A 57,120-nucleotide genomic window follows, 5' to 3' on the forward strand; every position below is an offset into this window, starting at 1 on the left:
TATCCCAAGAAACCAGAGACACCAGTCAGAAAGGATATATGCACCCCTATGTTCATAGCAGCACAATTCACCATAGCTAAGATCTGGAAACAGCCTAAGTGCCCATCAGTAGATGAATGGATTAGAAAACTGTGGTACATCTACACGATGGAATACTATGCTGCTCTAAAAAGAAGGAACTCTTACCATTTGCAACGTCATGGATGGAACTGGAGAGCATTATGCTAAGTGAAATAAGCCAGTCAATGAAGGAAAAATACCACATGATCTCACTCATTCATGGATAATAGAGACCATTATAAACTTTTGAACAATAATAGATACAGAGGCAGAGCTGCCTCAAACAGATTGTCATACTGCAGCGGGAAGGCCGGGAGGGTTTGGGGGCAGGAGGTAGGGGGGTAAGAGATCAACTAAAGGACTTGTATGCATGCATATAAGCATAACCAATAGACATACGACACTGGGGGATAGGGGAGGCTAGGGGACTGTCTAGGGCGGGGGGATAAAATGGACACATATGTAATACCCTTTGTAATACTTTAAGCAATGAATTAAAAAAAAGACAAAAATGGAGAAAACTGGGCAGAATTGTGTTCTCAATTTTTTTTTCCAAAAAAAAAAAATTCAGGAATAGATTATTAGACTGAAACAGAACTTCTTTGTGGTTCCGTGAAACTCCTCAAGTGTTTATTGCCCTCATCTACCAGCATAAACCAAGTTATCAAATTGGATTTGGGGCATAAGGCTGGGATTTAGCAATATTTTGTTGCCAACCCTGAATCTAAATACACTGTGTAGTTGGGAATATTGATGAAGTTTTGCATGAAAAAGGTAAGGAAGTCTATATCTCAAAGGCACAGAGTGATTAATGGACTCCTCCTAGTCTATGTAAGCAATTCTGCTTTATATCTTTATATCTACTCAAAATTTATAACTACTCAATGTCGATCTACTTAAAAAAATGACATAATAGTATGATAGATGCAAATTAAGTTTCAAAATGAAATAGCAAAGAACATATTTAAAAATCTCTTGTGTGAAAATGAGTTTGCTAGTTTCATCTCTTCTATTTTTTTATTTTTTATTTAACACATGACTTTGCTAGATGAATTAGTTTCAACTGAGGTATGTATTTGTTTACTTTGTTTAGCTGAAATCAGTGCTAATAGGCCATATTAGCTATATTTTCTGTCCCAACTGACAAGTTTACAATTTATTATATCTGCCCTTTATTATTCCTTTTCTAAAAATTTATCTGGCATCATCTCAATTAAGGGGGAAGAAACTTGGAGTGCCAAGTCATGTGCATATTTACCCTAATGAATCCTTTTAGAAAAACCCTTTAGGGACATTTTTCTATTTTTCAAGAGGTTGGTGAATTGTCCAAGATCACATAGCCATTCTGTGTAATAATCTGGATTCTCTCCTGGGTTTAGTGGTCTCTAAAAGCTTGTTCTCTTTCCACTTTCCTCATTTTCCAAACTGTCTTTGCTCCTATCTTATTATTTGAGCTGCCTATTGGCTCACTATGTTCAGCCATGGTTTTCTTCTCAGAAAAGACATACAGAGAGATTTTCAAAAAGGATATCTTCAAACCACATTTCTTTGTTTCCTTTTAAAATTTTAACATTTTAATCCTAAACCTTTCCCACAAATTGTTTTTAAATTTTAAACCTCAATGTCCAAACTGATAAAAATGAAAAAAGATGGTTATTTGATTTTATTCAAATGTTAAAAATTTCTAAATAAATACATTTGCTTTAAATAGTGCACTTTTATTTAATATTAAAATGATACAGCAGTGGTGAAGTTACCCAGCTTGAAGCCAACAATAAAAGAAAAATCAGTGCAATCTTTTCAAGTGCAGCTCTGATCTCCATTAATCAGCCCACATTGCTGTATTCTGCTATCGTCCTTGGAGTGGAGAGAACAGAGATATTCAGGAGAATCAATAGTTGTTACAGTGTGTTCTGCAAAGAAACTTCCACATGCTTCCTCATTTACTGAAGGAAGAAAAATTGACTGCAAGAATAGAGGAGGATTGCAAAATGTGGTTTAAATTAGATCCAAACATATTCTAATACTTCAGAATACTATTAAACTGACAAGTACTGAGTAAATATGTATTGTAAACCAGATGGGGAAGACCCTAGGTGGGTACTGAGTTGACAAGATTAGTCTCTCCCCTTGAAGATCTAATGATTTAGTGGGGAATTAGCCAGGGTAATAAGTATAAATATTTAAGAGTCTTGTGATGAAAGCTTGTTCCTTCATGCCCAGGGCTCACACAGCTGAGCTTTAAAGATGAATCCAGCAGAGAAAGAAAATGGAGCAGCAAAAAGGCAAATCCAAGTTAGAAAAAAAATTCACTAAATTGGGTAAAAATAAACTGACTAATATATCACTCCTGGGTAGTTTTCCCTGAGTGTGGAATCAGTCTGATGTCTCTGATTTGCAATTTTATCCTAAAACTCTGTATTTCCTAAATTGTGCTACTAATCAATACCTGTGATCCCAGCCTAGACCCATTGGATCAGAATCTGTGTGAAATGGACCTAAGAATCTCCAATATTAGCAAATGCTCCTGAGAAATCTTATTGGAAGTTTAGGAAACAGGGCTACAGCTAGTGTCTGAAACTCCACCATTTAAGTTTATCCCTTCGGTTGGGCAGCAGATCTCAAACTTTCTTTTGCACAAAATAACCTGATTCTTCACTATTTGAGCCTAATCCCTTCAGTTTGACAGATCTTCTCAAGGTTGGGAAATATTCATGCTAAGAATGCTAAGGTTCCTGCACCCACCCTCATAGAACTTAATTGAGTAGGCCTTCTCTGGAGCCCATTAGTGTTTGTTTTGATTAGCATGTCAAGGGATTCTGATGAAGGTGATCCTTGGAAGACACTAGGAGAAATACTGGTTCAATTAGAATTTATTCCTCTTGAAAATAAACACATTTCACTCTTATACTTTGGAGTAAAAGAAGGATTTGAAAATTGGGTTTAATTCCAAATTATAATTACACTAGGGGACCAGTGCACAAAATTCATGCATGGGGGGGAGGAAGTCCCCTTAGCCCAATGTGCACCCTCTGTCACATTCCGGGACCCCGGACGCTCCGGGCCTAGGCACGGGCCTACAGGCTCAGAGTGGCCTGGCTCCCGAGGATGCCTGGCCCCATTGCCACAGGGCTTTTGGTGCCAGCACACGTGCAAGCAGCCGTGAGCAAGAACCTCTGCACTCCAGTGGGGCAATGCGGGGGAAGCTCCGGGTCCCGCCCCTGGCTCCCTGGCATCTGCATACGCCTCCCCAACCCTGGCTTTCTGGCGCCTGTGTGCGCACAAGTGGCTGCGGGGCGGGAAGCTCCCGCCCTGACCCCGGCTCCCTGCCATCCGCGTACATCGCCCCGCCCCACCCCTAGCTCCCTGGCACCTGTGCGCATGCAAGTAGCTGCGGGGCCTGAACTTCCCCACTGTCGCCATGGCAATGCGGAGGAAGTACCTGCCCTGCCCCCGGCTGCCCAGTGCCTGTGTATGCAAATTAACCTTCCATATTTGTTGGGTTAATTTGCATACTCACTCCTCATTGGCTGGTGGGTGTGGCTTGTGGGCATCGTGGAAGGACAGTTAATTTGCTTGTTTCTCTTTTATTAGTGTAGATTAGGCTATAAACTCAGAGAAGACAGTTTTTTGTTTGTTTTTGCTGGGAGAGGGGCTGCATTGTGTTTTGTTTTGTTTTTGTCTTTTGTTTAGTGATGCATGCCCAGCACCTAGAAGAGTGGCCTTTACACAGTAGATGCACACAAACTAATAAAAAATAGTAATAACAAGATTTAGGTTGAAATCCTATCTAATAATAGACAAACATGGTAACTAACCATACCTCTGCTATGCTTCCCATTGGCTAATCAGGGTGATATGCAAATTAACTGCCAACCAAGATGGCGGTTGGCAGCCACGCAGCTGAAGTGAACATGAGGCTTGGTTGCCCCGGCAATGGAGGAGGCCAAGGTTCCCTGCCTGCTGTGCCTGGCTCTGAGCCTGAAAGCAACAGCTCCAAAATGCAACTATGTTTCAATTATAGAAGCTAAACAAACCCCAGATACCTGCTTTCAGACAGTCGGCATTGGAGCTGGAGCTGCAACAAAGTTTCAATTACAGAAGGTAAATAAATCCCAGAATTAAAAAAAAAAAGAAAGAAAACAGGGAGAGACTGGGAGCTTCAGTTGCGGGCTTGGCCTGCCTGAAAACAGCCCTCAGCCCCTCATCCAGGCTGGCCAGGCACCCCAGTGGAACCCCCACACTGAAGGGCGTGCAGGCAGTCTGAAAACAGCCCTCAGCCCCTCATCCAGGCTAGCCAGGCACCCAAGTGGGACCCCCCACCCTGATCCGGGACACCATTCAGGGCAAACCAGCTGGCCCCCACCGTGCACAAGGCCTCTATCCTATATAGTAAAAGGGTAATATGCAAACTGACCCTAACAGCAGAAAGACTGGGAATGACTGGTCACTATGACACACACTGACCACCAGGGGGCAGACACTGAATGCAGGAGCTGCCCTCTGGTGGTCAGTGAGCTCCCACATGGAGAACCTCTGCTCAGCCACAAGCCAGGCTGATGGCTGCCTGTACAGTGGTGGTGGTGGGAGCCTCTCCTGCCTTCTCAGCAGCGCTAAGGATGTCCAACTGCAGCTTAGGCCTGCTCCCCACTGGCAAGTGGACATCCCCCGAGGGCTGCCGAACTGCCAGAGGAATGTCTGATTGCCAGCTTAGGCCCAATCCCCTGGGGAGCAGGCCGCAGCCAGCAGATGGTCATCCCCCGAAGGGTCCCAGACTGTGAGAGGGCACAGGCCGGGCTGAGGGACCCCCCCCCCCCCGCCCGCGAGTGCACAAATTTTTGTGCACCAGGCCTCTAGTCTATATATAAGAGGCTAAGTGACCGCCCGTCTGTCTGACCGACTGTCTGACTGACCAGCCAGTTCATACGATACACACTGGCAATTTAAAAATAAACTTTGGTTTGCACATACATGATACATATAAAGCTCTTGCTGGCGCCAATCGCACACGTGTGTTTCAATCTGTCATTGTCGATTGTGAAATTGGTTGACACTTCTATTATAGAGAAAGGGTGAATAGTGATATTAAAGTATTTCTTCTAATTAATTTCCATTCAATGTGCACAAGTCCATGCACCTGGCCACTGGTAAAGAATAAAAAGTTTATTTGAGCAAAGGAGAGATTGCAATCTAGGACACAGATTCAGGTAAACAGGTAAAATGTGCTCCAGAGGGAACAAAGAAAGACAGGGTTTATACAGGCCCAAACCAAAAGGGCTGTTCTCATTTTGGTCCTCCAGGTAAATGAAGGACTTGGGCTCGGTCAGCAGGGATTGGTTAGATCCATCCTGTACATGGAGGATGCTGGTTTTTGAAACTGACTGGGTGAAGACTGCAGATGGTCTGGTCACCATAATGAGGAGGAAGTAAGGCCCATGTATATCCATGTAGCAATCCTTGATCCAGGATGTTTGGTGTTGGCCTTGCACTGACTTTAGGAACAGGTCAGCTTAACACTAATTTAACATTAATTCAAGATCTAAGAGGAAATGTGCATGGGTCTCACTTCCTCAGTGGCCTCCCCACTCTGTTTTAAGTGACCCCCTTAGTGATGCTTATTCCATTTTGTTTTTCTATGATCAACTTAATGCGTGAACTCAAGGTATAACGACCTCAGGTCTCTTACTCTTGGATTCCTCCCACATCTTTTTAATGGCTTGTCATTTCAAATGAATTTGCAACCAGAGAGTGGGGTGGTAGCGACAGGAGTAAAGAAAACTTTAAAATACATGAGAACTTCAGGAGGGAGAAGAAAAAATCAATAAAGAAAAGCCATGGTGCCAGTGGGCAGTCCCCTGTGAAGATATTGGCCTAGGCCAGTGATGGCGAACCTAGGCCTCACACACGCAGAGCAGCAACACGCCTGCACAGGCCTGATGCCCAAGCGGGTAGGCCTCTCTCATTCCATGGCTGGGGATCTGGGCCAGTGAGAAGAGGCCTCCGGATACTGTGCACACGGCCCACACTGTGCACAAGACACTGTGCACCCGGCCCCACACTGTGCACAAGACACTGTGCACCCGGCCCCACACTGTGCACGGGACACTGCACACGGCCCCACACTGTGCACGGGACACTGCACCCGGCCCCACACTGTGCAACGGACACTGCACCTGACCCCAAGCCTTACGTCCCCCCAACGGCTTCACGTTACGTCACCTAAGCCCTAGGGGAGCGTAAGGCTTGCCGGCCTGAGAGCGCCTCTGCTGGGCGGGGCCAGTGCGACCAACGACCAACGACCAACGGCCATGGCATCGGCGCAGCTGCGGGTGGCGGTGGTCTGTTCCAGCAACCAGAACCGCAGCATGGAGGCCCACTACCTCCTCAGCCAAAAGGGGTTCGCGGTCCGGTCCTTCGGAACGGGGTCCCACGTGAAGCTCCCCGGGCCGGCGCCGGACAAGCCCAACGTGTACGATTACAGCACCACCTACGACGCCATGTACTGGGACCTCCGCCGGAAAGACCCGGAGCTGTACGCCCGGAACGGGGTGCTGCGCATGCTGCAGAGGAACAGCGCCATCAAGCCGCGGCCCGAGCACTTCGCCAGCTGCCAGGAGCCCTTCGACCTGATCCTCACCTGCGAGGAGCGGGTGTACGACCAGGTGGTGCTGGAGCTGACCGAGCGGGAGCAGGAGACCCTGCAGCTGGTGCACGTGGTGAACGTGGACATCCAGGACAACTACCGCGAGGCCCACCTGGGCGCCATCCTCCTCTGCGAGCTGTGCCAGTGCGTCAGCCTCCTGGACGACGTGGACAGCGACCTCGCCGAGCTGCTGCTGGAGTTCGAGGAGCACAGCGGCCAGCCCTTCCTGCACACCGTCTGCTTCTACTGACCCGCTCCCAGGCCGCTGCCGCCCGCCCGCCGGGCGCTGCCTGTTCGCGTGTTCCTTCCCGATGCTCGTCTCACTCCCACCGCTGCCCATGGACAGACAGACCCAGCTCTCCTCCCTCGCACAGAAGGTCCTCTCACTCCCAGGGCTGCTGCCCATGGACAGACAGACCCAGCTCTCCTCCCTCGCACAGAAGGTCCTCTCACTCCCAGGGCCGCTGCCCATGGACAGACAGACCCAGCTCTCCTCCCTCGCACAGAAGGTCCTCTCACTCCCAGGGCCGCTGCCCATGGACAGACAGACCCAGCTCTCCTCCCTCGCACAGAAGGTCCTCTCACTCCCAGGGCTGCTGCCCATGGACAGACAGACCCAGCTCTCCTCCCTCGCTCAGGAGGCGAGATGCGCGTCCGAGCAGATGAGCAGCCATCAAAGGTTTTCATCCCACTCACTTCCACCTCGAAGTGGGATCTTGTTTATGAGTTTTTCGTTAACTAATAAATGGTCTATAGTTCATTCCTCCCGGTAGCTCTGTCTCTCATTGTACACTTCTCCCCGCCCCGACCTGGCTGGAGTGTGGGAATACCGAAGGACGCAGCGGGGCTGCACCCATTAGGAGAGGACGTGCAACTGTCCAATAAACAGACGCAGCCGGTTCTTCTAAAAGCCAGACGCCCCTGCAATTCTGCTGGCCCCATGGAGCTGTCTCGGGGGACCGCTGTCTTGGACACCCGCTCTTGGCCCCAGACGCTTTGGGTTGCCCAGCGGATGAGAGATGAGCCTGAGCGAGCTGCCGCGTGGGAACCCAGGGGGCGGGCTGCGGCGCTGTGGGAAGGCACATGCAGTGGCCTGTAGGGACTATACACGCAGCTCTCCCTCCCTTCCTTCCTTCGTTTCCGAGCTTCCCCTATGCAAGCTGAATTGTATAACCTCATTGGTGTCAACAGGAATGTGGTGGGACCATGACATCACCTCCGCTGTTGACGGGCCCCTATGGGATTGCGTCCCTTTACTCAGCGCCTGCTGTTCTGTAGGGAGAGGGAAGCCCTGAGTGTCAGGGACCCAGGAGCTGAGAAAAGGCCAGCCTGTGCTGTGCAGCTCCCGCGCCTTCTGCAAGGGCTGCCGCCAGCAAGGAATGCCTCCAAGGGGTTAGAATGGTCCCCTGCAGAGTCACACCTACAGGATGTGAGAATGTTAGGGGGACACTACACTGGTTCCTCCCAGCTGTTTCTGGATCTGAGGTGCTGTCCTTTGGGAGTGGCACATTCCCTGGAGCTGCAGGTATTGAGGTTTTAACAATGAGATTTGGGTCTAACAAATGGATGCATTGCACTGTGTGTTGTAATCACAGGAGATAGGTTTTTCTCTCATTATGAGCTGTCATGTGAAAGGTGAAGGGTAAACAATGGAATGGGATATAGTCAATGAATCATGCCCATGCGGCTCTATTCTGATGCTTTCTGAACGTATTGGTGCTAAGAAAAACCCCACACGTTGTTATTCTTATGGGTTTTCCACAACAGGGACTAGGATTGCTGTTGGAATATGTAGGATGCCACAGATCTGCACTGTGTGTGGCTCTCCAGGGCATAAAAAAGCTTTATGTCAAACCTTAGTACAGTATTTCTTTTTTTTACCTGTGACAGGAGAGTTTTAGGAAACTAGTTTTGTCAGTGGCCCAGGGAACACAGGTAGCTCAATTTTCTGAAAACAGAATTTGGTCTTCCATAATTTCCTTTTTAATAGCTACCGTGGAGAAACTACTTACTGTAGAACAATTATACCATTTATAGAGCACTTGATTGTTTACCAGGCATCTTCACATGTGATTTCAGCCCCAGCAAGGATTTATTATTCTACTTTTTATAATACAAAAGTGAGGCCCGTAGACTTTAAAGAAATTTCCAGAGAGTGGCAAAACAGAAAACAAATACAAATACAAATCTTCCTCTAAATCATATACTTTTCTCCCAATAGCAGCTTGAGACTCTCACAATGAATGCAGAATACCTCTACCCCAAATTTGGAGCAAGAGGTTTGGGTAGAATGTGCCTGTGTTGCTCACACTGGCATTTGGATGCCAAGACAAACCAGGCAATCACTTTCGTTGTTTGGCTTAAAGTATTGGTTCTCAGGTGTGCGCCCTGGGCCAGCAGCCCCATCAGCATGACCTGGGAGCTTGTAACAAACAGACTCTCAGGCCCCAACTCAGACCTACTGGATCAGCAACTCTGGGGAGGAGCCCAGAAATCTGTGTTGTGAACCAGTCCTTCAGGTGATCCTGATGCCTGCTGCTGTTTGAGAAACACGGATTTAAAGGTACAATCTCACAAATGTCCCCTCCCCTCCCATCCCCTTATCCCACAATCCAGCCTTTAGTTGGAAAGCCTTTTCTGTTGCAAAATAAGCATTTCCTGCATCAGGAATGTTTTCTCTATAACAGTGAGCAAAAAACAGGCACAAATGCTGTGAGAGTTTGGAAGAGAGAGGAGGTGAAGGAAAACGTTGCTAGTTGAGAGCATAGCGTTATGCTGGAAGGCTGTTAGGAGTCTCAGGGCTTGGGACTTCAGAGTTGAGAAGAGAAAACAAGAAAGAAAATGAAGAAAGGGCTGAATTTACACTCTCTAAATGTACACTTTCCAATTATGTGCAAGACTAGTTCTAGCACAATCAGTTACTTTTCCTGAAATGCTATTGTCATTTAAAATTGATAATTGCAGCCCATTGGTTCAACTAATCAATTGATACCATCTACCAAGTTTAAAAATAAAAGCAAACATGGTAACTCTCAGTAGAAATCAAGGAACGGGGCATCCCTTCTTCATGTCTGGAAAGGATCTGGGTAATGCAGACGTAATATGTATTTGTCCGATGGAATGTGCCTGGACAAGCTCCTAAGACACCTAAGACACGTCAAGGGAACTCCATGGGTTTGGAGGAACTAATAACAGAGTACAAAGTAATGGCAAGCGTTTATTCTCCTCACAAAGCCCAACTTAGTTTGTTTCACGAGTCTTTGCTGCACAAGTTAATAGTTACAACCAATAGGTTTACCAGGTAGAAATCACAAGGATGCTTTCTTGTTCATTTAAAAAAGTCAATAGAGAGATGCCGTGCTCTTACATAGTAGTGGAAGTCCCTTTCCTGTTGTTTACTTTTGTCCACATTTGGGCCCAGGTAGGATAGTAACTTCCATGGAACTTGTCATAATGACAGGCAGTAGCCCCATTCTTGAGCGTTAGGAAGAAGCATTGGTGTGTCCCTTGCTGGACCCTTTGACTCTCTAATGCTAAATGGATGCACTTAGAAGAGTACATTTTACCTGATAGTATAGAATGTGAAGGCCTTGCTATAGAAATGTTACTCATTTCTTACAGATACGTGCACAAACATTTGGAGAGTAATTTCCCTCAAGTCAAATGCCCTTAGTTTCAGGAGCAGGCTCCACTCCTCTTTAGAGCAGGAGAGCCTAATTGATGCTATTGTCATTTCCAACTTCCCCCCTTTTAATCTTGGCCACAGGTATGTATTTGTGACCATGCACTTCACAGAAAGCCCTCCAGTGGCCAGCCCATCTTTTCAGATTCATTGTTTGATGTTTCTCTGAAAGTCATTTTCCTATAGGCCAGACTTATTTTTAACAGTTTTATAGAGATATTGTTGACATAAAAATTGTGCATATTTGAAATATAGCCTTGATGTTTTGATATCCATACACATTATGTAATGATCACCGCAATCAAGCTAGTTAACATATCTATTACCTCTACACAGTTGTGATTGTGTGTGTGTGTTAAGAAGATTTAAGGGCTATCGTATCAGCAGATTCCAAGAATACAAAACAGTATTATTAATGGACACCACCATTGCTGTACATTAGATTTCTAGAACAACACAAGTTATCAAACTATTTCTCAATCACATATTTTTAAAATTATTTGGATATAGAATCTTGGAGGAAAAAAATATTAGGTTTAATTGAGCAACAACAATAAAACCTCTGTTCCTTTGAACCTCATACCAGTCATCTATGACATTATCTAGGAATCCCATCATCCACTCTCCTCATCCTGTCCAATCACTGAGACTTTTCCACCTGGATCCTGTTTTCTATCCTAATTTCTCCATCATTCTTGATGATGCAAACATCCTTGTAAGTAATGTCTCCAGTCTCCCTTGCTCCAGCCTCCTATTGCCTTTACAGGGTGGGAAGTCGGTGACTAATATTCATAGGGGTCCCTAGGGACCAAACTCTAGTGTAGAGAAGGAGGGATGCTTATGTAAATGCAGCCTAAAATTACATGAGGTGTTTGCTTATTTGTCTTTATCATCTTGGAGCTGTCATGGCCCCTGATTGATTGATATTGAGGATGTGTTTCCTCAGTCAATGAGATTCTAGAAAATCAGCTGCATGTCAGAAAAACAACCCTGGTACCCACCAGTGGGCTGCCTTGTTCTGTGGTCCTACAACCAGCTGGACTATGCTGTCTCATAGGGCACCGGGTCAGGTTGGTGACATGTGTTCTATCCATGTTTTTTGAATCTGTTCCAGCTCATTGTTTCTGTAGGGAATGCGATTGAGAGTTGTTTACATGGGTTTCGTGACAGAACAGATCCCTGAAAATGATTTAACTCCCTGTAGTTGGTTTTTACAGCCTGTTATTGTGAAGGTTGTCCCCGAAGCCAGCTGCTGGACAGCAATTAGTACAGTACTAGTGAGACAACAGAATGGAGGAGAAAATGAAGGTGGAAGGTTGTGTCCAATCTGGTCCAAGTAACCCGAAGTTTTATGCTAGCTTCTAATTGAACACTTATAAGTGTAGGGCATACTTACATATTTTTTAATTCTGTGTCTACAAGGTACAAGGTCTTGTTTTGTCTTTGTGTCAGTGGTTAAAACTGTACCTGATATGGTGGTCCTGAACCTCCAATGTAGGGATGCTTAAGCCCAAAACCAGCAGTTCTAAACCTGTGAGTGGCACACCCTTTTAAAAGTCGAACGACTCTTTCACAGGGGTCGCCTAAGACCATCCTGCATATCAGATATTTGCATTATGATTCATAACAGCAGCAACATTACAGTTACGAAGTAGCAACGAAAATAATTTTATGGTTGGGTCACAACATGAGGAACTGTACTTAAAAGGCCAGAAGGTTGAGAACCACTGCCCCAAACTGATGGTTTTATTTTTATTTATTTTTTATTGCTTAAAGTATTACAAAGGGTATTACAAATGTGTCTTTTTTTCCCCCCGCCCTTGACTATCCCCTGGCCTCCCCCACCCCCCAGCGTCCCATGTCCATTGGTTATGCATATATGCATGCATACAAGTCCTTCGGTTGATCTCTTATACTCCTCCCTCCTGCCCACCAACTTTCCCCAGCCTTCCCACTGCATTTTGAAAATCTGTTCGAGGCAGCTCTGCCTCTGTATCTATTACTGTTCAAAAGTTTATAATGGTCTCTATTATCCATGAATGAGTGAGATCATGTGGTATTTTTCCTTCATTGACTGGCTTATTTTCACTTAGCATAATGCTCTCCAGTTCCATCCATGCCGTTGCAAATGGTAGGAGTTCCTTCTTTTTTACAGCAGCATAGTATTCCATCGCGTAGATATACCACAGTTTTCTAATCCATTCATCTACTGATGGGCACTTAGGCTGTTTCCAGATCTTAGCTATGGTGAATTGTGCTTCTATGAACATAGGGGTGCATATATCCTTTCTGACTGGTGTTTCTGGTTTCCTGGGATATATTCCTAGAAGTGGGATCACAGGGTCAAATGGGAGTTCCATTTGTAGTTTTTTGAGGAAACTCCGTACTGTCTTCCATAGTGGCTGCACTAGTCTGCATTCCCACCAGCAGTGCACAAGTGTTCCTTTTTCTCCACATCCTCTCCAGCACTTGTCGTTTGTTAATTTGTTGATGATAGCCATTCTGACAGGTGTGAGATGGTACCTCATTGTCATTTTGATTTGCATCTCTCAGATGATTAGTGACTTTGAGCATGTATTCATATGTCTCTTGGCTTTCTGAATGTCCTCTTTTGAAAGGTGTCTATTTAGGTCCTTTGCCCATTTTTTGATTGGATTGTTTATCTTCCTTTTGTTAAGTTGTATGAGTTCCCTATAAATTTTGGAGATTAGGCCCTTATCAGATATGACATTGGCAAATATGTTTTCCCACACAGTGGGTTTTCTCGTTGTTTTGTTGATGGTTTCTTTTGCTGTGCAGAAGCTTTTTATTTTGAAGTAGTCCCATTTGTTCATTTTCTCTTTAGTTTCAAGTGCCCTAGGAGTGTATCAGTGAAGAAATTGCTTCAGCATATGTCTGAGATTTTGTTACCTTTGGATTCTTCTAGAATTTTTATGGTTTCCTGCCGTACATTTAAGTCCTTTATCCATTTTGAGTTTATTTTTGTGTATGGTGTAAGTTGGTGATCTAGTTTCATTTTCTTGCATATATCTGTCCAATTTTCCCAACACCATTTACTGAAGAGACTATCTTGGCTCCATTGTATGTTCTTGCCTCCTTTGTCAAATATTAATTGAGCATATTGGTTCGGGCTGATTTCTGGGCTCTCTATTCTATTCCATTGATCAATATGTCTGTTCTTGTGCCAGTACCAGGCGGTTTTGAGAACAGTGGCTATGTAATACAGCTTGATATCTGGTATTGAGATCCCACCTACTTTGTTCTTTTTCAGGATTGCTGCAGCTATTCGGGGTCTTTTTTTATTCCAGATGAATTTTTGGAGAGTTCGTTCTAGATCTGTGAAGTATGCCCTTGGTGTTTTAATGGGAAGTGCATTGAATTTATAGATTGCTTTGTGTAGTATGGACATTTTAATGATGTTGATCCTACCAATCCATGAACACGGTATGTTCTTCCATCTGTTTATGTCTTCCTCTATCTCTTTTTTCAATGACCTATAGTTTGGTGTATAGAAATGCCTCAGATTTCTTGGGGATAATTTTGTATCCTGCTACATTGCCAAATTCATGTATTAAGTCTAGTAGTTTTTTGATGGAGTCTCTAGGGTTTTCTATGTATAATATCATGTCGTCTGCAAATAAGGACAGTTTTACTTCCTCTTTTCCAATTTGGATGCCTTTTATTTCTTCTTCTTGTCTAATTGCAATGGCTAACACTTCCAGTACTATGTTGAACAGGAGTGGTGAGAGGGGGCATCCCTGTCTTGTTCCTGTTCTTAGGGGAAATGGTGTTAGTTTTTGTCCATTGAGTATGATGTTGGCTGTGGGCCTGTCATATATGGCTTTTATTATGTTGAGGTATGATCCTTCTACCATTTGCAACGTCATGGATGGAACTGGAGAGCATTATGCTAAGTGAAATAAGCCAGTCAATGAAGGAAAAATACCACATGATCACACTCATTAATGGATAATAGAGACCATTATAAACTTTTGAACAATAATAGATACAGAGGCAGAGCTGCCTCAAACAGATTGTCAAACTGCAGCGGGAAGGCCAGGAAGGGTTGGGGGGGGGGGCAGGAGGGAGGGGGCTAAGAGATCAACCTAAGAACTTGTATGCTTGCATATAAGCATAACCAATGGACATAAGACACTGGGGTATAGGGGAGGCTAGGGGACTGTCTAGGGCGGGGGGATAAAATGGACACATATGTAATACCCTTTGTAATACTTTAAGCAATAAAAAAAAAATTAAAAAAATGGAACTACCATTTGACTCAGTGATTCCACTTCTAGGACTATATCCCAAGAAATCAGAAACAGCAATCAGAAAGAATATATGCACCCCTATGTTCATAGCAGCACAATTTACAATAGCTAAGATTTGGAAACAGCCTAAGCGCCCATCAGCAGATGAATGGATTAAAAAACAGTGGTAGAAATATTCAATGGAATACTAGGCAGTTGAAAAAAGAATGAACTCTGACCATTTGCAACAGCATGGATGGACCTAGAGCACAATATGCTAAGTGAAATAAGCCAGTGGGAGATAGATCATTATCACATGATCTCATTCATATGTGAAATATAACTAAGAACATAAAGTGATGAAAAAATAGACATAGAGACATAGAGACATAGATACATGGAACACACTGGCAACCCACAGAGGGAAAGCAGAAGAGGGCGGTGGTGGGAAGAAGTCAACCAATGAACTCATGTGAGTATATGCATAACCCATGGACACAGACAATGGGTTGGTGAAGGTTTTGGGGGTAAGGGACTGGGAGAGGGCTCTAGGGGTAAAAAAAAGAAACATATATAATACTTTCAGCAATAAAAAGAAAAGGAAAAAGCCAGCTCAAACCGGATTGGCTTGGTGGATTGAGCATTGGCCTACAGATTGAAGGGTCCCAAGTTTGATTCTGGTCAAGGGCACATGCCCAGGTTATGGGCTCAATCCCTAGTAGGGGGTGTGCAGGAGGCACATGATCAGTGATTCTCATCATTGATGTTTTTATCTCACTCCATCTCCCTTCTTCTCTGAAATAAATAAATATATATATTTTTTAAAAGTCAAGGCTGTATTTGGAAATTCAGGTCCTGTGATCCAGAACTGAACTTTCACAACATTGCCTTAGTGCACAATAGCTGCAGGGCACTTAGAGATTGTCTTTCCTTCCATCAGGACCACATGTAAACTCAGTTCTCATACTGAGGCTGAAGAAGTGAGATGGGAAGTGAGTGGGGAGGTTAAATGGAGGCCAGCACGCAGTGTGGCACCCCACACTAATGAACAGCTAATGATGCAATGACCAGCTAATAGTTTGGGTTTAAAGTGGGTTTTATTGGTCTCCACAACCACCCTCCCCCAAACACACACACTCACAGCCAACTCCTGATTGGACTGTCTCATGAGGAATTGGTCAAGAGGCTCAAGTGTTTGTGAGAAACTGGTTGATTTCTAAGAAATCCTTACTGCAAATAGCTGCAGGGTGGGGTGAACAGGAAGAAAAGAGAAGAAAGGGTCTTAGAAAAAGGAAACAGTAAGAGGGGGAAGACTATAAAAGAAGAGCCCAACTGCACAGAGATCTCAGCTACTCCACTGGCCACCTCTGCAGTTCCCCCCACAGCCCAGGATGAAATTGATTCTGCAGTGAAGAGGCTGTTACTGCTAAAAATGAGCTACAACCTGGCCACTGCGGAAAACTACAAGGCGGACTGCCTTCCAGAGAACCTTGAACCTGGGTTAGTTGTCCAGGTGCCATGGAAGCTAAAGTGGATTTTGTGGACCCCCGAACTGTACAGACGAACAGTACACAAGGCAGTGACTATGACAAGCTCATTGTTCTGTTTGGAAGCAGTGACATTGACCAAGAGCTGATAAACAGAATAGAGAGAGCCAGAGGCCAGAGACCGCACCGCTTCCTGCACAGATGCACATTCTTCTCACACAGAGACATGAACCAGGTCCTCGATGCCTATGAAAACAAGAAGCTGTTTTGCATGTATATGGGCAGGGGCCCCTCTTCCGAAGCCATGCATGTAGGCCACCACATCCCGTTCATTTTCACAAAGTGGCTGCAGGACATGTTGAATGTGCTCTTGCTCATCCGGATGGCAGATGAGTAGAAGTACCTGTGGAAGTCCTGACCCTGGACCAGGCCTATGGCTACTCCATGGAAAATGCCAAGGACATCATCACCTGTGGCTTTGACATTAAAAAGCCCATCTTCCCTGACCTCGACTATGTGGGGGTGAGCACAGACTTCTACAAGAACACGGCGAATATGAGAAGTACCTGAACTTCAACCAAATGAAAGGCATTTTTGGCTTTGCAGACAGTGACTGCAAGGGGAAGATCAGCTTTCCTGCCATCCAGGCTGCTCTCTCCTTCAGCAACTCATTCCAACAGATCTTTGGGGGCGAGATGGACGTCCAGGACCTCATCCCTTGTGCCTTCAACCAGGATCCTTACTTCAGGATGACAAGAGATGTCACACCCAGGATCTTCTATCCTAAACCACCCTGCTACACTCGGCCTTCTTCCCCACCCTGCAGGGGACTCAGACCCACAGGAATGCCAGAGACCCCAACTCCCCCATCTTCCTCACAGACACAGCCAAGCAGATCAAGACCAAGGTCAACAAGCATGTGTTTTCTTGAGGGATAGACACCATCGAGGAAGCACAACCAGTTTGGGGAAAATGGCCACCTGGACGTGTCCTTCATGTACATGACCTTCTTCCTGAAGGATGAGGACAAGCTGGGACAGATCAGGAAGGATTACAGCAGTGGAGCCATGCTCACCTGGGAGCTCAAGAAGGAGCTCATGCAGGTCTTGCAGCCCCTCCTTGCGAAGCACCAGGCCAGGTGCAAGGAGGCCAGTGAGGAGATATTCAAAGAGTTCTTGACATCCCCCACACACCAGAAGCTGTCCTATGACTTTCAAAAGCACCCATTTTATATCTGCACAGAAAGAACCATAATTTACCCAGAGGCTCTGTCACATGGCTTCCCATTCCTGGTGGCTAACTCTGTGTGTCTGTCAGTACTCTTTCTCCCTGTGTCATGCTTTCCAAAGAAACCGTGTGAGCTGCCTGTTCCGCCCCTAGGAGAACCTCAATTGGAAAACATCCCACTATTCCACATACACCCTTAAAACCTGTTGGTTAGAGAGCCTGTGGTCTAGGTGTTTATTTCAGGAAGTTTAATGGGCACAGGCCTATTTCAGGCCATCCTCCCCTCCCCCCCCCCCCCCCCCCCGAAGAAAAACAAACAGAAATGCTGGATATGCTTTTGACTGAGAGATCTCCCAGCTTGAAAGCTGCTTTTCACACTGAGTATTGGCCCCAGGTGGCCCCTTTTATTAAGTTGAGTCTGTGGGAGAAACCTTCCAGCTCACTTCCTGAAATCCAGACCTCATGTGTACTCCTGGAACCTCTGCCCTTCCCTGAGCCTCCCCATGCTGCTTCCAGGGACTGGCCCTGAGCACAGGCGCTGTGCCCCCACCCTATAGCAGCTGAGGGGAATGGGTGTCCTTTGTAGAAAGCTTTGTCCTGACACTTGATTGGCTCAGAGGCCTGCAAAGAACAGTGCCCTGCTGGTGTCCTGGGCTGTAGAGAGCAAGCAGCAACCCCAGGCACCAAGGGAAACATTCAGTCTTGTGCCCTGTGTAGTCTGGGAAAGCAGAAGAATATCCCAGGAAATCCCTCCATGGAGGTGCAGGGTCCACTCCTGAGCACAATACCCTAAATAAATTTCCTTTGGTCCCACGGGGGGTGGGTGTAGGGGTGGAATATATATATATGACATACAAACCATGTTTCCTGGCCAACGCACTTTTGTGGACATCCCATTGAATTAATTAGCCATTTCATTGGGAAGAAAGTTAGTCTGTCTGTATCATGTTCAGGCTGCCTTACCTCACATTTAACATCCACATAATTGGAATAATGGGAAATCTCTGTATGACAAGTCATCACATGGAAAGACATTACAAGAAACAGGGGCTATAAGATATGATGATATACCTGAGAGATTTTTGACCCTAAGAATATTAAAAATAATAGGCAGATTTGAAAAGTGATCAAAAGGTCTAACTAAATAGTTAATTTTATAAAAATATTTTACTTCATTCTATTCCATAGATGAGTGTGTATCATCTTTCCTTCAGCTAAAGTGTGGCATCATTGATTTAATATATGTATGAATATATTTTTCTTCTAGATCAGAGGGACAGTAAATTTTACTGTAAAAATTCAGATAGGAAATATGTTAGGCTTGCAGGCCATATGATCTCAATGGCAATTCCTAAATTCTCATGCTGTAATGCAAAGGTAGCCATAGATAATTCACAAAAATTACATAGTTACTTTGGCTACGGGTTACAAGTTGTGCTTAACAAAATAATTGTAATAATGCATTATAAATTGAATATTATTGGAGCGATATATTTCTTTCATTCTGCACAATTATTTTGTGATTCATCCCATGCAATAGCTGGCATAATTTTTTAATAAATAAATTTTTACTGATTTTCAGAGAGAGAGTGGAAGAGAGAGAAACATCAATGTTGAGAGAGAATCATTAATCAGCTGTATCCTGCTTGCACCTCTACTGGGATTGAGCCTGCACCCCAGGCATATGCCCTGACCTGCAATCAAACCATGACCTCCTAGTTCATAGGTCGATGCTGAAACACTGATCCCAATCAGCTGGGCAAGAAGATCCTTTTTAAGTAATTCTTTTACTTTTTGTTATTTTTAATGAATAATTGAAATAAAAATATAATACTCCTAATGCAATAAAAACCAAGAGGAGTATATGTAAGTATTGACTTCATAGTTGGTAAAATACATAACACATTGATGAACCCAAGCAGAAGCTCATACAGAAAGTTTTATTAGCAATAGGTGTTAAATTTACAGATATTGTGGAATCAAATTGTCCATACACAGTGAGGCACTCATGGTGAATTCTGACTGGGGTTAAAATGAGAGAGACACACTAGCCAAGTGAGCAGTAAATGTAAAATTGTCTAATCCTCTTTGTCCCCTGAATCCTCCTCTTTGGGTTTGGAGAGGAGTTTCATTACTCGGTGTATAGGAGTCTTCACAGACTCATAGTTCCATCCCTTCCTCATAAACATCTTCTCAATCACACCTGGCATCCTGTAGCCTTTGCTTACAATGAAATCTTTGAAAGCAATTGGTCCATAAAGTTCATCAATAATGTCTGGTTCAAGATGCCTTCCATCGGTCAAATGTTCCTTGCCAGGGACGGCTTTAGGGTCGGGCAAAGGCTGGTCATTGACCAGCTTTTTCCAGGATTTGGGGTCCAGGTACCATGCTCCATACCTTATCTTCTCCCGTTTGGGTTTATAAGGGTCTTGTTGTTTGCGGAGTTTCCTTTCCCAGTTACCTTCCTGCAGGGAGAATTTTCTCTGCTCTATGTCATCTAGCTGCTTGCAGGGTCTTATATTCAAAGGAAGCTGGCTTATTTCTTTTATTTTGACTGTATTATGGGTGAGTGGGACCTCTAACTCAACTTGAAACTGTTTCATGAGGTCCTCTTCATCAATGCCTATGTCTCCAAAATTATCATGGATCCATCTGCAGAATTCACGAATTCTTCTTCTTGATTTTTGGAGCCCAGGATCTTTGGGGATATCCGTTGTGCATGCTGCATTTGTCTCTTCCTCAGGAAACAAACTGAATAAATATGACTGGAGACTCTCCTTGGCCGTTTCCACGTAGGCTTGGTCTTCAGGTTCCAGGTTGTCCTCCTCGGGAGGTTCCAGGTTGAGCTTCCAGGCAGATTTGGGGTGGACTGCCTGGGGAGGCTCCAGGTTCACTGCCTCGGGAGGTTCTAAGTTCACTGCCTGAGGAGGCTCCAGGTTCACTGCCTGGGGAGGCTCCAGGTTGAACTCCTCAGGATGTTCTTCACACACATGTGTGGGGGTCTTTCTTTCCTTGGTGTCCTCACAATACGCCCACGTGTCCTCCAGCTCCCTGTCAGTATCTAGCACTTCCAGGACCTTGAGCAGGAGGTCTGGAGGGAGAGATTCCTCCAGATTCGGGCAGTTCGCCAAGGGATGCTTTCTCAGGCTGGCTTCAATGTTCTCTACAAAGGCCTTCCGTGCTCGCTGGGCTGGCGAGAGCTTGGAACACAGGTCCGCTCCCGTGGGCGGCTGCCTGTGAATCTTTTTGGGCGGAGGGCGGGGAATTCTATGAGCAATCATGGGGAGAAAGCCCTCCCAAGGGCCACGAGTGATCACATCTTCAGCAGATGGACAGCCCGTTCTGAAGTCGTCCAGTCCCTCCTTCACAAATACCCACCGCCGGCTGTCCATGGAGGTGGGGCACTTCCCAAGCTTGTTGTTCTGCCTGGAGAGATAGCGGGAAGGCAACCTGTCCCTGTCCTTGAACCAGGGCTTACATTTCATGCCCAGGGGCAAGGGCTCCAGTGGCCCCGGCCCTAGCAGCCACTTCTTGCTGGGCTCCGACTTCCGGTCCAGCTTCGGCCCTGACTGTCATGGCTTGATCAGCCCCGACTCTATGAGCGCCTTCTTCCTCAGGTCCGACTTTAACAGCCACCCCTTGTGGGGCTCAGGTAAGGGCCACTGCTGGCACGCCATGGCGCCCTTGGACCAGGGCGCCCAGGGGCCTCAGGGGTTTGTTGTCCCAGCGGCCCTGTTGCTAGGAGACCATTTCCAGGAGTGGCTGCATTCTTACTCTTTCCTGAGGTGGGTCAGCATGCGCCCCTGCACAGCCTGCATTGTCCCGCGTTGGCCCGCAAGGTTGCATTCTTGCTTGTGGTAGAGAATTGTCCTCGTGTATGGGCACACCACAGTTGAGCTCCCCATTCATCTTTTCATGGACTTTTGGATTGATTCCAGTTTGAGGCTGTTTGCAAATCAAGGGGCCACGAATATTTCTCATGTTCACACCTTCATACAAGTACTTTCATTTCTCCTGGATAAATTATAAGTAACAATTGATAGGGGGGAGCTTCTGAGAACCATATTTTTTCTATTTACTCACAGCCCTCAGGTTTTGATATTTGCCCAAATATGGGTGAGGTGAGTGAGGTATTGGGTGTACAACAAAAGATGGCACCCAAAATCCCCCTCAGAAATCAAGATCAGTTATCTTTTAAGGTCACATTTCAACATCATCAGAACAACAGTGCCATAGTAAATACTGAGGACCAAGGATAGATCAGTGTTCCTACTACTGATCCTGTCTTTATTTAATACCCATGTGTTGTTCACCATCCATTTTCTTTTTTACAAATAATATTTGCCCTTTTTGGATACTGTTGTGTTTCTGGGAAACAGCTTGATTCTTTGGGGTCCTTTTTAAGATTTGATTTAAATAAACAGAGGAGTTCCCTGTGATAGTCCATGGCTAAATACTGTTAGACCATGTGGTATGGTTAATTAACTGTTCCTCACTACTAAAGGAAGACCCTTCCACGTAAATTATTCAATGCCTGTGCATCTAGAGATCTTCTAGTCTGGCTGACAGTGAAGGTCACTATTGCAGGCCCTGTGTGAGTGTCAGGTATCAAGAATCCTTTCCAGTGGTTTCTTTCCTGGCTTCTAATAATGTATTCACACAAGAGCTGATCAGTAATCCCCTGAATCATTCTTGTGGGGTGCAAGATTCTGGAGTTCCCTCTCTTTCTCTCATTTTGCTCTCTGGTTGTCTGCCTTGAGATCTCTACCCACCTTCTTCTCTATAGTGTCTTAGCTCCATATCCTCTACATAGCGTGACCTCTCTGAGCTGTGGCCTAGAAACGGAAGGAATGTGGAGCCATCATAGGAGTCACCTCCTTTATTTCCTACCTGTGAGGCATCTGTCCCTGCTTCCTGATGTCCAGTGTCTGTCATAATTTTATTTTATTTCATTACTTTTTTCATGTGTTCCAGGGCATATATCTGATCCCTGTTACTCTACTTTGGCAAGAACAGAAAATATAATTTACTTTTTTTTTGTTTTGTCTCCCTCAATTTGTGAGTCTGCCTTTTCAAAGGTCTCCCACGACTTCTGAGCCATCATGGGGAGAAAGCCCGCCCGAGGGCCACGAGTGTTCACATCTTCAGAAGATGAACAGCCCTTTGTGAAGTCGGGCTGTCCATCTCCTGGTACCATAAATTCTTGCTGTTCTCCATGATTAGAAATTGTAGATCACACCGACATTATTGAAACAAATGCCTCTTTTAAAATCCATACCAATCTATTTTTCTTTTTTCCCCTAATACTCAGGATAATCATCTACTTCAAATTCCAATAAATAAATAGTAAACTCCTTAGCATGTAGCATTAGGTGTTTTACAGTTTCAATGCGGCATGGCTTTTTCTTGGTCATAGCCAATAATACACTAATACACAAATTATAGATTAGATGTAATTCTTCAGCCATGGCAGCAACATGAATCTTGTCCTAAAATACATTTTTTATTCATTTACTTATTCAGCATACATTGGTTCAGTTCTCCTTTTGTATGGGGCAGTGTGTCCAATACTCAAACTATTGCAATTAAAGATACAAACACTGTATTTTCCCTATAATAAAATTCCCATCAATTTTTGCCATCTGATTATTTTAAAGATTTTCTTCAGACTTCACCCTTGAAGTACATTCTTTCTAAGTAAGTGTTAAGTGAAGCAGGCTGAGATTGCAAATCAATGAAACAGAATTAAATATATTAATACAGCGAAGATGACTTAAGATGGTTGGTATAAGTTAAAATATGAAGCTAAGGAATAGAAAATCAGTGACCACGATTCAATGGGAACTCAATCTATTCTAGAAATTATTGCTTGTAAATTAGTATTATTATTAATATCATTATTAATATTAATATTATTGTCTCCTGCAGTATGAAGCACAGGGAGAATAACTCCATTTAAGGATAAGAACGAAGTGACATTTTCATTGGAAAAATGACAACTAGCCAAATGTTAATTCCCAGTATATTCAAACGCCTTTAAAAGTTTACTATTGTCCCCATTTGTCATATGAGATATACTTTTTCCAGAGGAAAGATAGATGTGCAACAGAAATTACATGTACCATTATTGAAATTATCAAGTGAATCCTGGCTGTTTTGGATCATTTGATAGCAGTGATGGAGAACCTATGACACGCGTGTCAGAGGTGACACACGAACTCATTTATTTGGCGGATTTTTCTTTGTTAAATGGCATTTAAATATATAAAATAAATACCAAAATATAAATCTTTTTTTTACTGTGTTTGCAACTGTCAAAAAATTTCTATATGTGACACAGCACCCGAGTTAAATAGGTTTTTCAAAATGCTGACACGCCGAGCTCAAAAGTTTCGCCAAGAGCCTCAGCGTGAGGAATGAAGTGTCCCAGGTAACATTTTGGTGAAGGTCACATGCCCAGGTGGTGCGGGCAAGAAGGCTCAATCCCCAGTAGGGGCCTACAAGAGGCAGCTGATCCATGATTCTCTCTCATCACTGATGTTTCTATCCCTCTTTCCCTCTCCCTATCTCTCTAAAATGAATATATATATATATATATATATATATATATATATATATATATATGATTAGCCCATGAAATATAATGAATGAGCATCAGGAGTTCCAAATAATATTTCTAGAGCTCCCTTCACTCTTAAATACAAGAGGTTATATTACTGTATGAACGTCAGCATCTTCCAAGTATTCATCTGACTCTGGCTATGGCAGTTAACATTAGGAAATATGGCTATTGAAAAAGAGCCTGCTGTAGTTGTTTGCCATCTCCCAAAGCAAATATTTCTGAAGAGTGATTACTGTTGTAGAGTACTTATCTTTCTCAATTTTCCCAGTTTTTGCTTCTTAAATAGACAGCATGTGAAGATTGAGTCTCACAGGTAGTTGTTACCATAACTTTTATCACTTATAATAAGCACATTTAAGATAATTCTGATACCTTGTAATGTAGCAACATTTTTCAACATCAGATTATTCCTCTAACTTCACCTTTTAGTTTTCATATTTAAAAAAATCAAAATGACATTGTTTCTGGATCTATTTTGTTTATGGATTTATTTTGTTCATTAGATTCCACATATGAGTGAGATCATGTGATACTTACCTTTCTCTGAATGGCATATTTCATGTAGCATAATACTCTCCAGGTCAATCCATGCTGTTGCAAATATTTATATCTTGCAAGTACTTGATCTGTCCTCAAATTGTTTCCTTCTATAGTAGACATTTTATTTTAATTTTATAAATCTATTTTCTTTCCTTTAAATTCTTAGAACAGGAATTTGAATTTTTGGTAAAATTATCTTTTATTTCAATATTTTATCTGAGTTTTCCCCCACAATGACATAGTTTTGTGTGTTTATTGTGATCTTCTATTTTACCCTCCTCATACATCTGGAAAACCTTTTCCATTTATATTTATGAATAAAGGACTTACTTTATTCACCTCGGTAAGTAGCATGGATCAGATCTAGAATTGTGATGTCCATTTCACTACTAGGGTTTTGCTCAAAATGGGAGAGTGGAGTGTGTCAGTTATTCAGTTTCTTTCTCCTTTGGGGATACATGGCATGGAGCTTACAGGTAGGATAGAAACACTTTCTGATGCCAAAGCAAGCACAATATTTCTCATATTGGAACACCAGTGTTTTTTCCTTCTAGGAAAATGTGTCCTATTGTTTCCCTTCTCTGCAGTTCTGTAATTGTCATAAATTAATTCACTGTCTCTGAGTGTAGTTTGGGGAGTAAAAGACTCAGAATCCAAAGTTCTTTACTGTCCTATGTAAGTAGGGGTGGGGGAGGGTTAGAGCTGAGCAAGTTAAAACAGATCTGCTCTTCACAGAGCAGCTATTTACTCTCACAATTGATCAAGAATCATCTGCAGTGTTGCAATTTCATTTATTCTGTTCTTAGAGTAAGTGGTCTCCATCCTGCTGCCAGATGTTACCAAATATTAATATTTGCATATGTTAGTAAACCAAAAACTGTAGGTTAAATATAAAAATCCTTTCTTTTAATCCCTGCCCAGTACCATTCTATTCACCCTTATTTCAGAGGTAAGCACCCCTGTGATCCTAAGGATATGTTTTATACATTTCGCATGTGCCCTGACCCGCTGGGCATGCAACGTGGGTACTGTGACGATTCCTGTAAGGGAATGAGAGGATAGGAGACGTGAAGAAATGGAGGCAAGACAGGATTCTGATCAAGCCTCAAATTTTATTCTTCCAGGGGCAGAATATATACTGTTTTAGGGACGGGGGGATGGGTGGAGAAGCCTATTAGCTTATCAGCAGGGTTGTAGCAGGCTCCTGTTGTGGCGGTAGTTGCTTCAGGGTATAGGATGGTTATCTTTAGCTGCAGGCCAAATCGCAGGACACAGGTGGTTTCTGGTAACTAGGAGTTTCTACCAGAAACTTATTGTTCTTAAGATGGCTTTGTCTAGGCCAATATCTCTAATGGCTCCCAACATTTCCTCCCTTTTTCTTTATTAAGAGTGGGCTTTAACCGACTGGGGGAGTAGGGACCTGGTTCCTCCCATGGGATTGTGGAATCCCACTACTAATGGCTCTTAGTATCTTTTTGGGGAGGAGAGGCAGAGCCAATAGTTATGTATGGATACCAACCTCTATGCAAACCAGGTGTGCTCACAGGGAAATCCAGAGGCGGTCGAAAATTTTGTGACCGTGCACCCAGGTCGGTGCCCATGCCTTTCTCCTTCTATGGGGAGTAGGCCAGCATCCCTCTGGCGTCATGCTGTCCCCGTAGGGAGGGAGCCCTGGCCGTCATTATAGTCACGTTCACGGTCTATCATGGCTAGATGGTGGTAGTGTACCTGAATGGGTTATGCCAGCATGCTATCAACCTGCTGTTTTACAAAGTCTGTTAATTTTGTAAAGGCCCAGGGGCCGAAAGCTAGGATTAGGAGAAGGCTTATAAGGGGGCTGAGAGCAGGAAGCAGCTAGAGCAGGAGTCCGTTCAGTCCGCTCCAAAGGGGGTTCTCGAATAGTTCCTTTCGCCTTTTCACCACATCTTCTTGTAGTTTCTTTATCTTGTCTCGGACGATCCCAGATTTGTTGGCATAGAAGCAGCAACATTCCTGTAGGGCTAAGCATATTCCTCCCTGTTCTGCTGTGACCAAATCTAACCCTCTTCTATTTTGTAGTACTACTTCACCTAATGAATCTATCTGATCTTGGAGATCGTTGATAGTGCCTGAGAGAGCTTGGACATCATCAATTAGCTGGTTAGATAATTTATTATAGGTATGCAATGCTGTTCCTAAAAAAAGGTCAAGAGAGGTCAATACAGAATGCTTAAGTGCCTTCCCCAGGAGGGAATAAATCCCTTCACATTCTCAAAATATCCAAGGTAAATATTAATTTGTAAGTTTGTTTGGGATAAATGCACAATATACTGTGATAAAGCATCACAAATTATGAATAAAACTTGTAGAATAATACCATGTAAGACTATTCTTTGCTCTAGGTCATGACAATTCAGTTTTAAATTGGCTGTCTCGAGGTTTGGAATGAGGAACCTAGTTTGCAAAAAAATGCAATTTACAGAAACAGAAACAGCATGCCATCCAAACTACCATTTTGGGTAAACACATTATCTAGAGTCCTTGGGTAACTCAGGTTAAACTGAGGCATGTTATTTAAATTACAGTTTTGGGTCTCCAGAACACTGAGTTGACATATTAACTGGAGCCCTCTAACCTTGGGATAGCTGTGCTGTCCTTCCCAGGTAAAGGAAAAATGTGCCTTCTAAGATCAGTATGAAACTATAGTTTTTACCTGAAATGATTGTTACCATACTTCACTTTACCGTGCCCCAGGTGGTCTCTGGGCTGTTCCTTTTATTTGGACACCAATGTAGCTCCACAGGTGTCTTCCATTAGCATCACAAGTGAAAAAATTTAGAGTAATTAACGCTAGGTACAGCCTACCTGTAGGTGATCTCTCCATCATCCCCCTTTTTTGTTTTTCAAGTTGGGATTTTTAAAAGCTGATGAGACACTGAAGCATCTTTTAATAAAGCAACCAATTGATCAGCATGTGCCTTTCCCTTAGTTAATGGGCTAGGTAATATGCTGTGAGCCCTGATGTGGGTGATATAAAAAGGGTATTTTCTCTGCTGCACAATCTGTTGAACTTGCTTAAATAGTAAGAATAAACTTTGGTTGCTAAACCATTTCAACCGGGCAGTTTCAATTCTACTTACTAGGCCCGAAGCCTAAGAGGAATCAGAAATTATGTTAACAGGCTGTTGGAAATATTGCAATGCAGCCTTAATAGCTTCTAATTCAATTCTTTGCACAGAAGTATGACTGGTCAGTATGACTCGGTCAGAATTTATAGTATGATAGGCAGCTTTCCCATTTGATGACCCATCAGTAAAAACAGTTAAAGCTCCAGGAATTGGTTCCTGCCTAGTATTTTTTGGTATAATGATGGAGGTCTTATATAAAAATTGTAGTAGTTTACATTTTAATAGGTGACAGCTAAGTTCCCCTGAATATCCACTTAGCCCAATTTGCCAATTTTAAGTCAGTTTGAAATAACATTTATTCTTTTAACTTTACTTGTCTTAAGTTATGGACAGTAAATGACATTAATTAAATTTCTGGTCTTAGTCTTTAAGTAAATTTACATAAACTTTGTTTAAGGAGGCAAAACACAAATTATTTAATTTAGCTTATGAGGTCCAATATATTGATTTTTAATTTTAGTTAGACATCTGAAGGAAGCCTCTTTTTATTTCCTTCCAGACAGCTTTCTTTCTCACACAAGCAACAAATGTAAGGAACATGGTTGCCTTTTGAGATTTTAACAAATGCTGTTGCAAAGCTATATATTTCAAGTGAGTTTTCATTTATGGTGACTAATTATTGTCAGATTTAGTATTTTAACAACAATCTGTGAATGTTAGCAATTATATTTTTAAAGAATATACCCTTTGGCTTATTTGCATATACAGAGGAATCATGGGAAGCCTTCAGTAACTTTTTTAGAAGAATTTTACTTTACTAGGATTCAATTGCTTACAAGGATAGTAATTTAAGTAAGTATTTTTTTTTTAAAGCAAAGCAAGTAAATTTAGTATTTAGTAAACTTCTGATTCACAAGGGGCAAACGCTGCACCACTTCCAGCCTAATTTAAAATGCAGTAGTGAGGAGCTTTTGTTATTTCAAATTACATCTTAAAATTTCACTGCTGTATTTTAAGAAATATTAAACAAAATAACTTGTTTTGCCCTTTCACAGAGGCAGAAACTTAAAATATATTTATTAATTTTTATTTGATAAAGCTTTCCATGTGATTTCTAGTATAGTTTTGAAATCCAACTTGAAAGACCATTAAATATATATATATATATATATATATATATATATATATATAATTTAAAAATTATATACTTCTTATAATTATTAAGAGATATCAATTAAATTTAAACTGGTTTTAAAATATCAGCTGGGATCACAGAAATTGGATTACTGCTATCAGTCCCTTTTAAATACTTTGACATAAGCTATTTAACTTTTGTTTAGGGAGGGAACATATAACCTTTAATTGTCCTTAGTTTAAGGAAAGCAGGGTTTTCTACATTTAAGAGATTAGAAACACTTTCTGCCCCATCTGCATTTCTGTAGTGAAATTCTGCCTTAAAGCTCCACCCCTGAAATTCCATCCTGCCTCAGTGAGAAGACATTCCCTTTGTGATTGGCTAAGTTAGAGGGCGGGGCCTTTGCTGTTTGAAGATGGCGGCCCCCAGGGGAGCGGCAGGCCATGCGGCCAACATGGCGGCTGCCAAGTCAGGCAGCTCAAAGTGGCGACTGTCTACACTGTTCTTTGATAGAGCAAACCAAAACCCCTAAAAGACAGATGACCAACATTATATTGTAGACAAACAGAAATCTCATTAGCTGTTTATACCCTTTATAATTATCTTAAAGAATAACAATCAAATTTAAACTCAGTTTTGTATTAAAAAATTTTCAGTGGAGATCATAAAATTAATCCTCTTTTTTAAATCAGACCAAGAAGTAACATATTTTGAATTCTAATTATTTAAGGGAAAACACATTTTATTTTTTCAAAAACAAGTTATACATTATTTAATTAATTTCTCCCGATTAAATTTGCACTTTAAACTTACAGAACTTTAAATCTTAGGTAGCAAATTAAATACTCAGCATTCTTCAAATCAATACTTTTACATTTAAGGATACATTTCAAACAAAATATAAGGCATTTTCAATTAATAGATTAACTTCTATCATCTTGACTTTATACTAGGCATACTCAGATCAACATTTCAGTATTATGTCACTTCAAGATACCTAGGTATAAACTCCAAGGTCTTAAATTTCACAGCAGCTTTGGAAAGCCACACTTGAGCCTGGCAAGGCAGGCCTGGCCCAGCCTTTGATTTTAAAAGGACCATAATTTTTTCCTCTGGGGAAGGTCAAGAAACAAGGTTTAGCTACATTGTTTCCTGCCCCTTGCTTGCAGGTGGGAAGTTTCAAAATTGGCCTGGGGGGCGGGGAGGCGGGGGAGGAACTGTTTTCCCTGGAAGAACAGGTTTGGCCTACTCTGGACCAATCAGATGTAAATTGACCCCATTCTTTAAGAATTTGCCACAGGCGGGAAGCAGCCCCTTTCTCCATCAAAAAGGCATGGCTAGCCTTTTTAATTAACAAAGGGCCAGTTTTTTACCTGGCTACTTAGATTTTTATAATTAAGATATTTTTAATAATACTTGGGGTTCGAATCCAATTATTTTAAGGCATTTACTTTAGCAAATTTTTGTAACAGAGACAATTTTACTGATTTTCCTTTTAGAGGTCTTAAAGTTAGCTTTGGAATAGGCTCCATTAACATTATTATGGAAAAATACCAATCTTGTTGCTAGAATTTCTACCCTGGGTCAAATTCGCCATTTTATTTAGGAAATAATCAGTCTTGGGTTTTATTCTGCACATTTGTAAAGAGAGACTCTAGCTCAAAACTCTATCTAAATGTCCAAAATCGGAACTTGCGCTCATCAGTTTCAAGCCAGGTTTTCTCTTTACACATGAACAGGAATCCCAGACGCATTTTAAATTTTTGTAAAACATTTCAATTATGAGAAGGAGACTTTAAATTAGAATACTGGGGAGGGGACGTCCATATTAGATGGCCAAGTGCTCCCTTTTACTTTCCACCACATCCTGCTTTGGGGGGAGTTTCAGCAAATGACTCAGATGGCGTATTTTCCCCAAAGTCATGCTTAATAGAAAAACAGATTTTAAAATGTAATACTACTTCGCTTTCCAAAGTAATAGCTAGCACCCAAGGTGACCTTGGCTAGACTTTGCACTTCCCGACATGTTTTCAGGTAATTCTTAAACAGAACATTAAGTAATCTCATTGCAGGAGAACTTATTGCTCTGCGCTCTCCTGCCACCTTTGAATCTCTCCAAACCAGAGAGAGATTCGGCAGCGGGGTTCCATTTCTTATTACAGATAGATTCCAAATACAAATTAAGATAAGAAAACACATTAAGAAGACCATGGTACTATTTTTTCTTCAGCCTGATCTAAAAGAGTACCTTTTTCAAGAAAAACAAAGGTTATATTCTATAATAACATGGAAAAACTGTAAAAGATTTCCTTCTAAAATTTTAACACTTTAAACTTGCAAATCAAAAGTCTATAATAAACCATGAGCAAAGGTCAGTGATGAAAGTGAAAAAATTCCTTAAATCTTTCTTTTTATCCCGAAATCCTCAAGCCTTAAGGAACTCCCTGAGTCCCCTGAGAAATCCTTAAATCTTTCTTTTTAACCCAAAATCCTCGAGCCTTGAGGAACTCACTGAGTCTCCTGAGAAATCCTTAAATCTTTTTTTAACCTGAAATCCTCCCACCTTGAGGGACTCCCCTGAAAAATAACTCATGAGAGCTCAAAGCCTGACCCATATTTCCGCCTCTTCCACATAAGCCTCCGGGATGTATAAACCCCGTACCAGGTCAGCCCAGGAGTCCACGAGGAGACGAACCACCAAGGAAGATCAACGAACCTCAACCTCAAAAAGAGGCCCCTGTTCACGTATCATAGGTCGGGATGTATAAGCCCCATGCCAGGAGAACGACCACTAAGATGAAGTGAACTCAGGGTTTTCGGATGAAGATCAACCAAGGGGAACGAAACCAGGGAACAAGCCTGAGTGATTCGGAGTTCTCTCAGTCGAACTCGGGTACCCTTCACTCTTCCCCGAGACAACAAGAGAGTGCTCGAAGTGGACTAGAGGCAGGAGAATAAGGGAGGGCAATGATGAAGGATGATGCCTATCAACAATTCCAATGCGTTCACTTACCTTAACACCAGGTCTGACTCGCAGGGTCAAGAGCGGCGATCAAGAAAACAGGCTGACTCACAGGGCGATCCCAGTGGCACCTAAGAAGAGGTCCGGCCGGACACTTGAGTGAACGTTCCCAACAGGAACCGAAGTACAGAGGCCACGTTGGGAGCCAATTATGCCCCAACCCGCGGGGCATGCAATGTGGGTACCGTGATGATTCCTGTAAGGGAATGAGAGGATAGGAGACGCGAAGAAATGGAGGCAAGGCAGGATTCTGATCAAGCCTCAAATTTTATTCTTACAGCGGCAGAATACATACTGTTTTAGGGACAGGGGATGGGTGGAGAAGCCTATTAGCTTATCAGCAGGGTTGTAGCAGGCTCCTGTTGTGGCGGTAGTTGCTTCAGGGTATAGGATGGTTATCTTTAGCTGCTGGCCAAATCGCAGGACACATGTGGTTTCTGGTAACTAGAAGTTTCTACCAGAAACTTATTGTTCTTAAGATGGCTTTGTCTAGGCCAATATCTCTAATGGCTCCCAACAAGCATGAGCATTCATCCACATTCACAGGGCTCAAGACGATCCAAATGACTGCACCCCCACACACATTGTTTATAAGGGGTAGGTTAATTTTGTGTTTTCCCAGGTGCCATGTAATACCTCCTCCTCCATCCAGGGTTCCATGCATACCTCCTCCTCCATCCAGGTTCACATCTAATAACTCCTCCCACCCTCCATCAGGGTCCACTGCAATCTATCCTCTCTCCATCAGGGTCCTATGGAATCACTCCTCGCTCCATCAGGATTCTATGGAATCTCTCTTCCCTCCCTCCATCAAGATCCTATGGAATCCCTCCTCTCTCCTCTATCAGGGTCCAATGGAATGCCTCCTCCCTCCTCCATCAGGATACTATGGAATCCCTCCTACCTCCATCAGGGTCCTATGGAATCCCTCTCTCCTCCCTCCTTCAGGGTCCTGTGGAATCACTCCTCCCTGCATCAGGGTCCTATGGAATTCCTCCTCCCTCTTCCATCACGGTCCTATGGAATCCCTCCTCCCTCCTCCATCAGGGTCCAATGGAATCCCTCCCTCCTCCCTCCATCAGGGTGCTATGGTTCCCTCCTCTCTCCTCCATCAGGGTCCTATGGAATCCCTCCTCCTTTCATCAGGGTCCTATGGTTATCTCCTCCCTCCTCCATCAGGATCCTATGAAATCCCTCCTCCCTCCTCCATCAGGGTCCTATGGAATCCCTCCTCCCTCCTCCATCAGGGTCCTATGGAATCCCTCCTCCCTCCATCAGGATCCGATGGAATCCCTCCTCCCTCCTCCATCAGGGTCCTATGGAATTCCTCCTCCCTCCCTCCATCAGGATCCTATGAAATCCCTCCCTCCTCTCTCCATCTAGGGTACGGAGCTGCACTAATTGAGTCCTTGATGGAGACTCCTGGATACATGTTTTAAAACTGAAATGTGAGGGATTTGCTCAGAGGAATCAGAGAAAGACCTTTATTTATTTAAGAACCAAAGACTTTATTTGAAGAGACAGTGGACCTTGAACATGGAACTGAGGTGCCCGTTTGGCACGGGCAATGTGGCCATGGGCATCCGGGCACGGGGCAGGGAGGCCCCCTCGGCTCTCGGGAAGGCAGTCCCGGTCAGTGCTCCTCTCCGTCGCCCAGGGTGAGCTTGTGGAGCAGGTCCTCCTCCAGGCCGGACTCGGGGGCCTGCATCTGGCGCAGCTGGCTGATGTGGCCGCCCAGCTCCTGGAGGAAGGCCGCCTGTGGGTGCAGGCAGTGGCTCTCCAGGAACTCGCACAGGTGGGCGTCCTCCCGGTGGGTGGCCCGGCGGTGCAGGTGCCGCAGGCCCTGGTCCACTCTCTTCGCCAGGAGCAGGGCCTGCTCCAGGGCCATCAGGCTGCTGTCCCACTGGTGCTGCTGCGGCCGGGGGACGTCCTCCAGCAGGACCCGGCCCCCGCGCTGGCTCTGCAGCCACACCAGCCGGTCCGCCTGCTCCCTCTTCTTGAGGGCCCGCTTCCGGAAGTACTGGGAGCCCTGCTGCCAGGCCCGGTCGGGCCTCTGGAAGTAGCCGGCGATGGAGGTGTACACGGAGGCCGCGTAGAGCTCCAGGCCGATCTGCTGGTTGATGGCGGCCTCGCAGTCTGGATGGTAGCGCTGGCGCTCAGAGGAGGGCGGAGGAGTGGCCATGTCTGCAGGCGCAGGAGCGGTCAGAGGCCCAGGCGGAGTGGATGAGGCCGGCCGGTCACAGGTGCAGGCGGCTGGGGTCTCAGAAGGTCCCGGGTGAGGGCAGGGCACCGGAGACAGGCGGCTGGGGTCTCGGAGGGTCCCGGGTGAGGACAGGGCACCGGAGACAGGCGGCTGGGGTCTCGGAGGGTCCCGGGTGAGGGCAGGGCACCGGAGACAGGCGGCTGGGGTCTCGGAAGGTCCCGGGTGCGGGCAGGGCACCGGAGACAGGCGGCTGGGGTCTCGGAAGGTCCCGGGTGAGGGCAGGGCACCGGAGACAGGCGGCTGGGGTCTCGGAGGGTGCCGGGTGAGGGCAGGGCACCGGAGACAGGCGGCTGGGGTCTCGGAGGGTGCCGGGTGAGGGCAGGGCACCGGAGACAGGCGGCTGGGGTCTCGGAGGGTCCCGGGTGAGGGCAGGGCACCGGAGACAGGCGGCTGGGGTCTCGGAGGGTCCCGGGTGAGGGCAGGGCACCGGAGACAGGCGGCTGGGGTCTCGGAGGGTGCCGGGTGAGGGCAGGGCACCGGAGACAGGCGGCGGAAAGGACAAGACACGCAGGAGGCTGCGGGCCGCTGGCGGTGGCGGTTGGCTCTGCGGGGACCGGAAGCAGTGACCGTTACTCAGGGGCCTGGGGGAGGGGCGGGGGCCTCACAGGGGGGCTGAGGGGGGCCGAGGAGGCGGGCAGCGCCGACCTTCTCCGGATTCCATGCCCGTCTCATGCTGGGCCCTGGCCTTCATGGCGTTTTAAAGTGTGACCCGTGAGGACATGTGCGACCGCTGTCAGGACGTCAACCGCACTTGGTTTCTCGGAGCAGCTTGGGTGAATGTGGTCCCGATGTGGTTGTGTCCTTAACCGCCGCCCAGCCCTTTTGGGGAATCCTTGTTGCCTCAGCATGAATCCCAACGCTTCATCGGAATGACGTCAGCGTCCGCTCCCACAGTTCCCACAGCCTGACCCCGTCCTCGGCCTGGTGACGCCAGCGACCTCCACTTCCTCCTGTTCACCATCAAGGCCCCCCTCTCTGCGGGCAGAGCCCGGCCTCCACAGCCTCACCGACCCTCCGCCTCCCATCTTCCCGCCTGGGAACTGGCCTTCCCGCCCTTTACTCTGTCTCCTCTCCATCTCTCAGCACAGCCCAGACACCCATTCCTCCCGCCCTGTCTGCCCCCAAGGGGGACAGTTCCCATGGTCTCAACGCTGACATCCTAGAGATTCCATCAAAATGCTATTAGAACTGGTAAATGAATTTAGTAAAGTTACAGGATAAAAAATTAGTGTTCAGAAATCCATAGCAATTTTATGTACCAATCATGAAACATCAGAAAAGAAATTTAGAAAACGTCCTATTTACAATTGCATCAAAAATGTCTACCAGTAAATTTAACCAAAGAGGTAAAATATCTGAACTCTGAAAATAATAACACACTGAAGAATGGAATTGAAGAGGAAGCAAATAAATGAAAGCATAAACTGTATCTTATGGATTGCAACAGTTAATGTAAAAAATGCCTATAGTAGCAAAAGGAATATATAGATTCAACACAATCAATATCAAAATACCAATGGCATTTACCATACAATTGGAACAAATTATCCAAAAATTTATATGGAAACACAAAGATCCCATGTAGCCACAGCAATCTTGAGAAAGGAGAACAAATTGGAGGTATCATGCTACCATGGATAAAACTATTCTACAAGCCCACAGTAATCATAACAACATGGTACTAGCATAAGATGTATAGATCAATGGAACAGAATAAACCAGAAACAAGCACACCTATACAGGCAATCTATCTATGGCAAAGGAGGGAAGAACATTCAATGGGATAAGCACAGTCTAGTCAATAAATCATGCTGGGAAAACTGGACAAATGCATGCAAAAAATGGTACTAGACCAGCCGTGGGCAAACTATGGCCCGCGGGCTGGATCCGGTCCTTTGAAATGAATGAAACTAAAAAAAAAAAGACCATACCAATTTATTTAATGATGTTTACTTTGAATTTATATTAGTTCACACAAACACTCCATCCATGCTTTTGTTCTGGCCCTCCGGTCCAGTTTAAGATCCCCATTGCGGCCCTTGAGTCAAAAAGTTTGCCTACCCCTGTACTAGACCATTTTCTTACACTATATATCAGAATAAACTCAAAACTGATTAAAGAGTTAAATATAAGATGCAAAACCATAAAACTCCTAGAAGAAAGATAGGCAGTAAGCTTTTTGTCATTGTTCTTAATGATATATATACTAGAGTCCTGGTGCATGAATTCATGCATGGGTGGGGTCCAGCCAGCCTGCCCCAATCGGCTAATTGGGGCTGGGCCAGCTCAGGGGAGGGAAGGTGAGCGGTTGACTGGTCCGCATCGCCTCTGATCAGGCCAGTTGGCCAGCCACAGTGCATGTAATAGCGACTGGTCGTTTCGGTCACTTGGTTTTTATATCTGTACTAAAAAAAGTGAAACATGCAAATTAGTGTAACTCTGCTATGCGACCAACCAATCAGGATGGGTATGCAAATTAACCCAACAAAGATGGCAGTTAATTTGCATATTCAGGCATGGAGCAACGACTGAAGATGACTGAGGACTAAAGACGACTAGAGACTTAAAGGCTTGGCTTCCGCTCAGCCTCTAGAGAAGCCAAGGTTCACTGCAGCCGGAGTGGAGAAGCCAAGCATCGCTGCTGTGGCCCGAGTGGAAAAACCAAACATTGCTGCTGCGGCCCCAGCAGAGAAGCCTAGCCTGGGTCCCGGGTGCCGGAGGAAAACCGGTGCCGGCAGCCAGGGGAAGGAAGTCCTATTGCATGAATCTTCTATTGCAATGGGCCTCTGGTATATAAATATTTGGATATGAATTCTCAGGTAAGGGGAACAAAAGAAAAAATAAACAAATGGGACTACATCCAACTAAAATCTTTTTTGCACAACAAAGAAAACCAGGAACAAAATGAAAAGACACCTTACTGAATGGAAGAAAATATTTGTCTATGATACATCCCATAATGGGTTAATATCCAAAATACATAAAGAACTCATACAACTTAGCACTAAGAAAACAAATAACCCAATGAAAAATGGGCAGAAGAGGACATGCATATGGTCAATATACATATGATAAGATGTTCAATGTCACTAATCTTCTATAGTAATAAAAGCATTATATGCTAATTAGACCAGACATCCTTCAGGACAACATTCTGGACAAAGCCAGGGCTGTGAGGGAAGCCCAGGTCCCAGGTGCCAGAGGGAAGCTGGTGCCAGAAGCTGGGGGAAGGAAGGCCTACTCTTGCATGAATTTCATGCATTGGGCCTCAAGTTGTTAGAGAAATGCAAATTAAAACCATAATGAGCTAGCACCTCACAGAATGGCTACTAATAAATCAACTAACAGCAAGTGTTGCAGAGGATATGGATAAAATGGAACTCTCATGCATTGTTGATGGGATTGCAAATTGGAGCATGCCATGGAAGACAGTATGGAGGTTTCTCAAAACATTGAAAACTAGAAATTCCATATGACACATCAACCCCACTTCTGGGTATTTACTCAAAAAAATCCAAAACATTAATTCATAAAAACATATGCACCCTTATGTTTATTGCAACATTATTTACAATAGCCAAGATATGGAAGCAACCTGAGTGTCCATCAATATGTGATTGGATGAAGAAGAAGGGGTACATACACATAGGGGAATATTACTTGGCCACAAAAAAGAATGAAATCTCATAAATTGACCAGCATAGACGGACCTAGATGATATTATACTAAGTGAAATCAGATGAAGAAAGACAAATACAAGATGATTTCACTTATATATGGGATCTAAAAAACAAAATAATCAACAACAACAACAACAAAACAAATTCATAGCCGAAACCGGTTTGGCTCAGTGGATAGAGCATCGGCCTGCAGACTGAAGGGTCCCAGGTTCTATTCCGGTCAAGGGCATGTACCTGGGTTGCGGGCACATCCCCAGTAGGAGATGTTCAGGAGGCAGCTGATCGATGTTTCTAACTCTCCATCTCTCTCCCTTTCACTGTGTAAATAATCAATGAAATATATTTTTTAAAAAAAGAAACCAAAAAAAACCAAATTCATGGATATGGAGGACAAACTAATGGTCACCAGATGTGTGGGGTTTTGGGAGGCTGAGTGAAAAAGACGAAGTGATTAAGAAGTATACAAACTGGCAGTTACAAAACAGTGATGGGGATGTAAAGTACAGCATTCAGAAGATAGTCAATGATATTGTAATAATTACATAGGTGTCAGGTGGGTACTAGATTTTGTAATCTACACTAATAAAACAGAAAAATGGTAATTGGCGTATGACGCTACCCTTTTCATTGGCTAATCAGGGCTATATGCAAATTAACTGCCAACTAAGATTGGCAGTTAACTGCCAACTAAGATTGGCAGTTAACTGCCAACAAGATGGCGGTTAATTTGCATATGTAGGCACAATGCAGGGAGGCGAAAGGGAAAGCAGGAAGAAGCCCCCTGCCACTGACAGTAATCGGAAACCCAGGGGGGAGCTAAGAGCTGGGGGGCAGAGCAAAGGCGGTCCTGGGGCTGCCTTTGCCCTGCCACCCAGCCATGATCAGAGAATCAGGCACCTTTGCCGCCCTGGCCAGTGATAACAGGAAGTAGGGGTGGAGCCAGCGATGTGAGCTGGGCACGGTCGAAACTGGCAGTCCAGGGAGCTAGGGGTCCCTTGCCTGGGTCTAAAGCGGAGCCCACGATCGCAGGGCCGCTGTAGCTGCGGGTCCCCGCTGCCAGGGCCGGAGGCCTCAGCCAGAGGCGTCCTGCAGGGGCAGGGGCAGAGCCCGCGCAATCGCGGTGCCCACCGCTGCCACTGCGGGTCCCTGCTGCCCGGGCCGGACGCCTAGGCCAGAGGCGTCAGGCCTGGGCAGGGGTGGAGCCTGCAACCGTGGGGAGCTGGGGGTCCTTTGCCCAGGCCTGACACCTCTGCCGGAGGCCTCAGGCCTGGTCAAGGGGCCGATCCGGTGATTGGTGATCAGAGGCTGATGAGGGTCAACTCCTCTGGCCGAGGCATCAGGCCTGGGTGGGGTTGGAGCCGGGGATTGGGGGGATATGATGGTCCCCTTGCCCAGGCCTGAAGCCTGGGTCAGAGGCGTCTGGCTTGGGCGGGGGGTGGAGCAAGCGATCAGAGGGAGATGGGGGTCCCCTGCCCAGACATGATTCCTGAGCCAGAGGCCTCAGGCCTGGACGGGGGCCAGGGCCAGTGATTGGGGGGAGATGGGGGTCCCCTGTCCAAGCCTGACACCTCTGGCATAGGCCTCAGGCCTGGTCAAGGGGCCGATCAGGCGATCGGAGTGTGATGGGGGTCTACGCCCCTGGCCGAGGCATCAGGCCTGGGCAAGGGGCAGAGCCAGCAATCCGAGGGTTCTGGGGGTCCCCTGCCCAGGCCTGAAGCCTGAGCCAAAGGCATCGGGCCTTGGCTGGGGGCAGAACCAGTGATGGGGGGAAATGAGGGTCCCCTGCCCAGGCCTGACGCCTCTGTCAGAGGCGTCAGGCCTGGGCAAGGGGCCGATCCTGTGATTGGAGGGTGATGGGGGTCAACGCCTGAGGGCTCCCAGTATGTGAGAGGGGGCAGGCTGGGCTGAGGGACACTCCCCCCCACACACACACACCCAGTGCACGAATTTCGTGTACCGGGCCCCTAGTTTATATATAAATGTCAAACTACTATGCTGTACACCTGAGACTAATGTACTATTGAATTTCAAGTGTAATTGAAAAAATTCCATTGTTTAAAACAAAAGAATAAATACTGTTGTATCGAATTAAGCAGTCAGTGAATAGACAAATAAAAGTTGTGGTTAATAAGATGGATTGAACTCAAATACTGTTTTTTTCCAGCATAATATAATAATTTATTAAAATGGTATAATGTTTTCCACAGTGAGAAAATAATAGTTTGTATTATGTTGATATCTGCATGGAAATAAAATAGGCATTTTATCAAATTAATTTGAGGAGTCATGAGAACTGATACCTGAGACTTGTTTGAACACATTTAAATAAAACATCTGTAAGAGTTCATCTTTAGAAATTACCACACATCAACCATTGCTTCAGATCAGTGCAGTTTCAGTTATAGAATTGCACCATGTATTTTAGATCTGGAGAGAAACTTGACAGGTCCTCTATTGAATCCAAAGGGAAATGCATTGCAATTGGATACTCATCCAAAATCCAACAGTTTTGTAGTTTAATGCTCTTGATGATCTCTATTGGAGGGAAAAGATGGCAGTGTAAGATGCTGCACATTAAGCACATTATTCATTATATATATATGTATCTATATCTATATCTATATCTATCTATATATATATATATATATATATATATATATATATATATATCCTATATGATAAAGAGGTAATATGCAAATTAATCCTCACACCCTCACAAGTTGGCTGCCTACTACAAGGCCTGCAGGAGGGTTAGTAAGGGACGACCAAATGACTGAACAAGCAGGTTGCATGGGGCGACCAGGCTGCCAGGGGAGTTAGTGAGGGATGACCAAATGATTGAACAGCAGGCTGTGTGGGGCAACCAGGTCGGCAGGGGGGCCATGAGGAGTGACCAGGCTGAAGGGGCAGTTGTGCACAACCAGGCTGGCACCGGGGACAGTTAGGGGCGACCAGGCTAGCAGGAGCGGGGGTAGTTAGGGGCAATCAGGCCAGCAGGGTGGGGCAGTTAGGTGCGATCAGGCCAGCAAGGGGGGGAAGTTGAGGGTGACCAGCCCCCAATTGTGAGAGGGATGTCCAAGTGCCTGTTTAGGCCCAATCCCGGCAGTCGTACATCCCCCAAGGAGTCCTGGATTGGAGAGGGTGTAGGCTGGGCTGAGGGGAGCCCCTCCCCCCATGCACAAATTTTGTGCACCAGGCCTCTAATGTGTATATATATTTATATATATATATATATATATATATATATATATATATATATATATATATTTGATTCTTTAATTAAAGCACTCATGATTGTATTTTGTGTATTCTTTTTTAAAAATATGTAGTTTACTGATTTCAAAGAAGAAGGGTGAGAGAGATAGAAATATGAATGATGAGCCCTGACTGGTTAGGCTCAGTGGATGGAGCGTCAGCCTGCGGACTCAAGGGTCCCGGGTTCAATTCCAGTCAAAGCCATGTACCTTGGTTGTGGGCACATCCCCAGTATCGGGTGTGCAGGAGGCAGCTGATTGATGTTTCTCTCTCAGCGATGTTTCTAGCTCTCTATCCCTCACCCTTACTCTCGGTAAAAAATCAATAAAAGATATTTTTTTAAAAAACGAAATATGAATGATGAGAGAGAATCATTGATTGGCTGCCCCCAGGATGCCCCTACTGGGGATTGAGCCCACCACCTGGGCATATGCCCTTGACAGGAATCAAACCCAGGACCTTTCAGTCTGCAGGCCAACACTCTATCCACTGAGCCAAACCAGTTAGGGCTGTGTATTCTTCTTATTTTCTTTTTTTTTAGTTTTTAATTACAGTTGACATATAATACATTATATATTCATTTACTAAATACTGTACTTTATCAATAAAATGCCTTATAGCATATATATCTTGTGGGGTTTTTTCCTCATAAATGTCTGAATTTTTAGTAATTTCAGCATTTTATTTCCCAAAATATAGTAATAGACTGCTTTTGACTCAAAGGTGTATTACCAAAATTCAGCAATCTAGTCTGGAAAATGAAAGTGAAGAATTCTGCTGCTGGTGAAAATAATAAATACATAGGTAGAGAGAAAAGTTAAAAATACAAGATATTTAACAGCCTTTCTCTCAACTCTTAAGTACTGAAAAAATATCAATATATCATTGCCAGAACGCCATCCATTTAGTTATGGAAATTAGAGTAGAATGGGAAAATATGTTAGAAGTTATCCACTAGGAAACAAAATGGATAGGTGTTATATCTACCCACTGGCATGGTGAGGGCCCTGCATTACATTTATTGTCCTAAAACTTACTGTGCTGGAATATTCCCAGCAAACATTACAGTTTCTCATAGTGACTTCTTAATGAAAATGATTGACGTTTAGCTACCAGGTATGTGATTTTGGAACAACACATGAGATCATTTAACATTGTTTTCAAAGCTTTTTTTTTTCTCAATACTGTTCTATAAAATTTGGCATAAAAAGATTCCTATGATGAGAATGCTTGGAAATATTGAATATTTTATAAGTTCACGATGTATATATTGTTTATACTAAAGACATAAAATTCTTAGAGTAAAGAAAAACTGAAAAACCAAACCAAAAATCCTGCTAATTATATATATATATATATATATATATATATATATATATATATATATATACCCATTTTTCACTGAACATCTGCTAATATTTTGTGGCACTGGCTGATACTGAACACAGTCGTAAAGTTTGTTATAAGGAATTAAAAACCTGCAAATTAAAGAGAAAAAACTTTCAGGTGAGAAGGGATGCTTGTGGTACCAGCCTTCATTAGTGTGTATTTCTATCCAGGCAATTATATTTATTTTATCCCTTTTACCCTTTCATCTTTTCCTTTTCAGCGGAATCTGTGCTAGGGTGCCGGGAGCTGGTCCATGCTTGCTGTTTCAAGGGACCTGGCATATATGGCATACTGTTCTTAATATGTTTGCTCACCTTCTAGGCACTATGTGTTTTAACCAAGGTCTCTGAGAAAGGTTGTTTCCCCAGGTAGGGATTTTCCCCTGAAGTTAGGGAGGGAATAAAACCTCTTAACTAAGTGCCAGGTGGGTAATTAATCACTTTAACTACGAACAATCATGCTTAAGCTACATAATCTTTACTCCCTGGAATGGAGATAAGAAACGCCCTAACCTTTGAAATAGAGATTGATAGGATTGGAATCAACTGGTATAAATAGAGATGTAACAAGACAGAACCGAGAGAGACAGAACCTAGGCACAGAACCTACACAGAACGTTCTCTAGGGACAGAAGAACTTTGCTGGAGAGAACATAGCAAAAGATCCTGGACAGAAACTGGCCTCAGAACCTAGAGACAGAACCTAGCGAGAGAACATGGCAAAAGATCCTGGACTGAACCTGACTACAGAAATTGGCAAGAGAACCTGACTCGAACCTGGTGACTGAACCTGGCTGGAGAACCTGGCTGGAGAACCTAGCAAGAGAACATGGACAGAGAACCTGACTGGAGATCCTAACCAGAACTTAACTGGAGAACCTGGAGATCCTAAGCAGAACCTCTCTGGAGATCGAGACCAGAACTTGGCTGGAGATCCTGGCTAGGCTGCTGATCAACTGAACACTGTCTCCGTGTCAATCCTTCTTCGCCGACTCCATCCACACCTTTGGGGACCCCTGGACCTGCTGGGGTTGGACCCCGGCACTAGGGATAAAGAGAAAAATGTCATTTACTATCCTAGAAGAAGTTACAGTGGAGCCTGGTAAAGGTGTGATGATAATAAAAAAACATATTTGCTTAGGTTATCTTGGTAACAAATAAAAAATACTAAATCAAAGTTAAATATTTGAAATGCAAGGGCAGAAAAGCTCTAGAAAGCAGCTATATCATGTCCAATAATGCAGTCACTGAAGTGGTTTTCAAGAAAGGGTATCTTCCAGAGCAAACATTCAAAAATCTACTCTGGAGATTGAAAACGAACTCTCCTGCAGAATATCTATACACTTATGATACAAATGAAAGAAAATATACATAAGTAAATGCTTTGTAACTGGAATGTGCATGCCAGTCACTGGTGATTTGGAAGTCACACCCCGCTCTATGGGAAAACCAGTATAAGGCTCATTTCCATATTCACTATTGCCCAGTCCCAAGGAATAACTCCTCCCTTCCTCCAGGGTTCCAAGGAATACCTCCCCCCTCCCTCCATTCAGAGTCCCAAGGAATCCCTCCTCCCACACTACATGCATGTTACCACTGATCATTTTCCCTCCCTCCATCCAGAGTCCTATGAAATAACTCCTGCTTGTACCCAGGGTTCCATGGAATACTTCCTTCCTTTCTCCATCAGGATCCCAAGGATTATCTCCTCCCTCCCTTCACCCAGGGATCTATGGAATATCTCTTCACTCCATTCAGTGTTCCACAAAATACCTCTTGCCCTCTTCCTTTGAGGGATCCATGGAATACCTCCTCTTTCCTTCAATCCAGGGTCCCACGGAGTACCTCTTCCCTCCTTCCATCTAGGGTTCCATGGAATTTCTCCCTTCCAGAATCAGGGTCCAAAGGAATACTTCATATATGCTAAGATCCAGGGTCCCACGGAATACCTCTTCCACTCCTCCATCCAGGGTTGGAAGGAATAACTGTTACCTCCCTCCATCAGGGTCCCACAGTATACCCCTCCCATCCTTCCACCCAGGGTTCCATGAAATACCTCCCTCTCTCCTTTCAGGGTTCCACGGAATACCTCTTTCCTCCATCCATCCAAGGTTCCATGAATACCTTCTCTCCCCATCCTTTCAGGGTCCCACAAAATACCTTCTCCCCATTCAGGGTCCCATGGAATACCACTTCCCTCCCTCCACCCATGGTTCCATGGAATACCTCCTCCCTCCCTCCATTCAGGGTCTCCAGGAATATCTCTTCCTTTCCTAGTAACAGGGTCCCAAGGAATAACTCTTCCCTCTGTCAATCACGGTCCCACAGAATACATACAACTTACATCCAGGGTCCCATGGAAGACCTCCACCCTGCATTCAGGGTTCCATGGAATACCTCTTCCCTCCGTCCATCAAGGGTTCCATAAAAACTCTCTCCATTCTTTCAGGGTATCACAGAATACCTCTTCCCCCATCCAGGGTCCTATGGAATCCCTCTTTCTCCATCCAGGGTCCTATGGAATACCTCCTCCCTCCATCCAGGGTTTTATAGAATCCTTCCTCCCTCCATCCAGGGTCCCACAGAATACCTTCTCCTCCATCAGGGTCCTATGGAACCCCTCCTCTCTCCTTCCATCCAGGGTCCTGTGGAATTCCTCTTCCTCCTTCCAGTGTCCTATGGAATACTTCCCCCCTCTATCCAGGGCTCTGAGGAACACTTCTTCCATCCATCCATCCATCCATCCATCCATCCATCCATCCAGGATCCTATGGATTCCCTTCTCCCTCTTTCCATCCAGGACCCTATAGAATCCATCCTCCCTCCATCAGGGTGGTATGGAATCCATCCTCTCTCCTTCCATCAACGGCCATGAGGAAACTCAAAATGTCCCAAGGACTTAAACATCAGATGGGAAAAGAAAAACATCTTAGAAGAAGCCATAGGCACGTAAATAACAGACTTTTGTTGTAGCAACATCATTACTGACACAACTCCTAGAGCAAGCAGGTTAAGGAGAAAATAAACAAATGAGACTACATCAAAATAAAAAGCTTCTGCACAGCAGGAGGACGGAAGATGGCGGTGGTATAGGCAGATGCGTCCCAGGTCGTGTCCTGGAGCAAATGGAGTGAGCAGCTGAAACTAGTAACATCCACCCCGAATTGGCGAAATTGCTCAGCTGGTGAGACGGTTTGCAGCCGGGAAGAGCAGATCTCCCCTGGAAAGGTAAAAAAAAAAACAGGGATTTGGGCAGGAAAGTTTGCCAGACCTCTGAGCCCAGAGAGTCGGAGGGAGACCACATGGCAGACAGCTGTGTCCCTTGGGACAGTCACAGCCCCTGACAGGGGAAAGGAGAACCTCGGGATTCCTGGAGCCGCCTGGGGAACTGAGAGCTGGGTTCTGTGATCACAGAGGACTGAGCCTAAAGGGGGCAGCCTGAAGAGCTGACCAGACCATGCAGTCCCGGTAAGAGAAGAAGCTTACAGAAACCAAGCCTTTCCCGTTTCCGCAGCCTGCGTTTGTTTGTTTGTTTTTACTGAATCCTGTTCATGGGACATTTCGGATACAGACACTCACCTGGGCTGAAGAGAGGGAGAGTGTGCGGAGGAGTGGAATCTGGGGAGAGACTGAGGATAGAAGGGTGGCCTGGAGAGGTGGCAGCGAATTGAGTGCTGAGACACCCATGAGCCCAGGACTGGGGCAGCCATTCTCTCTGGAGAGTGAGACTCCTCCCACCAGCCCCCAGGCAAAAAGCACAGCCACACCCAGATTCCACCCTGTAGGAGATCAAGGATTAAAATAACCTGATCAGTCCCTGGGAGTTAACAGGGTCAGGCCTATAGAGGGATTTTCAATCCCAGCAACAACACAGCACCAGTAACTAACTATTAAGCAGCCAGCTCTGGGCAGTGAACTTCCACTGGACAGAGAGGCCCTATAGCCTCAGAGGCCAACCCCAGAACACTGCCACCCAGAGGCTGACCCATAAAGTGACTCTTTGCTAAACACAAAATAAGGCAGTCTGGGAAACAAATGCGGCTTGCTTTAAAATAAGGACTGTGGTTTACAACACAGAGGAACAGTGTATCGCAGGGAAACTCAACACTCTCCTGAATACCTGACAGGTCTAAGGCGAGCCACACTGACGAATAGCAGAACCGAAGGACCTTCACTACTGCAATTTTTTTTTTCTTTTTTAACCTTTTAACTAAGAAACCAATTTTTTTTCTTTTTTTTTTCCTTTTCTTCTTTTTTTCTTTTTTTCCTCTTCTTTTTTCCATCACCTGATTTTACCCTTTTAATTACTACCTCCTTATTTTTAACCAGTATTATTACTGCTCCCATTTTACCATTTTTTTAAAGTGCCATTTTATTTTCTCTTTATTTTATTTTGGGATTAGTGTTCTCCATTCTATTTTCATCGTTATATCATTGGTTGTTTCTAGTTTGCATTCATCTCCAGGCAGCTGTTGCTGGAATTTGTTGGGATTAATGGCTGTTCTATAGGAGTATTCTCCTCATATAAAAAAAGTCTCTTCCCCTCTTCCACTTCATTCTCTCTTTTTGCTCTTTTTCTTTTCTTTTCTTTTCCCGCTCTTATTTTCCCCCCTCCTTTTTCCCAATTTCATTTTTGCACTCCTTTTTTTGGTCCCTACTTTTCTTTTCTTTTTTCTCTTTTATGTCTTTCTCTTCCTTCTTCCTTATCCCCTAATTCTCTTAATTCAGGTGGTCACCTTTATTTGGGGTTATTAATATCGTGAATATATTTGTGTATAGTGCCTAGTACGTGGTGCCTTGTTGTGTTGTATTTTGTGCCTTTAAATCAACGCAGCAGATCCAAGCAACAGCAACCTCCTGAGCACCACACCCTCTGCTGAGGAACAGCAGCTGTACGTGAAACCTCGCCCCACCAGCCAGAAGAGCCACCACAGCTGTGAACAGCACCCACCAGAGGAGCTGCTGCCAACTGAAGAGCAGCTGCTACTGCAACCACCCGAAGAGCAACCACAGACCAAGGAGTCACTGCCACCAAGGGAGCAACCACTGAATGACTCAACGTCTAGATATGTCAGTGAGATCAAACATGGGTAGACAAAGAAACCCCCAAAGGAAAGAGAAGGAGGACTCTCCAGAAAAGCAGCTAAGTAATACAGAGGCTTGCAACATGACAGAAAAAGAATTCAGAATAAGGGTCCTAGAGTGCATAAACTGGATGGAGGAAAAAATCGACAACCTCTGCAAGAAGCAAGAAGAAACAGATGAAAAAATCGATAACATATGGAAGAATCTAGAAGAAACAGATGAAAAAATCAACAACTTAAGTAAGACCCAAGAAGAAATGAAGAGTGATATAGCTGCAATGAAAAACTCCATTGAAAGTATCAACAGTAGACTAGGAGAAGCGGAGGACCGAATTAGTGAATTAGAAGACAAGGAAGCAAAACACACCCAAAATGTACTGCAATTGGAGAAAAAAATTAAAAGACAGGAGGAGAGTCTAAGGGAGCTTTGGGACAACATGAAACGAAACAACATACGAATAATAGGGGTACCAGAACAACAGAAGGATGAACAAGGATTAGAAAACCTATTAGAAGAAATAATATCAGAAAACTTCCCTGAGGTGGGGAAGAAAAAAGTCACACAAGCCCAGAGAGTCCCAAACAAGGTGAACCCGAAAAGACCCACACCAAGACACATCATAATTACCATCGCAAATGTTCAGGACAAAGAGAGAATCTTACAGGCTGCACGAGAGAGACGGAAAGTTACATCCAAGGGATCTCCCATTAGATTGTCAAATGATTTCTCAACAGAAACACATCAGGCCAGAAAAGAATGGACAGTAATTTACAAAGTGATGCAAAGCAAAGGACTGAATCCAAGAATACTCTATCCAGCAAGGCTATCATTCAAACTTGAAGGGGAAATAAGAAGCTTCACAGACAAAAAAAGGCTAAGGGAGTTTATCACCACCAAGCCAGCAATGCAAGGAATGCTAAAGGGACTGGTATAAAAATAAGAAATAAAAAGCTCAGAAAGAAAACAGCCACACAAAAACAGAAATGGCTACAAACAAGTACCTTTCAATAATAACTTTAAACGTAAACGGACTAAAAACAAAAGACATCGAGTGGCTGAATGGATAAAAAAACATGACCTATACATCTGCTGTCTACAAGAGACCCACCTCATTAGAAGGGACTCACACAGACTGAAAGTGAAAGGATGGAAAAATATCTTTCAGGCAAATGGAAAGGAAAAAAAAGCCAGGGTAGCAATACTTATATCGGACAAAATAGACCTCAAAGTGAAGGCCATAGCAAGAGATAAGGAAGGCCACTTCATAATACTAAAGGGATCAATACAACAAGAAGATATAACTCTGGTAAACATATATGCACCCAATGCAGGAGCACACAAATTCATAAAAAAACTCCTGGAAGATATCAAAGGAGAGATCGACAACAATACAATCATAGTAGGGGACTTTTTTTTTTATATTTATTTTATATATTTAAATGCCATTTAACAAAGAAAAATCAACCAAAAAAATGAGTTCGCGTGTCACCTCTGACACGCGTGTCATAGGTTCGCCATCACTGCTCTAGGCAATGCTCCAGCTCTGGACAATTTGAGCTGAAAATAACTAAGATTATCCTGGTCTCAGGAACTGGGAGAACAGCTGAGTCTTAAAGAAGCTAAACTGGGAAAGGGCAGAGGTAATGCAGAGGAATCCCACAAGTCTTGACACTGGAGACTGCAATTCTAAGTTTAAAATGGGCAGCCTTCCACCTCAGGGCCACTCCACTGTTGGCTTCTGACAGTACATGCACCAACAGGAAATCACTTTCAGGTTATCTTTCTAGATACAGGTGTTTAAGCTTTTTTGGGGGGGAGGGGCGCGGGTGTTCCAGACTGTTGTGGTTATCACTGTTGTGCCCAGATTTCAAGATTCCCAAGAACCCCCACAGGGAGCCAGCGAGTCCGATGCAAAAGCAAAGAGTCATTCATCTCAAACCTAGGTTTGGCTCCCCTGCCACACTCAGTGATGCAACGGTAAGCTCCAGTGGCCGAGAGAGAGAGGCCTGATGGGACAGGGGGTTTTAAAGGGGGGTGAAGTGAGGGCAGGAGAGGGGACTGTGGGCCCCGCCGATTGGCCAGGCGCGAGTCAGTACAGGATATCCTGGGTATAGCTAGCAGCGGCTTCTTCCGGGAAGAAGCACATGGCACCATCCCAAAATGGAGGACCCAAGGCAAGATGGAGGGCGCAGTCTAAGCCCCCCCCCCCCCAGGGCGAGCTGAGCCCGGGCTCCAGGGGCCAGTAGGGGACTTTAATACACCACTGACAACACTGGATAAGACCTCTAGACAAACAATCAGCAAAGATACAGCAATCCTAAATGACGCACTAGATCAGATGGACTTAATAGATATCTTCAGAACACTTCACCCCAAAGCCAGGGAATATACATTCTACTCAAATGCTCATAAGACATATTCAAAAATAGACCATATATTGGGTCACAAGCAAAGTATCCCCAAATTCAAGAAGATTGAAATCATAAAAAGCGTCTTCGCAGATCACGATGGCATAATATTCGAAATAAACTACAATAAAAACAACCCAAAATACTCAAACACCTGGAAGCTGAATAGCATGCTATTAAATATTGATTGGGTTACCAATGAAATCAAAGAAGAAATTCAAAACATCCTGGAAACTAATGACAATGAAAACACAACAATCCAAAACCTATGGGACACAATGAAAGCAGTCCTGAGAGGGAAGTTTATAGCTCTACAGGCCTATCTCAAAAAAACAAGAAAAAATGGTAGTAAATCATCTAACTCTACAACTCAAAGAATTAGGAAGAGAGCAACAAGAAAATCCCAGAGTGAGCAGAAGGAAGGAGATAATAAAGATTAGAGCAGAAATAAATGACATAGAGAGCAAGAAAACAATACAGAAAATCAATGAAACCAAGAGCTGGTTCTTTGAAAGGATAAACAAGATTGACAAACCTCTAGCCAGACTCACCAAGAAGCAAAGAGAGAGGACCCAAATAAACAAAATCAGAAACGATAGAGGCGAAATAACAACAGACCCCACAGAAATACAAATGATTGCTAAAAAATGCTATGGACAGCTCTACTCCAACAAACTAGACAACCTGGAGGAAATGGACAAATTCCTAGAAAAATACAACATTCCAAAACTCAATCAGGAAGAATCTAAAAATCTCAACAGTCCAATAACTATGGAAGAAATTGAAGCAGTCATCAAAAAGCTTCCAGCAAACAAAAGCCCAGGACCAGACGGCTTCACAGGGGAGTTTTACCAAACATTCAAGGAAGAACTAAAACCTATCCTCCTCAGACTACTACAAAAAATTCAAGAGGAAGGAACACTTCCAAGCTCATTCTATGAAGCCAGCATCACCCTAATACCAAAACCAGGTAAAGACAACACAATGAAAGAGAATTACAGGCCAATATCCCTCATGAACATAGATGCCAAAATCCTCAACAAAATCTTAGCAAATCGGATCCAGCAGTACATCAGAAAGATCATACACCATGACCAAGTAGGATTTATCCCAGGGATGCAAGGATGGTACAATATCCGCAAATCAATAAACGTGATACATCACATAAACAAATTGAAAGAAAAAAACCACATGGTCATATCAATTGATGCAGAAAAAGCATTTGACAAAATTCAACACCCATTTTTGATAAAAGCTCTCAGCAAGGTGGGAGTAGAAGGATCATACCTCAACATAATAAAAGCCATATATGACAGGCCCACAGCCGACATCATACTCAATGGACAAAAACTCACACCATTTCCCCTAAGAACAGGAACAACAAAGGGATGTCCCCTCTCACCATACCTGTTCAACATAGTACTGGAAGTGTTAGCCATTGCAATTCGGCAAGAAGAAGAAATAAAAGGCATTCAAATTCGAAAAGAGGAAGTAAAACTGTCCTTATTTGCAGACGACATGATATTATACATACAAAACCCTAGAGACTCCATCAAAAAGCTACCAGACTAAATACATGAATTTGGCAATGTAGCAGGATACAAAATTAACCCCAAGAAATCTGAGGCATTTCTATACACCAATAGTGAACTTTCAGAAAGAGAGATTATAAAAACAATCCCGTTTACCATCGCACCAAAAAAATTAAGCTACCTAGGAATAAACTTAACTAAAGATGTAAAAGACCTCTACTAAGAAAACTACAGGACGTTGAAAAAAGATATAGAGGAAGACATAAACAGATAGAAGAACATACCGTGTTCATGGATTGGTAGAATCAACATCATTAAAATGTCCATACTACCCAAAGCAATCTATAAATTCAACGCACTTCCCATTAAAATACCAACGGCATACTTCAGAGATCTAGAACGAACTCTCCAAAAATTCATCTGGAATAAAAAAAGACCCCTAATAGCTGTAGCAATCCTAAAAAACGCCAAAGTAGGTGGGATCTCAATACCAGATATCAAGTTGTATTACAAAGCCACTGTTCTCAAAACTGCCTGGTACTGGCACAAGAATAGGCATATAGATCAAAGGAATAGAATAGAGAGCCCAGAAATCAACCCGAACCAATATGCTCAATTAATATTTGACAAAGGAGGCAAGAACATACAATGGAGCCAAGATAGTCTCTTCAATAAATGGTGTTGGGAAAATTGGACAGATATATGCAAGAAAATGAAACTAGACCACCAACTTACACCATACACAAAAATAAACTCAAAATGGATAAAGGACTTAAATGTACGACAGGAAACCATAAAAATTCTAGAAGAATCCAAAGGTAACAAAATCTCAGACATATGCCGAAGCAATTTCTTCACTGATACAGCTCCTAGGGCACTTGAAACTAAAGAGAAAATGAACAAATGGGACTACATCAAAATAAAAAGCTTCTGCACAGCAAAAGAAACCATCAACAAAACAACGAGAAAACCCACTGTGTGGGAAAACATATTTGCCAATGTCATATCTGATAAGGGCCTAATATCCAAAATCTATAGGGAACTCATACAACTTAACAAAAGGAAGATAAACAATCCAATCAAAAAATGGGCAAAGGACCTAAATAGACACCTTTCAAAAGAGGACATTCAGAAAGCCAAGAGACATATGAAAACATGCTCAAAGTCACTAATGATCTGAGAGATGCAAATCAAAACAACAATGAGGTACCATCTCACACCTGTCAGACTGGCTATCATCAACAAATCAACAAACGACAAGTGCTGGAAAGGATGTGGAGAAAAAGGAACACTTGTGCACTGCTGGTGGGAATGCAGACTGGTGCAGCCACTATGGAAGACAGTATGGAGTTTCCTTAAAAAACTGAAAATGGAACTCCCATTTGACCCTGTGATCCCACTTCTAGGAATATATCCCAAGAAACCAGAAACACCAATCAGAAAGGATATATGCACCCCTATGTTCATAGAAGCACAATTCACCATAGCTAAGATCTGGAAACAGCCTAAGTGCCCATCAGTAGATGAATGGATTAGAAAACTGTGGTACATCTACACGATGGAATAGTATGCTGCTGTAAAAAGGAAGGAACTCTTACAATTTGCAACGTCATGGATGGAACTGGAGAGCATTATGTTAAGTGAAATAAGCCAGTCAATGAAGGAAAAATACCACATGATCTCACTCATTCATGGATAATAGAGACCATTATAAACTTTTGAACAATAATAGATACAGAGGCAGAGCTGCCTCAAACAGTTTGTCAAACTGCAGTGGGATGGCTGGGGAGGGTTGGGGGGCAGGAGGTAGGGGGGTAAGAGATCAACTAAAGGACTTGTATGCATGCATATAAGCATAACCAGGGACATCAGACATTGGGGAATAGGGGAGGCTAGGGGACTGTCTAGGGCGGGGGGATAAAATGGACACATATGTAATACCCTTTGTAATACTTTAAGCGATAAATTAAAAAAATAAAATAAATAAAAGAATGAAAAGAAAAAAAATAAAAAAATAAAAATAAATAAAGTAAATAAAAAAAAAGCTTCTGCACAGCAAAAGAAACCATAAAAAACAACAACAAGAAAGCCCATTGCATGAGAGAGCATATTTGCCAATGTTATCACCAGTAGGGGTTTAATCTCCAATATTTATAAGTAACTCCTGCAACTTAACAAAAGGAAGTTAAACAATCCAATCAAAAAATTGGAAAATGATCTAAATAGACAATTTTCAAAGTCAGACATACAGAAGACCAGGAGACATATGAACACATGCTCAAAATCACTAATCATCTGAGAGATGAAAATCAAAACAACAATGAGGTACCACCTCACACCTGTCAGACTGGCTATCATCAACAAACAAGTGCTGGAGAGGATGCAGAGATAAAGGAAACCTCTTTCACTCCTGGTGAGAATGCAGATTGGTGCAGCCACTGTGGAAGACAGTATAGCGTTTCCTCAAAACATTAAAAATGAAACTCCCAATTGATCCAGTAATCCCACTTCTAGGACTATATTCCAAGAAACCAGAAACACCAATCAGAAAGGATATATATATATACCCCTATGTCCATAGCAGCACAATTTACAATAGCTAAGGTTTGGAAACAGCCTAAGTGCCCATCAGAAAATGAGTGAATTAGAAAACTGTAGTCCATCTACACAATAGAATTCTATGCCACTGTAAAAAAGAAGGAATTCTTACCATTTGGAACAGCATGGATGGAATTAGAGAGCATTATTCTAAGTGAAATAAGTCAGTCGGAGAAAGATAAATATCACATGATGTCAATAATTTTTGGAATATAATGAACAACGTGAACTGATGAACAAAGCTAGAAGCGGAGTCATAGAAGCCTCAAACAGACTGTTGAAACTATGGGGTTGAGGGTATAAGAGATCAACCAAAGGACTTGTATGCATGCATACGAGCATAACCAATAGACACCAACTGGAAGGGGAGGTGAGGGCATGTACTGGTGGGTGGGTATGGGTGGGGAGAGGACAAGGTGGAAAAAGGAGGCATATGAAATACTTTAAAAAATAAGGAATTTAAATTAAATTCAATAAAATCACTTTTACAGAAAAGTAAATGAAGAATGACATAGCAGCCATAAAGAACACAATGGAAGGCTTCAAGAGTAGACTAGAAGAAGGTGAGGACCAAATCAACGAGTTAGAAGACAAAGTATAAATAGATGCCCAATCTGAGCAGCAACTGGAAAAAAAAATAATTTAAAAACAGGAGGAGAGTCTACTGGAATTTTGGGACAACTGGAAACAATACAGCATGTGCATAATAGCTGTGGCAGAAGAAGAGTGGCTGAGCAAGGAATAGAATCATTTTTTAAAGAAACTTTCCAGAGTTGGGGAAGAAAACAAGTCACACAAAGCCAAGAAGCACAGAGTCCCAAGCAAGATGAACCCAAAAAGACCCAAACCAAGACAGGTCGTAATTAAATTGGCAAATGTAAAAGACAAAGAATCTTAAAGGCTACAAGAGAGAGACAAAGTCATGTAAAAGGGATCTCCCATTACACTATCAACTGATTTCTCAACAAAAACATGCCAGGCCAGAAGGGAATAGAATGAGGTATGTAAAGTGATGCAAAGCAAGGGACTGATTCGAATAATGCTCTAACCAGCAAGGCTATCATTCAAAATTAAAGGTGAAATTTGGAGATTCACAGACAAAAAACAACAACAAAAGAAAACAGACAAACAAAACCCAAACAAACAAACAAACAAAAGCAACAGCTAAGGGGGTTTATTACCACCAAGACAGCAATGCAAGACATGCTAAAGGGGCTGTTGTAGAGAAGAAATAGAAAGGGAGAAAGAGAAAGAAAATAGGCTCAAAGAATAAAGAGAGCAACAAATAAAGACCTATCAATAATAACCTTAAATGTGAATGGATTAAATGCCCCAAGTAAAAACATAAGGTAGCTGAATGGATAAGAAATCATGACTCATATATATACTATCTAAAACAGGCCCACTTCAGAACAATGACTCACACAGACTGAACATGAAGAAATGGAAAAAAAAATATTCTTCAGGCAAATTGAAATGAAAAACAAACAAAAGCAAAATAACCTGTGGTAGCAATACTTATATCTGAGAAAAATACACCTCAAAGCGAAGGTCAAACAAGAGGTAAGGAAGGCCACTTCATAACACTAAGGGGATTGATACAACAAAAGGATTTAACTCTGGTAAACATATGTTTGCCCAATACAGGAGCATCCAAATACATAAACAAAACTTCTGGAAGATATCAAAGGAGAGATGAACAGCAACACAATCACAATAGGAGACTTTAATACCCTATTGACATCAATGAATAAATTAATCAGACAAACTGAAGAGACGAATAACTATGATGAATTCAAATAAGTCATAAAAACAATTCCCAGCAAACAAACTCTCTGGATGAGATGGCTTCACAGAGAAGTTTTACCAAACTTGAAAGAATTAACACCTATCCTCCTCAAACTATTCTAAAAAATTCAGAAAAAAGGAACACCTCTAAGCTCTTTCTTTGAAGCTAGCATTACCCTATTCCAAAAACCAGATAAAGACAGTAGAAAGAAAGAGGATTACAGGACAATATCCCTGATGAACATAGTGGCTAAAATCCTCAACAAAATTCTAGAAAATCGGATCCAGATATACATTAGAAATAACATACACTATAACCAATTGCTGTTTATTCTAGGGATGCAAGGCCAGTGCAATATCCACAAATCAATAAATGTGATACATCACATAAACAAGCTGAAAGATAAAAACCACATGATCATATGAATAGATGCAGAGAAAGTATTTGACAAAATCCAATGGGACAAAAATCCCTTTTTTGATAAAAACTCTCAACAAAGTGGGAGTAAAGGGATCATACCTCAACATAATAAAAGCCTTTTATGAAAAACCTATAGGCAGCATCATACTCAATGGACAAAATCTTAAAGCATTTCAAATAGGGACAAGAACAAGACAGGGATGTCCACTTTCACCACTTCTGTTCTACATAGTACTAGAAGTACTAGCTGTTGCAATCAGACAACAAGAAGAAATGAAAGGCATTCAAATTGGAAAGGAGGAAATAAAATTGTCACTATTCCCTGATAACATGATACTATACAAAGAAAACCCTAAAGACTCCATCAGGAAACTACTAGATTTAACAAATGAATTTGGCAAAGTAGCAGGGTATAAAATTAACCAGAAATCTATGGCATTTTTATACACCAGTAATGGACTCTCAGAAAGGGAAAGCTAACAAACAACCCCATTTACCATTGAAAAAAAAAATAGATACTTAAGAATAAACTTAACCAAGGAGTAGAAAACGTGTACTAGAAAATCTACAAGACATTAAAAATGGAGATAGAGGAAGTTACGAACAAATGGAATAATATACCATGTTAATGGATTGGTACAATCAACATCATCACAATGTCCATAGTACCTAGGCAGTCTACAGATTCAAAGCAATACCCATTAAAATACCAAGATCAGACATATACACCAATGAAACAGAACAGAGTACCCGGAAATCGACACAAGTTATCATGTTCAATATATGAAAAGGGAGGCAAGAGCACACAATGGAGTCAAGATAGTCTATTAAATAAATGGTGTTGGGAAAATTGGACAAAAACATGCAAAAAATGAACCTAGAACTGCAAGTTACACCATGCACAAAAATAAACTGAAAATGTATGAA

General features: G+C 43.4%; 3 protein-coding genes and 1 pseudogene across 4 annotated transcripts; 2 read left to right on the top strand and 2 right to left on the bottom strand.

Annotated features, from left to right (window-relative positions):
- Nucleotides 1-6,368: 6,368 nt before the first annotated feature.
- On the top strand, nucleotides 6,369-6,953 carry LOC308511366 (RNA polymerase II subunit A C-terminal domain phosphatase SSU72-like; the record flags this gene model as incomplete). The annotated part of the gene is made up of 1 exon (XM_081081396.1): nucleotides 6,369-6,953. The coding sequence occupies one exon, from the start codon at nucleotides 6,369-6,371 to the stop codon at nucleotides 6,951-6,953; it is 585 nt and encodes a 194-aa protein (XP_080937522.1).
- An 8,173-nt stretch (nucleotides 6,954-15,126) lies between these two features.
- LOC308511604 (tryptophan--tRNA ligase, cytoplasmic-like) lies at nucleotides 15,127-17,913 on the top strand (annotated as a pseudogene). The gene is made up of 3 exons: nucleotides 15,127-15,162; nucleotides 16,026-17,438; nucleotides 17,866-17,913. The product of its transcript is annotated as a tryptophan--tRNA ligase, cytoplasmic-like (transcript).
- A 1,514-nt stretch (nucleotides 17,914-19,427) lies between these two features.
- Nucleotides 19,428-21,246, bottom strand: LOC308511605 (protein FAM47E-like; the record flags this gene model as incomplete). Its single annotated transcript, XM_081081603.1, has 1 exon — nucleotides 19,428-21,246. The coding sequence occupies exon 1, from the start codon at nucleotides 20,832-20,834 to the stop codon at nucleotides 19,428-19,430; it is 1,407 nt and encodes a 468-aa protein (XP_080937729.1). The 5' UTR covers nucleotides 20,835-21,246.
- Nucleotides 21,247-33,408: 12,162 nt separating this feature from the next.
- On the bottom strand, nucleotides 33,409-33,957 carry LOC308511606 (ferritin heavy chain-like; the record flags this gene model as incomplete). The annotated part of the gene is made up of 1 exon (XM_081081604.1): nucleotides 33,409-33,957. One exon carries the CDS (start codon nucleotides 33,955-33,957, stop codon nucleotides 33,409-33,411), a length of 549 nt encoding a protein of 182 aa, XP_080937730.1.
- Between the last annotated feature and the right edge of the window lie 23,163 nt (nucleotides 33,958-57,120).

This window comes from Myotis nattereri (genome assembly GCF_964212035.1).
Source record: "Myotis nattereri genome assembly, chromosome: X".
Taxonomy (NCBI): domain Eukaryota; kingdom Metazoa; phylum Chordata; class Mammalia; order Chiroptera; family Vespertilionidae; genus Myotis; species Myotis nattereri.